The 58489-nt window shown below is 56.4% G+C and overlaps 1 protein-coding gene across 1 annotated transcript; it reads left to right on the forward strand.

Annotated features, from left to right (window-relative positions):
• Positions 1–32950: 32950 nt before the first annotated feature.
• LOC133346786 (homer protein homolog 2-like) lies at positions 32951–58242 on the forward strand. The gene is made up of 9 exons (XM_061558662.1): positions 32951–33176; positions 53235–53391; positions 54134–54265; positions 54484–54576; positions 55073–55326; positions 55443–55599; positions 55787–55897; positions 56001–56081; positions 56291–58242. Exons 1-9 carry the CDS (start codon positions 33172–33174, stop codon positions 56477–56479), a joined length of 1179 nt encoding a protein of 392 aa, XP_061414646.1. The 5' UTR covers positions 32951–33171; the 3' UTR covers positions 56480–58242.
• Positions 58243–58489: the final 247 nt, after the last annotated feature.

Here is a 58489-nt window from a genome sequence, read left to right on the forward strand (position 1 = left end):
TACACCCCCCACACACACGATTCTACACGCATTCATTAACTTAGACACACACGCACACAATATTAGGCACAGGCATTCACTGATACATGCATTGACATACACGCCTACACACACCAAACTCATTCACACACACAACCTTCTCACGCTCTCTCTCTCTCACACATACACACAAACACACACACTCTCTCACACACACACACACATACTCTCTCACACATACACACACACACACTCTCTCACACATACACACACTCTCTCACACATACAAACACTCTCACACATACACACACGCACACTCTCTCACACATACACACACACACTCTCTCACACATACAAAGATCCCCCGTATAGCCTGAACAGACTGTAGGGGCAAGTGCTGTTAGCGAGCACCTATGAAGGCCGGAACGGTACACGAGGGGGTGGGTGGCCAGCACCACGCCCGACCGCCTTTGTCTCCCTAGTGGCGATGTTTACACACCGCACCAGGTACTCATTTAAGGCTGAGTCGACCTAGGGGAGGCCCAGGACCGGTTCAGATAATCGTCACTGGTGTTAGCCGTGAGCGGGAATCGAACCCGGGTCGCCAGGTTCATAGCGCAGCGCGCTAACCGCTACACTACCGCTCCTCACACATACACACACTCTCTCACACACACTCTCTCACACACACACTCTCACACACACACTCTCTCACCCATACACACACTCTCTCACACATACACAAACACACTCTCTCACACATACACACACACTCTCACACACACACACTCTCTCACACACACACACTCTTTCACACACACACTCTCTCACACACACACACTCTCTCTCACACATACACACACACTCTCTCACACACACACTCTCTCACACATACACACATACACACTCTCTACACACACACACTCTCACACACTCTCCCACACACACACTCTGCCACACAGACACACACACTCTCCACACATACACTCTCACACACACACACTCAATACACACACACTCTCTCACACAACACACTCACATACACACACACACACTCTCCACACACACTCAACACACACACTCACTCTCTCCACACACACCCTTCTCACACTCCGCGCCAGCTTCTCAAACTCGCAATTCCGGGTCCGACCCGTCGCCTTTGAAAGCAATTGGGGCAATTAAACCGCTGAGCGGGCCACGCCGCAGCACCCCCCGTGGCGGCGATGATGCCTCCGCCCCCCGCGGGTCCCAATGCTCACCACCCGGGGGGGGGGGGGGGGGGCCTGAGAGAGGCAGACGGAGCCAGACTCCCAAGTGGCTCTCGCCTGCTGTCCAGTCGTCCTGGTCGGAGGACGCCTTCAATCCGCTGCTGGACGAAGACCTTCCCAGGGCCACCGCTGCCACGCCTCGCGATGCTGCTGCGGATGCAACAATAACAATCACCATTTACATACAGGCCGCATTTACACGTCTCTCTCTCTCTCTGACTTTGACTGAGGTGCGTCGGTCATGGCACGGCACCACGTCACGGCTTGAAGGGACGGCGGTCGAGATCATGACGGGTAACAAGCCGAGGAGTGGAACGAGCCCGAGAGGTCGTCCACCGAGGAGATTGAGACGTGAGGTCACGTGCCAGTGCGGGACGAATCGAGTTGGAGGCGGCTTGGGGAGGCCTTCATCCAACAGTGGATTGGCCATGGCTGACGATATGTAACTTTACACGGGGCCCGCATGGGCCGAGAGGGGGCCGCCGCACGTGCACACTGGGGCCCCGGGATTCCGCGATGGGGTCACCTCCACCAGGGGGAGGGGGCTCAGGTTCAGGTCCTGCAGGTGAGTGATGATGACCTCCCACACCTGAGCTCTCCGTGTCGCGACCCTGACATCGACTTTCCACAACAATATCACCACCAACATCAACACCACCATCAACAACACCAACACCACCATCAACAACATCAACACCACCATCCACAACATTAGCTTCATCCCTGCACACGTGTCCCCCATCGCCCCCCCTTTACGCCCCCCCCCCATCTCCCCCGGGGCTCCTCCTCACAACCACCCCCTCCCCTCCCCCTACCCCCCACACGCCGTGTCAAGGTCTCCACACAGTGCCGAGAATGAAGCTTCCCAGCTTGACCCCCCCCCCTCCGTCCCCTCAATATGCCCGACCCCCCCCGGCTCCCACCCGCGGCCCACCCAGAAAGCCACGAGGGGACAGAGCCGAACCTTGCCGCGGTGGTGGTGGTGGCCGCGGTGGTGGTGGTGGCTGCGGTGGTGGCGGTGGTGGCCGCAGTGGTGGTGGTGGTGGCTGCGGTGGTGGTGGCCGCGGTGGTGGTGGTGGCCGCGGTGATGGTGGTGGCCGCGGTGGTGGTGGTGGTGGCCGCGGTGGTGGTGGTGGCTGCGGTGGTGGTGGCCGCGGCGGTGGTGGTGGTGGCCGCGGCGGTGGTGGTGGTGGCCGCGGCGGTGGTGGTGGTGGCCGCGGCGGTGGTGGTGGTGGCCGCGGCGGCGGTGGTGGTGGCCGCGGTGGTGGTGGTGGCTGCGGTGGTGGTGGCCGCGGCGGTGGTGGTGGTGGCCGCGGTGGTGGTGGTGGCCGCGGTGGTGGTGGTGGCTGCGGTGGTGGTGGTGGCTGCGGTGGTGGTGGCCGCGGCGGTGGTGGTGGTGGCCGCGGTGGTGGTGGTGGCCGCGGCGGCGGTGGTGGTGGCCGCGGTGGTGGTGGTGGCCGCTGTGGTGTTGGTGGCCACGGCGGTGGTGGTGGCTGCGGTGGTGGTGGTAGCCGCGGTGGTGGTGGTAGCCGCGGTGGTGGCCGCGGTGGTGGTGGTGGTGGCTGTGGTGGTGGTGGTCGTGGCGGTGGCGGAATCTGTGATGAGAATGAGGCGAAGTTGTAAGGAGTGTGGTGATGTTGGTGGTGGTGGAGTTCGGATGATGGATACAGTCGTTGTGGCGGTGATGACAGTGATGTGGTATCGGTGTGGTGGTGGTTGTGTTCTTAGTGGTGGTTGCTAGGGTGGTGATGATTATACTCATGTGGTGAACGGCAGTGGAGCGGTGAGCGCACTGCGCTACGAACCTGGCGACCCGAGTTTGAATCCCACCTAGGTTGACTCAACCTTCAACGATTACCTGGTGCGGTGTGTAAACGTCGCCTCTGGGGAGACAAAGACGGCCGGGCGTGGTGCTGGCCACACACCCTCTCGTGTGCCGTGTCGACCTTCATAAAAGCTCGCTAACATCACTTGCCCCAACAGTCTGTTAAATGCTATATGGAGGATCTTTGTCTTTGACGGTTATAATGGTGGTGGTTGTGATTTTGGTGGTTGTGTAGTGGTTGTGCACTGGTAGCGGAGTGGTGGTGGTGGTGGTTGTGAGGTCTCCCATCGCCTCTCGTTGTTGCCACCAGCCCCGAGCTCCGGATCCCGTGGGGACCGAGGACTGCGTCGGAGCCGCGAGTCAAACCCCACCCACACTACACCCCACCACACTCAGACTACACCCCACCACACTCAGACTACACCCCACCACACCACCCACACTACACCCCACCACCCCACCCACACTACACCCCACCACACTCAGACTACACCCCACCACACCACCCACACTACACCCCACCACACTCAGACTACACCCCACCACACTCAGACTACACCCCACCACACCACCCACACTACACCCCACCACCCCACCCACACTACACCCCACCACACCACCCACACTACACCCCACCACACTCAGACTACACCCCACCACACTCAGACTACACCCCACCACACCACCCACACTACACCCCACCACACCACCCACACTACACCCCACCACACCACCCACACTACACCCCCACACTCAGACTACACCCCACCACACTCAGACTACACCCACCACCCACCCACACTACACCCCACCACCCCACCCACACGACACCCCACCACCCCACCCACACTACAACCCCACACACACTCAGACTACACCCCACCACCACCCACACTACACCCCACCACCCCACCCCACTACACCCCACCACCCCACCCACACTAACAACCCCACCACAGCCACCCACACTACACCCCACCACACTCAGACTACACCCCACCACACTCAGACTACACCCCACCACACCACCCACACTACACCCCACCACCCCACCCACACTACACCCCACCACCCCACCCACACTACACCCCACCACACTCAGCTACACCCATCCACCACCCACACTACACCCCACCACCCCACCCACACTACACCCCACCACCCCACCACACTACACCCCACCACACCACCCACACTACACCCCACCACCCCACCCACACTACACCCCACCACACTCAGACTACACCCCACCACACCACCCACACTACACCCCACCACCCCACCCACACTACACTCCACCACACTCAGACTACACCCCACCACACCACCCACACTACACCCCACCACCCCACCCACACTACACCCCACCACACTCAGACTACACCCCACCACACCACCCACACTACACCACACCACCCCACCCACACTACACCCCACCACACTCAGACTACACCCCACCACACTCAGACTACACCCCACCACCCCACCCACACTACACCCCACCACACTCAGACTACACCCCACCACCCCACCCACACTACACCCCACCACACTCAGACTACACCCCACCACCCCACCCACACTACACCCCACCACCCCACCCACACTACACCCTACCACACTCAGACTACACCCCCCCCCCCCACCCACACTACACCCCACCACCCCACCCACACTACACCCCACCACCCCACCCACACTACACCCCACCACACTCAGACTACACCCCACCACACTCAGACTACACCCCACCACCCCACCCACACTACACCCCACCACACTCAGACTACACCCCACCACCCCACCCACACTACACCCCACCACACTCAGACTACACCCCACCACACCACCCACACTACACCCCACCACCCCACCCACACTACACCTCACCACACTCAGACTACACCCCACCCCCCCACCCACACTACACCCCACCACACTCAGACTACACCCCACCACACTCAGACTACACCCCACCACACCACCCACACTACACCCCACCACCCCACCCACACTACACCCCACCACACTCAGACTACACCCCACCACACCACCCACACTACACCCCACCACCCCACCTACACTACACCCCACCACCCACACTACACCTCACCACCCCACCCACACTACACCCCACCTACACTACACCCCACCACCCACACTACACCTCACCACCCCACCCACACTACACCCCACCTACACTACACCCCACCACACCATCACACACCACCACAACAGAGATCACCTTACCCCCACCACACTCCAAACCTACATCCCCTCCGCACACCCCACAGTACACCCCCTACACCGCACTCCGACACCTCGCCCCCCCCCCCCCCCCCCGTGTCAGATCGTCACGAGCCCCGTGAGCTCCTCCTGCCAGCGCCTCAAACCAAAACAACAGCCCCCCCCCCGCCCCCCCCTCATCTGCATTCTGAGGCTCTGACATCCCGGGCCTTGGAGGGGCGGGGCCGCTCGGGCCCACGTGCCCCCCCCGCATTCCTTCACACCTGCGGGTCGCGCACCTGTGCGCGGCTCCCGTCACGTGACGAGGGCACTGACGGACGGGATCAGCGCGAGAGGAAAATACACCGCGTGCACCCAAAGACAAAGATCCCCCGTATAGCCTTCAACAGACTGTTGGGGCAAGTGCTGTTCGCGAGTAGCATCTATGAAGGCCGGCACGGCGCAGCAAGGGGTGGTGTGGCCAGCACCACGCTTGGCCGCATTTGTCTCACGTCTGGGACGATCTTCCTTCCGATGTTAGGAAGCCACTGGAGCTATGCACTTTTAAATCTGGATTGAAAATAATTTCTTTAGAACTGATTTGTATATGTAGTTTGTTGTCCTTCCCTCGTACCTCTGATTAGCGTGGCTGGCTACGTACGGTGCAAAATAAATTCAACATACATAGAGTATTTAAGGCTCAGTCGACATAGGGGAGGCCCAGGACCAGTTCAAATATTCGCCACTGCTATAGGTGGTGAGCTGAAATCGAACTTGGGTCGCTGGGTTCGTAGCGAAGAGCCCTACCCACTCACTGCACCACCCCACTACACACACACCATGTACACCACACCCTCCATTCACACCACATCGTGCACCCCATATACAAACACAACATATACGCCACACACAATGTTGATTGAAGATTTGCCAAATTAGATAATTACACCGCAAAGTACTCCAATGGGATGATGCACAAATTAATCATCGCCCCCTACCGGCCGACTAATACCCCGGGTCACATTCATGCGAATGAGACTCATTCCTGGTCTCCTGAGGTCTCACCTTGGGTTCTCGCCTGGCCATGTGCACCACACGCAGCATGCGTCGTGCTCCATTCTCACAGCATGCACAGAAGCACCGCACGCACGTGCACAGCATACGCCGCAAACTCACAAAACAAACTCACACCACACACTCACACCACAAACTCACACCACACACTCACCCCACACACTCACGCCACACACTCACCCCACACACTCACGCCACACACTCACACCACACACTCACCACACACACACCACACACTCACACCACACACTCACACCACACACTCACACCACACACTCACACCACAAACCCACACCACACACTCACACCACACACTCACACTACACACTCCACACTCACACCCCACACTCACACCACACAAAATACTGGCTTGGACCAATCGGCACCCATCCACGATCATCCTAGGGCCCGTGTCGGTCCCTCCTTGGGCCCTATTGGATGACTTTCTGCGCCATCGCCTCTGTGAGTTGCGAGGGCAGCCCACGACCCCCACCCCGCCCCTCGTACTCCCCGCCCCCGCCCCCACAAAGGACCGCATTCACTGTAACGTGGGACAAAGTGACTGCTTTTGTGTCTCAAAGCCACAGCTCAGAGGGAGGGGCCCCGGGGGAGACGAGGGGGGAGGGGGGTCACGGAACGCGAGCTGCAGTGAAAGAGGAGCGGGAGGTGGTGGGGGTGGTGGTGGTGGCGATGTTTGGCTGAATGAGTCGAGGCTCTTCGCCTGACACCTGCGCGCTGCCGCGGTCTGCGAACCGAACTCCGAAACCGTCACTTTGGAGTCAGATTCTCTCAGTCTGGCGGCGGCAGACACCGGCCACGTGCCCTCAAACCTCCACTCCTGCGCGGCAGCTGCTGCTCATCCCGAATGTTGCAGCCCTTCGTACTCCATCCAATTATAACCGAACCCGAGCGCTGCCCCAACTCCAACTCTCACTCGAACAGCAACTCTGACCGTGATGTTTAATCGGGGCTCGCGCACGGCGACAGAACCGCTGCAGTCAATGTTCGTACTTGACTCATCAGGAAGCTGTCGCTTCGCTAAACTAAATAATCATCATCACATTCAATCTATCATCATCATTACAATCAATATATAATCATCACAATCAACGTATCATCAGCGTCACAATACATGTATCATCATCATCATCATATTCGTATCAAGCGATGCACAATGTGTCCATCGCCTGTCTCGACGCGACCAGTAAGAAGTGGACCGGTGAATTATAATTCCAGACTCCGACGGCGGCGTCGCTGCCACTGAGAGGGAGGGTATACCTCGACGTTCCGTGCGTGTACCTCTGTGTGTGTACCCGTGTGTGTGTGTGCCAGCTCGTTTGTGTGAGTCTGTGTGTACACATGTGCGTGTTTGCACATGCGTGCGTGTGTGTACCCGTGTGTGTGCGTATGTGTGGAGTGGTGGATTGGTGCAGTGTCCAGAGCACTGCACTACGAACCCGGCGATCCGGGCTTGATTCCCGCTCACGGTCAACACCAGTGGCAAATATCTGAACCGATCCTGCTCCTTGCCTAGGTTGAGTCAGCTTCAAACGAGTACATGGTGCGCTGTGAAAACATCAGCACTAGGGAGACAAAGGCGGGCGCGCGTGGGGCTGGCCAGCCACACCCTCGTGTGCCATGCCGGCACTTGCCCCATCAGTCTATATTGTCTATACGGGGGATATTTGTCATTGTGTATATATGGAGGCCCGTACACAGAATCTGTGTCCAGCACGGGCGAGAATCAGGGATGCCGAGATCACGAGGATAACGAGGATAATGAGGAGGGGGCGAGTTGGTGGGGGAGGCAGATGTTAGGAAATGGCTGGGATCTAAAACAGCCCCCCGCCTCTGTCCGTCTCCTCCCACTGCGCCCGTTCGACCCCAGCAGCTGTGCGCGGCGGGAGGAGGGAGGAGGGGGGGTCTGAATCGTCGGGACGGACTCCTCAAGCTGCACCCGCTGCCCTCGCTGCCCCCACTGCCCTGTTCCAGCGGAAACATCAGCACCCCCACAATTACTCCCGAGTGATGCCCCCCCCCCGACCCCCCTTGTGTACCAATCGCCCCACGTGGCCACCCCGCGGACGTCCGCGCGCGTTGCGCTCCCCACGCGCTCCTCCTCCTCCTCCGTCTCGTGGCCCCGGGGCAGCCATCGTCTCCGCGCCGGCCCGCCCAGCAATTTGTCCCGAGTAAGGGCCGACACTCCTCCCGCACCCAGCACCCCGCGCCCCGCACCCACAACGCACCCGCCTCGCTCCCCGCCTCACGCACTGCAACCATCCGACAGAGCACGTAGCAGCCCCCGGCCGGCACCTACCCAGCACCCACCCACAAAACAAAGATCCCCCCTGTGGCCTTTAACAGTCTGCTGGGACACGTGCTGTTCGCCAGCAGCGCCGATGTTTACACACCGCGTCAATAATTCAGTTGAAGCTGATTCGGCCGAGGAGAGGCTCAGAACCGGATCAAATATTCGCCACCGTTATTGGTCGTGAGCGGAAATGAAACTGGCGTCGACGAGTTTCGTAGCGCACTGCGCTAACCACTGCGCCACCGTCCCCACCAAAGAGCACCCTGCACCACCCACCACGTGGCACCCTGCACCTCCTCAGAACCCTGCGGTCCGGCGCAACGCTGTGGATTTATACGGCGGCGAAACGCGACCATCTCTGTGATGACGCCGTGCAGACGCGGTGGGCAAAGTTGCTTGTTCGAGAGAGAGACGGGGGGGGGGGGGGGGGCAATCACAATGCAGGGGAGGAGAGGGGGGCCTTGAGGATTGAACTTGAACGGGGCAAGGAGTCGACAATATTGGACCCTGAACCCCCCAAACAGAACCCCTAACCCCGAACCACTAACTCGAGCACCTGGTTCTCTGACAACCTATTGAGTTATTTACCAGGCGAGTGAATCCCCACGTGAGTCACACCCCAGGCGAGTGAATGCCCACGTGAGTGGCTCTGCATGCCAGCGAGTCTTGCATTCTGCTCAACTCGTCGGGGTCTGGGAGCCGCGCGGTCTCTGATGGAGACGCCCCCCCCCCCTCGCCCTCCCCCGCCCCCCGCCCCGCGTGGGGTTGGGGACTGGGTCTCGATTGTCCAATTTGTCGCGGCGGGGCGGGCGCTGGGGGCTCCGCGTGCTGCGGCTCGAAGCCGCCCGGGGGAGAGGGAGGGGGGCGGGGGGAGGGGCGGGGTTGTGGGCTGGTGGGGTGGGAGGGTGGAGCCGGCTGTTTGGCCCAGCGAGAACAGCGCTCCCAAGGCAGCGGGCACGCACAGCACAACAAGGAGTACACACACCCGGCATGGCACACACAGACAGCACACACAGACAGCACACACAAACAGCACACACAGACAGCACACACAGGCAGCACACACAGACAGCACACACAGACAGCACACCAAGGAGTACACACAGACAGCACACACAGACAGCACACACAGACAGCACACCAAGGAGTACACACAGACAGCACACACAGACAGCACACACAGATAGCACACACAAACAGCACACACAGACAGCACACACAGGCAGCACACAGACAGCACACACAGACAGCACACACAGACAGCACACCAAGGAGTGCACACAGACAGCACATCCAGACAGCACACACAGACAGCACACCAAGGAGTACACACAGACAGCACACACAGACAGCACACACAGACAGCACACACAGACAGCACACCAAGGAGTACACACAGACAGCACACACAGACAGCACACCAAGGAGTACACACAGACAGCACACCCAGACAGCACACCCAGACAGCACACACAGGCAGCACACCCAGACAACACACACAGACAGCACACACAGGCAGCACACCCAGACAGCACACCCAGACAACACACCAAGGAGTACACAGACAAAGATAAACATCCCCCTATAGCCAACACAAGCTGTTGGGGCAAGTGCTGTTCGTGAGAACCGATTCTGGCAGGAACAGCGAATTAAGGGGGTGGTGTGAGCATGCACCACGTCCGTCCGCCTTTGCTGTACAGTCCTGATGTTCGGACATATTATTTAAGGCTGAGCCGACGTAGAGGTGGCCCAGAACCGGTTCAGATAATCGCAGCTGATGTTCGCCGTCGCCGTGAATCAAACTCGATACGCAAAGCGAACGCATACAATCACATCCACACGCGCACACAAGCACTTGCATAAGATACACACACACACACACACCCGCCGATGCACGAATAGGTGGAGGTGCACACACGGGAGGAGGTGCTCGCAGATTGATGGGGGTGGCTCGAGAGCAGAGCTACGAGGGAGCGCGACATCGCGACGGGACATCGCGACGCGACACTCAATGTACTTGTCTTCTCGAGTGGAGGGGGAGGACGGCGCGCACGTGTCTGCTCCAGGGAGCAAGGGGGAGCCGGGGGGAGCCGGGGGAGCCGGGGGGAGCCGGGGGGAGCCGGGGACAGCTCGAACATCTGGAGGCGCGACCCCGGGATTCCTGAAGCGACTCCTGCAGGCGCGGCCCCGCGGGGAGGGGCGCAGGGGGCCCGGCACGGGGAGGGGGAGCGGGGCCGAGGAGCTTAGGGGAGCAGGGAGGGACGGTGGAGCCGAGATGGGGCAACCGTTGTCCACAACACGCAGGGCAAGATGGACAGACGCAGAGATGTTCCCTTGTTGCCACTGTGTGCTCTGAGTGAACATTGGTGGGGGGTGGGGAGCGGTATAGTAGTGGTTAGCGCACTGCGCTCTGGTGGAGTGGAGGGTGATGTGGCGGTGCTCTGGTCGAGTGGAGGGTGGTGGTGGTGATGGTGGTGTGGTGGTGATGGTGCGAAGGTGGAGTGGAAGGTGGTGTGGCGGTGTGGTGGTGGAGTGGAAGGTGGTGTGGTGGTGTGGTGGTGCTCTGGTGGAGGGTAGTGATGGTGCGATGGTGGAGTGGAGGGTGGTGATGGAGTGGAGGGTGGTGTGGTGGTGGAGTGGAGGGTGGTGTGGTGGTGCTCTGGTGGAGTGGATGGTGGTGTGATGGTGGAGTGGAGGGTGGTGATGGTGTGGTGGTGGTGGAGTGGAGGGTGGTGCTCTGGTAGAGTGGTGGTGTGGTGGTGATGGTGCGATGGTGGAGTGGAGGGTGGTGCGGTGGTGGAGTGGAGGGTGGTGTGATGGTGCGATGGTGGAGGGTGTTTGAGTGGCAGCCAGGGAGGTCCTCGCTGTGACTTCCGTTGCCGCCTCCTCCCCGAAAATGAGACCCAAATGAGACCCCCGACTCCCAAATTACAGGGAAGACCGAGGGGGTAGGAGGAGTTGTGGGGGGCGTACACCCCCCCCTTCCCCCCACCCGCCCCTCCCCGCGCGCCTCTAATTCGTGTTCCACGCCGCCCAGCCACGCGGTTCCGGCTCACAGCTCCGGGGCGCATTCCCACACACACACACGTGCACACACATTACACACACACATTACACACACACATTACACACACACACGTGCACACACATCACACACACATCACACACACACGTGCACACACATTACACACACACATTACACACACATCACACACACACATTACACACACACATTACACACACACATTACACACACATTACACACATACACATCACACACACACGTGCACACACGATACACACACATTACACACACACATGCACACACGATACACACACATTACACACACACACGTGCACACACGATACACACACATTACACACATATTACACACACACGTACAAATAAAGATCCCCCTTATAGCATCAACAGGCTGTTGGGGCAAGTGCTGTTGGCGAGCACCTATAACGGCAGTGTTGATTGCTCAAATTAATACACCACACCAGGTACTCGTTTAAGGTTGAGTTGACCTAGGGGAGACCCAGGAGACTGGTTTAGATATTCGCCCGATTCGCACCAACAGCAAAAGCTGTTCGCCACTAAATGGCGCTGACGTCCCCACGACGCTTGTGCCAGGCTAGGTGCACCTTGAAGTCTTTAGGTGAGGTGTGGGTGGCTCGTTGCCGGCATGAGGTCACGGGACAAAACCAGGTGCCATGAGTTGACTGCCAACTGCGTTCTAGCCAGAAACTCCGCACGGATACACAACAAAGGTGCCCCGTATAGCCTTAACAGACTCTTGGACAAGTGCTATTTAGCGAGCACCTATAAAGGCCGGCACGCTACGCAAGGGGGTGGGTAGCCAACACCACGCCCGGCCGCCTTTGTCTCCCCAGTGCTGATGTTTACACACCGCAATAGGATACCACGCACGTACTGACACACGCGTGCAATATCCCGACAGACACAGACATTCTCTCACGCACACACACGTACACACAGTCACATTCTCACACTCGCACCCCCACCGCCACTCATTCCCCCGTCATCGGCACGGGCTGGGCCAGGCGGATCTCTTACCACACCTGCTCCCCGCCCTCTCGCACGGGCACGGCTGGGCCCCTGGCGGAGTGGCCCTGGGCCCCCAACAGTTATTTTCAGATTTTGATGACCCGTGGCGACGGTGGCGGAGTAAAAATATCAACAGCTACTCGCTCTTTTCTTTGAGGCCTTCACTTTTTTTTTACATTCCCAGACCGGGCCCCGTCCATCTGTACATCCACACAGCCAAGTAACAACCACCAGCACGGTGCACGCAACCTGCCAGTATTAGTGCGGCTAAGATTCTTGAAGCCACGGATAAATCTGTTTGCGCGGGGCGTTTAGAAGAGCGAGGCCTCACGTGGCCGCGGCCTCCAACCGCCGGGTTTAGAGAGATGCACAAGCACCCTGCACCGTTGCACACACAAGACAAAGATCCCCCGAACAGCCTTCACAGACTGGTGGGGCAAGTGCTGTTAGCAAGTACCTACGAAGGCCTGCACGGCGCACGGTGGTGTGTGTGTGACAAGGACCACGCCCGGCCGCCTTTGTCTCCACATTGGCGGATGATCACACACTGCAAGAGGTACTCGTTTGAGACTGAGTAGACCTATGGCAGTGGGAGGGGGTGGGGAAGGACAGCTTCAGATCATCGTCACTTGTATTGGCCGGGAATCGAACTCCGTTCGCCGGATTCGTAGCGCAGCGCGGCGCTCACCACTGCGCCACCGCTCCCTGTGTCTCTCACACCCACGGAGTCGCACACCCACACTTGGATCGAACCCAAACCCGCAGCCCTCGCAAGTCGGGGCAGATTCCCCCCGAGCCCCCACCCCCCGACCTCCCGCCTCGGAATCCGGTCTCGGTTCCACGCGTTTTGTTTTGCGCTGATGAGGCGTGAAACGCTCCGCACCCCGACCCTGCCAGCCGCGTGAGTGACGGACCCGCGACTTCATCGTCGCCTCATTGTCCCCGCTCGCATTGTCCCCGCTCGCCCGGCACGCCTCATCTGGGTCAGCAGCAGCAGCAGCAGCACCACCGTGGGCGCGCTTCGTGAGATGAACAACCACATCGTCAGATCACTCGCGCGCGGGAGTCCTTTCAAATGATGCATCCTGAGATGAAGTATCGATGTTGAATCAATTAATCGATACATCGTGAGATGACGACGATTTTCACTTTATATATATGGTCTAAACAATCACTCAACACATTCATCAAATGAACCTTATGGCGGTACCCCGGATACCATAGTACCCCGGCTCTCGCACAATGTCCGTGATGCAGTCACTGTTAGTCTGTTGATGGTCGGCGATGCGGCAATCGACTCATCTCGACAAGCTGTACTCACGATGATGCACCACCACTACGGTGTGTACCGCGAGCGTTCAGGATTTCGGCGCAATCGTTCTCGCTGCGTTTCAACATCGCGGAGTGTGGCACCGATGTCGGATTGATTGGTACCCCAGTCGCGGAGTGAAGTACACCCCTGGGAAAAAAAGTGTCCCAGAAATAAAATATTTAATTGCCTCGGCCAGTTTGTGTTATTTGGTACCCCGGGGTACCGCCATGAGGATCAAATGCCTCGTTCGTGAGTTGTGCAATACCCCTGCAGGACCCTGCAGTACTCCTTCTCTGTTATTCTTTTGTTTTCGCTTTTGTTTTTTTCGTTGCTGTGTCCACGCACCACGGATCCCCCGTGTAAAATAACTGGGAAACTGGCTGAACGGGATGATCCGTGGAACAAATCAAGAATAGATTAAAACTTAACAAGAGTGTGCGCGTGGCCTTGTAGAGAGAGAGAGAGTTCATCACTGCCGACGCTTCGGCCAGTCGGCCTTCTTCACAGCGCACGTGAGTCACGACGATGGCCGGTGGGGTCGAGAGAAAATAGCGAAGCGGCAGCCAAATGAGGGGTGGGGGGATGAGAGATGGAGATGCCGTGTGGGTGGGGAGGAGGCCTTCATCCAGCAGTGGAATGATCATGGATGATGATGGCTGATGACGTTGAGTGACTGGAGACCAAAGCTCTCTTCCAGTAGCTACCCATGGGATCGAGGCGTCGTTGTTGTTGTTGTTGATGATGATCATCAGCGTCATCATCAGCCATTATAATTACATAAAGTAAAAAGTATTTTATTTTCTCATTCGAGAAGCTTCCGCTCACCAGCGTGGGGCAGCGTCGGGGACACGCAGCCCAGGAGTGTGGCCACAATGGAAGCGCTGGGCCTGGGCCGGGTCTCCGCGGGAGGGAAGGCGTCAAGTGAGGACGCTGCTGGTCTGTATGAAGGTCCGATGCCTCTCCCGTGCCGAGGCCTCCGTGTGAACGCGCGGGATGGAGGAGCGGCTCAAAGACGCGGCGGAGAAAGACGACGAGGGGAGGAGGAAGGAGGAGAAAGAGAGGAAGAATGGGGAGCAGAAAGAGAGGGCGAGGAGAATGGGTCCCCATGCCCCCCACCCCGCCCGCCCCCCGCACACACAAAGGGCCCCGTTCCCTGCCGCGTCCCCAACCCGGCTCAACCCGGCCCGGGCCCAGGGCACGAGGGGGGGGGGGGGGGTGAGGGAATGAGGAGGGGTGGAGGAGATGTGGAGGGTGGATGGGATGAGAGGGATAGCGGGATTGAGGGGATGAACGGAATCGTGGTTTAATGAGGTGATCATGGGGGGACTAAGAGTTTAGGGGTATAAAGGGGAGACGGAGATGAGGCGAATGGGGAAGTTGAGGAGATGGAGGGGATGGGATATTGGGTGGTTGGATGCGGTGGATGAGATGAGGGTGTAAAGAGGATGAAAGACGGAGGAATGAGGGAGGTGGACATTAGGGGGCTGTGGGGGCGGGGGGGGCTGGGGGGGTGATGAGGGGAGCGCTTCGCAAGGCGCTCGGACCGGCTTTGTCCCCTAGGCGCCGCGTCTTGCAGAGCCGCGCAGTTACCATGGCGACAGCCCCCCCCCCCCCCCACTGAGAGAGACTCGCTTATCTCACTCATCTCACTCACCTCACTCACCTCACTCACCTCACTCACCTCACTCATCTCGCTCACCTCGCTCACGCACCTGGAGGGTGTTACTACTCTGCACCAGCGTGGTGAAGTATGGTCAATCAAAACACCCCCCCCCCCTCACACCCCATGACCGACACCACGTGGGGAGAAAAGCCACAAATCCCGCAGTGGGACGAATTTCTTGTTGTCGTTTTGGTGACGACCCGGGGTCACCCTCACAATCTGGACTCTATCCTGGTCTCTTGCATTCCCACCCGGTTAGATAAAATCAAACTTGACACTTGAAAGGGCTGCGCTATATGTCCACATTACTATGCATACACATTGTGTGTGTGCAGTTAACAGGGTTAGGGGTGAGCTAACGGCTCATCTCTGCGTGGCCAGATGTCTCATGTCGAGGTCTGCTCGCCACGACGAGAAGGCTCCTGCAGAGAGAATTCGTGTGCCGTTTTGCTGTTGGTGTTTTGATGCGGCTCATGGTTCCACCGGTGTCTTCGAGGAGGAAGATCAAAGCCCGGAGGTGGTGCGTTGACACTCGGGTCTCGGATGTGGGGTTCACGTTGTTCCACTCTGCTCGCCAGCATCAGCAGAAGCAGCCTTCCTCGGGATCAAGGACTCCTTGTCCACCCGCTTACTAAGAACCGCATTCGCCACCGACTCCGCCTAAGAGCAGACACCTCGTGCATCATGCAGCTAGCTGGTCTTTCGTCACGGCTTAGGTTATCACCGAATGCGTCGCGGGTCGCTGATAGGCCGGACGAGTGAGGCGGGTGCCAAGTGACTCGGAGCCACAGGCCAGAGGGCGAGAGGGGCACTGACTGCGTGGTGGGCCGGACAGGCCCGGCTGGAATGAAGCCTTGCGTTTTGGGCATAGGCCCTTCCTCGGAACAGAGTAAATCGTGATGTTGCGCATGGCAGCGAGAGCAGTCATAACAATAACAATCATGGCGATGTGTAACGCCGCGCCGGCCCCGCCGCACAGCGCTCGCTCTGTGCTCCCGTAGAGAGAGAGAGGACGACTCAGAGGCGACAGGAGGAGCCACAGACGAGCGCGGAGGCAGCGGCCACGCCATCAGCAGACGCCAGAAATGCACACGCTCTGCGGTCCTCTGCATATTAAGGTGTTATCAGCCAATTAATGAGTCTTCTTGGTTCTTTCGGTAAAGTCACGTAGAAGGGATAAAATATTATTTTATTATGCTTTATTTTTTATTATTTTATTACTTCCCTTCTACGTGACTTTACCGAAAGAATCAAGAAGATGAATTCCTGCAGTCACGAAAGCTTTAAATCGAAATTCAATTAATGAGTGTTTACACGTGGGGCTTGTTACTTTAAAAAAAATACATATTCTTGTCCATCCACCAGGGCAGCCCCGAACAGGTTCCTGGAGGCCCGGGGCGGAATGCCACGTGGAGCCCCATCCCTTCATTCATTGGCGACACAAACAAAACACACCGGACCACAATCCCGTGGCGGGGCCCCGCTTGCGTGTGAGGCCCGGGGCTAATGTTCCTTCCTCGGCCCCGACACCAAGGGCAGCGCTGCAGGCCACTGCCACTGCCTCTCCCCGAGAGGCAGCGAGGCGGCGCGCCCGCCACGAGGCATAAAACACAAACACGGGCCCCGCGAGAGCGAGTTTATAGAGGAGGCGTGCGCACCTGTACACCGCGGGGGTAGGGGTTAGGTTGGACGGACACCCCCTCAAAGCCCATGTTGACTCAGGGATTCTCCAGAGCCACTCAACAACCACTTGCGGGGCGCGCCCTCTGTGCAAACACGGCCACTCGGCCGCCCTCATCCTTGCCGAACAATCAGCCCGGCCCTCAGCGCAGCCTCTACAGCATCAACCGCCGTGCGAAGAGGGGGGGGGGGGCGATGTCTTACGGTCCGGTCGGTATCGCGGAGATCAGGGGTGGCAGGACAGAAGGGAGAGGGGAGAGCGCGGGGAGCGCGAGGGAGCGAGAGCTGCCCCGCGGGCACACGCTCCGCCACACCTGCGTTTCCACCAAGGGGTCACGAGGGTCACGCACACCTGCACGGAGCCCACGGGGCACGCAGCAACAGCAACAACAACAGCAGCTGCAGCCCAAAGCTAAGCCCCCGGGGTGGGGAGGGGAGCGTGGGGAGCGTGGGCAGCGCGACCCATCCACCCACACCTGGGCTCCTCCCCGCCCTGCCACAGACCCCTTCCAGGGGACGTGGAAACCCCTCTTGATGCGCGGCCACGTCCTCCGCACCCCCTCCCACGACCGCCCACCCACGACCCTCTCAGCCCACGCCTCCGGGCCACGCAGTGCGCACATACGGGACCGCATTGGGCCTCTCAGGGCCGATGGGCGTCTCCGTGACGGGCGCTGCTGGGTGGCGTCACGCGCGGCTTTAACACTCGGAGGCGGCCGCGCCGCGTGACAAACGGCAGCCAGATGATGATGATGATGGCACCGAGGAGGGCCCCGACCCCCTCTCGCCCCCACCCCCTCTCGCCCCCACCCCCTCTCGCCACCCATCGCTGCTGAAAAGGACCGACGCCGCCTCCTCCTCCCGCTCCTCGCCGTCACTCGCCACCCTCCCCTAAGCTCCCGAGGGCCTCTCCCCCCCTCCCCTCCTCCTCTCGCTGCCGCGGAGAATGTGGCCGAGTTCGCGGTCCGACCCCGGCGCTCATCAATCACGCTGAGGGAGCGAGGCGCGGGGTGTGGGTCCACTGCTTCGCTCCGTTTGATCCCCCCCCCCCACCGCTCCTCCTCCTCCCCCCCCTCGATCATAGCTCCCACTTCCACCTGCCACCCCCACGTGCCTGTGTGAACACCGAGTTGAGGCGAGATATCACAAGGGGCTTATTCATCATCATCATCATGAAGCGTCAGTCATGAAGCGTCAGTCACGAGTCAGGCGGCACAGGTACACGTGCCGAGTGTGCGGGTGTCCGTGTGTGACAGGGGAAGACGACAGGGACGAGGATGGGAGTCTCATCCGCACGAGTGACCCGGGTCCCCAGACTGACTCCAGCACTCACGTCACAACAAGCGCAGCGATGAAGCAAAGCGAGCTGGGCCAAGACACTCTACTGCTGGATGAGCGCCTGCCCGTGCGGGTCGTGGGCTGGTTGGGTGGGGGGGGTAGTTGACCGCATCACAAGCTGAGAGTATCGATAAGGGATTCGCGTAATCGATGACAGATGTCGTCATCACAGTCGATGACCGAGCTGAGTGAGTCGGGGTCGCCGCGGGATGGAGGCCCCTGCGCGGGGCCCTCCACGCGGCGTCGGCCAAGTGCCGCGGATGCCGCTGAGGCGCTCTCTCGTGATCCACATTTGGCTCGACTTGACAATGTTACATTTAGGGCGATTAAGCAAAAGAGCCGGCCATAAATGACGTCACGCACCTAGGGGGGAGGGAGATCAGACATTTGTGACGATGTGTGACGAGGGGGGGGGGGGGTTGAGAAATGTGTGACGTCACATCAAAATGCGCAACTTTATATAAATATAGACACCACGTTCTACTTAATTAATTAGACTTTTTAATACATTTTTTCGACTACAACATTTTTTTTGGGGGAGGGGCAGAGCTTTGTGACGTCATATTTGAGGGGCGGGTTGACTTTTTGCTCCAAAATCGCGTGACGTCATTTATGGACGGCCCCAAAACCACAGCAGTCGAAGCGAGACGAAAACAACGAGGGACAATTTAAAGACGGTGCCTACATGTACAGTACTGTATTCACACTCGTCATTACTTGGCTGAAATATCTTCATGTATAGAGGACCGCAGAGCTGGGGCAATTGTTGGTAGCGCCGGTTCCACACCTCCGGGAGACGGGGGGAGGGGACTGGGAGGAGGTTGGGGGTAGGGGATTGGGGGAGGAGGGGGGTTACCCTCCCCGTGACTCTCACCAGGGACCGGGGGGGGGACTGACGCGCCGTGAGAATCTCTGTGTAACTTCACTGCTCTTTTACTTCCCTTCCTCAACGAAGATCGCACTAAGCCCTGAACATTAATGAAGGACGTTGACGTATCATAGTTGTTGTTATTGTTGTTGTTGCTTATGGGCGACCTTCAACATACATAAGCTCGAGCAAGGCCAGCCGGAAATAATGCACAGAGGATGCCCCCTTCCCCCCCACGGGGTAGGGTTGGGGGGGGGGCTACGGGGGTCGAGGTGGACCCCTGTAGCGCGCCCAGCATAACGGGGATGCGATGATGAGGGGGTGGGATGGAACACCCACGAACTCATCACACGCGCAGGCACACACACGCATGGTCTCAGGCACAGGCGCACGCACACACAGCCAGACAAAGATCCCTCGTTTAGCCTCACACATTCATTCACGCTCTGGCGTGCACAAAGGCACACACACGCACACACATATTCACACATTCACCCAGACACACAAAGGGCGCGCACACACACTCTCACACACAGAGGCACACATTCACATGCACAAAGGACAAAGACAACGATTCCCCGTATAGCCTAAACAGACTGTTGGGGCAAGTGCTGTTAGCGAGCACCTATGAAGGCACGATACACGAGGGGTGGATGGGCAGAACCACTCCCGGCCATCTTTGTCTCACACTCCCTCACACACTCACTCACACTCCCTCACACACTCACTCACACACTCCCTCACACACTCACTCACACTCCCTCACACACCCTCACACACTCACTCACACTCCCTCACACACTCACTCACACTCCTCACACACTCACTCACACTCCCTCACACACCCACTCACACTCCTCACACACTCACTCACTCACACTCCCTCACACACTCACTCGCACTCCCTCACACACTCACTCACACTCCCTCACACACTCACTCACACTCCCTCACACACTCACTCACACTCCCTCACACGCTCACTCACACTCCCTCACACACTCACTCACACTCCCTCACACACTCACTCACACTCCCTCACACACTCACTCAAACTCCCTCACACGCTCACTCACACTCCTCACACACTCACTCACACTCCCTCACACGCTCACTCACACTCCTCACACACTCACTCACACTCCCTCACACACTCACTCACACTCCCTCACACACTCACTCACACTCCCTCACACGCTCACTCACACTCCCTCACACACTCACTCACACTCCCTCACACGCTCACTCACACTCCTCACACACTCACTCACATTCCCTCACACACTCACTCACACTCCCTCACACACTCACTCACACTCCCTCACACACTCACTCACACTCCCTCACACGCTCACTCACACTCCCTCACACACCCTCACACACTCACTCACACTCCTCACACACTCACTCACACTCCCTCACACGCTCACTCACACTCCTCACACACTCACTCACACTCCCTCACATACCCACTCACACTCCTCACACACTCACTCACACTCCCTCACACACTCACTCACACTCCCTCACACACTCACTCACACTCCCACACTCACTCACACTCCCTCACACGCTCACTCACACTCCCTCACACACTCACTCACACTCCTCACACACTCCCTCACACACTCGCTCACACTCCCTCACACACCCTCACACACTCACTCACACTCCCTCACACACTCACTCACACTCCCTCACACACTCACTCACACTCCCTCACACACTCACTCACACTCCCTCACACACTCACTCACACTCCTCACACACTCACTCACATTCCCTCACACACTCACTCACACTCCCTCACACACTCACTCACACTCATTCACACTCCCTCACACACTCACTCACACTCCCTCACACGCCCACTCACATTCCCTCACACACTCACTCACACTCCCTCACACACTCACTCACACTCCCTCACACGCTCACTCACACTCCCTCACACACTCACACTCCTCACACACTCACTCACACTCCCTCACACACCCACTCACACTCCTCACACACTCACTCACTCACACTCCCTCACACACTCACTCGCACTCCCTCACACACTCACTCACACTCCCTCACACACTCACTCACACTCCCTCACACACTCACTCACACTCCCTCACACGCTCACTCACACTCCCTCACACACTCACTCACACTCCCTCACACACTCACTCACACTCCCTCACACGCTCACTCACACTCCCTCACATACTCACTCACACTCCCTCACACGCTCACTCACACTCCCTCACACACTCACTCACACTCCTCACACACTCACTCACACTCCCTCACACACCCACTCACACTCCTCACACACTCACTCACTCACACTCCCTCACACACTCACTCGCACTCCCTCACACACTCACTCACACTCCCTCACACACTCACACTCCCTCACACACTCACTCACACTCCCTCACACGCTCACTCACACTCCCTCACACACTCACTCACACTCCCTCACACACTCACTCACACTCCCTCACACACTCACTCACACTCCCTCACACGCTCACTCACACTCCCTCACACACTCACTCACACTCCCTCACACACTCACTCACACTCCTCACACACTCACTCACTCACACTCCCTCACACGCTCACTCACTCACACTCCCTCACACACTCACTCACACTCCCTCACACACCCACTCACACTCCTCACACACTCACTCACACTCCTCACACACTCACTCACACTCCCTCACACGCCCACTCACACTCCTCACACACTCACTCACACTCCCTCACATACTCACACTCCCTCACACACTCACTCACACTCCCTCACACGCTCACTCACACTCCCTCACACACTCACTCGCACTCCCTCACACGCTCACTCACACTCCTCACACACTCACTCACACTCCCTCACACACTCACTCACACTCCGTCACACGCTCACTCACACTCCTCACACACTCACTCACACTCCTCACACACTCACTCACACTCCCTCACACGCCCACTCACACTCCTCACACACTCACTCACACTCCCTCACATACTCACACTCCCTCACACGCTCACTCACACTCCTCACACACACACTCCCTCACACGCTCACTCACACTCCCTCACACGCTCACTCACTCACACTCCCTCACACACTCACTCACACTCCCTCACACACCCACTCACACTCCTCACACAGTCACTCACACTCCCTCACACACTCACTCACACTCCCTCACACACCCACTCACACTCCTCACACACTCACTCACACTCCCTCACATACTCACTCACACTCCCTCACACACTCACTCACACTCCTCACATACTCACTCACACTCCCTCACATACTCACTCACACTCCCTCACACACTCACTCACACTCCTTCACACAGTCACTCACACTCCCTCACACACTCACTCACACTCCCTCACACACCCACTCACACTCCTCACACACTCACTCACACTCCCTCACATACTCACTCACACTCCCTCACACACTCACTCACACTCCTCACATACTCACTCACACTCCCTCACATACTCACTCACACTCCCTCACACACTCACTCACACTCCTTCACACGCTCACTCACACTCCCTCACACACTCACTCACACTCCTCACATACTCACTCACACTCCCTCACACACTCACTCACACTCCTTCACACGCTCACTACGACTCACTCTCAATTGGGGCCCCACGCAGTTTGAGGTGGGAGTCACAGGGGGAGGAGAGGGGGTGGGGGAGGAGAGGGGGTGGGGGAGGAGAGGGGGCGCGGTGGTGGGGGGATTTGATCATTGTTTTGGGAACTGGGGGAGGGGTTGTTGGGGGACACCTGGAACTCAGAGGGGGTTTAGGGGGAGAGCCGCCTCCTACTTCCTCTCGTGCCCCCTCTACAAACACACACGTGCACACACGTACACACCTAAGTACACACTTACGCATAAGCAGCATTGACACACACACCTAAACAAACGCACGCACACGAACAAAAACAGTGAGCGCTGTGAAGCTTTCCCGACTGTGTGGGCCCGCGCAGTCAGCGAGCACCCATTAAGGGCGCCTGCACGCCGCACGAGGGGGGGGGGGGGGCGAGGAGCGGTGGCGCAGTGGTTCGTTCGCTGCGAGACAACCTCCAACTCCGCCACCCTGAGCTTCATTCCCGGCCTCCGGCTAGCAACAGTGGCCAGTGATAATTATTATTTAACACATCCCGGACCTCCCCTAGGTTGAGTCAGCCTTAAATGAGTACCTCGTGCGCCTTGCTTGCCTTAATAGGTGCTCGCTAGCAACTTTCGACCCAATGTCTACAAATGTGAATGCGGTGGTGTCAGAAACTCACGCACACACACACCGTGTGCGTGTATGTCAACACTCACGAGCAGACACAGAATAGGTGTATAGTGCATCCATATGTCCGAGCACACACACGAACATATGGCATGCACTTTACAAAAACACAAATATCTCCCGTGTAGCCTTAACACGCTGTAGGGGCAAGTGCTGTTAGCGAGCACCTATGAAGGCCGGCACGACACACGAGGGGGTGGGTGGCGATATTTATAGATCGCACAGGGTACATATTTAAGGCTAATGATCTAGTGGAGGCAACTGATGTTGGCCATGAAAGGGAATCCAACTCGGGTCGCCGGTTCGTAGCGCAGCGCGCCAACCACTACACCACCGCTCCCCACGCACGCAGACAGACAATTCCACGTACATTCTTGCGCCAAGTCGCACACACGAACACACACAGAGGACACACAGACACAAGCGGAAGCATGATCACACGGACATACACTCGCACGTGTGCATACAAATACACACATACACGCGTGCACAAACATGCGTAAACAATTACTAAGGCACACAGACACACGCTTAGACACAGGCGCACACACGTGTTCACGCACGTGCACAAATGTATGCACAACCACGCGTACACACACACACATATAGACACACTAGCACGCACACGCGCAAGAACACAAAGTTCACATGCACATATACGGACATATTTGCACACACATGCACACGTACATATACAAACACGTGCACGCGCACACGTGCACACGCGTCTCGGCGGCGCGCGTCGCGGGCAGGAAAGGCTGGATCACACGGGAGGAAATGGCTGAAATGGTGCAGATAATAGGAACAGCATGTCACCTCTCCACCCCGCTCCCCTCGCAGCCTCACTCACGGCGGCTACTCCTCGCACACACGCATATACACACACGTATACACACACACGCATATACACACGTATACACACACGCATATACACACGTATACACACACGCATATACATATACACACGCGCATACGCAACAACAGTAGCACCGGGCTAGACCAACACACGCACACCAGAAAACACGCACACTCATCATCACACGCGCACACACACCATCAGACATTCACCACCACACGCGCCATCACACCATCTAATACTGAGCATCACACCAGCAACCCCCCCCCGCTCACCATCGCAGGGAGCTCACCCGCCCCCATCACGCACACCAGTGCGGGTGTGCTTAATGGAGGGGGAGCTTGGGAGTGGGGGGCAGAGGGGGGGGGGCAAAGGGGGGGGGGGCAGCCCTCCCACTGCTCCTCCTAATTTGGAACAAATCTGCTGCGTCAGCGCGAAGCCACCCCCCTGCGGAGTGCGTGTGTGTGCGGTGACACGTGTGTGTGTGTTCGAGCACATGTGTGTGGGTTCGAGTATAGCGAAGAACCCGCCGGCACGAGTTAAATTTCTACCCACGGCCACCATCACTATCGAATATCTGAACTGTTTTCGGGCACCCTCTAGGTTCACTCAGCCTCAAAACGATTACCTGGTGCGATGTATAAACATCAGCACCGGGGAGACAAAGGCAGCCGGGCGGGACCCTCGACATACGATTCCCTTCATAGGTACTCGCTAACAGCACTTGCCCCATCAGTCTGTTAAGGTTATATGGGGGTTCTTTTTATTTGTGTTTACAATGCCACCCGTCCTGTCCACACGTGGCTCCGTGAGCCCCTCGCCCTCTGCTGCCTCCGGTTTCAGGAACGAACTTTGACCCTGGGCTACAATGCCCCAACTCAGAACGCAGCCCCCCACTGCCCCCACCCCCTTTACCCCCACCCCTCCCCCCGGCTCCCACCATGGGTCGAACTCCACCCGTACGAAACGAAGATGATGCCGATGATGATGAGCCGATGGTCCTCGTCGTTGCGTGGATAGGCGGGGGATGAAAGGGGTGCGGGGGGAGCCAGGGACTAGGGGGTGGGGGGGGGTAGAGACCTCTTCACAGAGCCACCTCCTGACACACGGGCAGTGGAGCCAACAATATGAGCTCGCAAACATTCCACGTTGATTCCACGTGGCGGGTCGCGTGGCCTGAAGAGTGATGAGGCGAGTGGGGAAAGACGAGAAGAGAGGAGGGGAAAGGGGAGTGGAGAGCTAAAGAGAGATGGGAGTGAGAGAGGAGGAAGAGGGCGAGATGAGATGATGATGATGTGTGCTGGTGAGAGAGAGACGGAAGGAGGGGGGCCGTGAGTGACAGGTGGAGTGGGGGTCACAGGGGAGCTAGGTGAGGGGAGGGGGAGGTTGGGGGGGGGATCAAGCACTGCTCCCTGCACCTGCGATGTCCGGCCCTGGATGGGGCCAGCAGCTGCTGCTGGGAAAGGAAAAAAAAACCCTCGACATTCTTATGGCGGGCATGGAGGGAGGGGTGATGTGAAAGGATGATGGAGAGAGGGATGTAGTGATGCTGTGATGGAACTCGTCTACAGGGTGTAGTGGGGGAGCAGTGGGGACGGGAAGGAGGAGCGGGGGATCAGTGGGGGAGAGTGGGGGAGCAGGGCAGCCTCTCCTGGCATGGTGACCCCCACCCCGCCCTGACTGGCAGGCAGGAATGCAGCCGTGTTTGCCCAGCTGTGCACATTCAGCACTTAACACTCACACACAACACTCACAACACTCATACACAACACTCATACACAACACTCACAACAATCATACACAACACTCACAACAATCATATACAACACTCACAACAATCATACACAACACTCACAACACTCATACACAACACTCACAACAATCATACACAACACTCACAACAATCACAACAATCATATACAACACTCATACACAACACTCATACACAACACACATAACACTCATACACAACACGCATACACAACACACACAACACTTACAACAATCATACACACCACTCATACACAACACTCATACACAACACACATAACACTCATACACAACACGCATACACAACACACACAACAATCATACACAACAGCCATACACAACACCCATACACAACACTCACACACAACACACACAACACTCACAACAATCATGCACAACACTCATACACAACACCCATACACAACACTCACACACACACAACACTCACAACAATCATATATAACACTCATACACAATACTCATACACAACGCTCACACCAATAATACACACACATACCACTCATACACAACACTCATACACAACACGCACACACAACACTCACAACAACCATACACAACACTCATACACAACACCCATACACAGAACTCACCCACAACACACACAACACTCACAACAATCATACACACATATAACACTCATACACAACACTCACAACAATCATACACACAACACTCACAACAATCATACACAACACTCATACACAACACTCACAACAATCATACACACAACACTCATACACACACAACAACCGCTGTTCACCACTAAGTGGCGGTGACGATACGCAACACTGAAACGTCCACAACACTAATACACACACGACACACTCATGTATAATACACATTCATACACAACACTGACTGCACATCACACGTACAAAACACAACGCACTCCATCACACACATACAAGAAACAGTGTACACACACACTACCCTACGCACCCAACACGTACGTGCATACACCGGGACCCCTGCATCTGCAAGAGGCCGCTACGTTCACCACACACAATGCCACAACAAATAACAATCGATTATATTATTCAATCAAGACAATTAAAGCAATTCGCCGTGGGGGTTGTGGGCGTGAAACGGAGCCGCCCCGGTGCCCCTCCCCCACCGGTGGCGGCGCGGGGAGGGGGCGTCACCTGCTTCAATAAAGGACAATGGGGGAGGGGGGAGGGGCGGTCAGCCCCAGGGGCCCCGTGCCCTGTGGGCCCAGCCCCCACTCCCTCGGGGCCCCGCCCCTCCCCCGGGCCCCTCCCCCGGGCCCCTCCCCCCCAGGCCCCTCCCCTCCCCCGAGCCCCTCCCCCCAGGCCACGCCCCTCCCCCAGGGCCACGCCCCCTCCCCCGGGGCCCCGCCCCTCCCCCGGGCCCCTCCCCGCGGTGTTTACGATTCGCAGCGATGGAGATCGCGGCTCCTCCTCCTCGCGCCTTCACGCGCAGCGGCGCGGCGCCTTCTCTCTGTGCACAGCGTGCGGGCACAACACACAACGCGTGCAGACTCACACATATATACATACTATATACACACTAACACACTCATATATACATATATACTAACACACATATATATATACACTAACACAACGCGTGCAGACTCATATACAACAACAACCGCCATTCGCCACTAAATGGCGGTAACGTCACCACAACGCTTGTGCCAGGCCAAGTGCACCTTGAGGCCACGTGAAGTGTCGAACGCCCGCTGGCAGGAGGTCACGGGGCAGACCCAGCAGGTGCCACGGGTCGACTGACTGAGATGACCGAGATGACCGAGATGATTGGCTGATGCACCACCTGTGCCCCCTACTGTGCCAACTTGCTGTGCTTTAGCCACCCGGCGCTCCGCTAGTTGTTGTGAGCGTCGCTCCTCCGCCCTCCGTTGTTGTTGGAGGGCGACTGCCTCCAACTGCCCAGTAGCGTCCTTCACGAGCCTCCTCCACAGAGGCCGATCTTGACACCGCTGGTACCAGTCATCGGCAAGTCCACTCAGCTCCACGTCCTCCTGTGCCACATCACTCCATCTCTTCTCCAGCCCGTGCCGCGCCCGCTTAGCCCCCTCGATCCGGCCGAACAAAAGCTGTTTAGGCATGCGGTAGCTGGGCATGCAGGCTATATGACCCAGCCAACGCAGCCTTGCCTGCCGGAGGAGCTCACCGATGGGACTCATATACATATACTATATACACATACATATATACTAACACACTCATATATATATACTAACACATATATATACATACTAACACACTAGTGCACACTCATATACACATATATATGCACTAACACACATATACACACTAACACACATATACACTAAGACACATATATACACTAACACATATATACACTATATATACACTAACACACAACTCGTGCAGACTCATATATATACTAACACACACATATATATACATACTAACACACGTATATATACACTAACACACACACTCATATACTAACACCCACATATACACTAACACACACGGGTATATACCAATATCCGCCACTCGCCACTAAGTGACGGTAACGTCACCACGACGCCGGTGCCAGGCTATGTGCACTTTGAGGCCACGTGAAGTGTCAAGGGCTCGCTGACAGGAGGTCTCGGGACAGGTGCCATGGGTTGGCTGACTGAGATGACTGAGATGACTGGCAGATGCACCACCAGCTGTACCAGCTACTGTGCCAACTTGCTGGATTTTATCCGCTCGGCGCGCAGCTCGTTGTTGTGAGCGTCGTTCCTCTGCCCTCCGTTGTTGTTGTTGGAGGCAAGCCGCATCCTTCACTTGACACCGCTGGTATCGGTCATCGGCAAGTCCACTCAGCTCCACATCTTTCTGTACCGCATCAGTCCATCTCTACTCTAGCCTGTCCCTTGCCCGCTTAGCCCCCTATATCCGGTCAGACTGAAGCCAGATGCACACTGACACGCATGCATTGACACACCACTCCCATACTCATAACTCAACAAATTCGACATTGACACACAAAGACTCACATACACAAAGAGAGAATCGGACACAGTCATAGACACACACAGAGAAACACAGACAGGCACAAAGACACACGCAGATACACACAGAGAAACACAGACAGGCACGAAGACACACACAGATATACACAGGGAAACACAGACAGGCACAAAGACACACACATATACACACAGAGAAACACAGACAGGCACAAAGACACACACAGATACACACAGAGAAACACAGACAGGCACAAAGACACACACAGCACACGCTGAGAATGAGTTGGGGACTGTTACTGAACTTGGAGCGTGCCACGAAGGGATGGGGCCTTGCCATCAGCCCCACGCAAACACAAAACACCTGCTGGAGTGTTTTATATCATCAAATAATCCACCCCTTAAACTCCCCATGAGTGATGGGGCAAGTTGTGGAGAGAGTGGGGAAGTTTCCACACCTGGGCAGTGTGCTTATGACCAGCTACGGATTGGCAGCGGAGGTCTCACCCCGAATCAGTCGAGTGGCACTATGAATTTAAACATCAGCTGGGTCACGTTTTGTGGAAGTTACCTGGACTACCGCTCAATGTGAATCTGTGTCTTATGCTTGCAAACGTAGAGCCCTTTTAAAGGAACATCTGCGCTGGTTTGAAACATTCATGCTGCCCTGCCTATGGCCCACCCTGGGTTTAACCAGACTGGATTGTGCGAGGAGCTCACAGATGTTTGAAAGATATGGCTCGGTAAGGACGCTCCTTGGAAGCTGGAGGCTGTCGCCCTTCAACAATAGCGGAAAGTCGAGGAGCGACGCTCACAACAACGAGCGGAGCGCCGTACGAATAAAATCCAGCAAGTTGGTAGAGTAGGAGGCACAGATGGTGCATCTGCCAATCATCTCAGTCAGTGAATACGAGCACCTGGGTATGCCCCGTGGCCTCCTAACAGCGATCCTTTGGAACTTCACGTGGCTTCAAGGTGCACATAGCTTGGCACAAACGCCGTGTTGACGTCACCGCAACTTAATGGCGAATGGCGCCGTTGTGTGGCTGTTGATGGGGAGAGGTAGTGCAGCGGTGAGCGCGCTGTTTGTGATTGTGAGTGGCCGTGTGTAGCTGCGGTGGTTGGAGTGGTAGACGGGGCAGGGCTGCGGGTCGCCGTCCTCTGACTCAACGCTTTCATTGACTCGCTTGGCACGTGGCGTGAGTGAGTGTGTGTGGTTAGGGCGCTGCGCTACGAACCCGGCGACCCGAGTTTTATTCCCGCTCACGGCTAACACGGGTGACGAATCCTCTATATGAACTGGTTATATGTCTCCCCTACGTTGATTTAGCCTGAGTACTTGGTGCGGTGTTTAATCATCACCCACTCCTTCGTACGACGGACATCATGGGTGCTCGCTTACAGCACTTGTACGCGCCTGCCTGCCGCCTAAAGGCCGTGCAGCGGTGTTTACACAGATGACATACCGAGATCCCCAGGGAGACAGACACGACAGATCCACAAATACCCACGCTCATAAACACAGATTCACAAATATGCAAAGGAACAGACAAACACAGAATAAAGTGGACGCAGTTACACAAAGACGCTGTATGAATCCAAATCGTATTAAGCCGCTATACACAGAGTAGTGGTGCCTTTGCTGTGTTTGTGTCTGAGTAGGTGGGCTTTGCTTTGGCCTCACTGAGCCATCGGGAGTCATCATGATATTAAAACTCAGACCGCGCCAGGGTCAGGCAGAGGCGGCTGGTGCATTGCGACCCCTGCCGCTGATATCCGGGGGTACAGAAGGGGACTGGAGGCTCCAGGGCTGACAGGGGTGGAGGAGGGGGGGGGGGTTACAGAGAGGGACACGGGGGGTCTGGAACTGAGGACATGGGGCCACTGTTCTATTCTTGTGCATGACAGCAATGTCGAGGGGTTTCCTGGCCACGGCGAGAGGACTTCAGCAGAGAGAGAGAGTTCGTGTCGTTGCGCTGTCCCTCTTAGACTACTACAGTGGTTCACTGTGTGGCCCGTCGTTTAGGCTGCATGGCCAGAATCTCATTACTGTGGCTTTGTCTTTACTATTCCATCCATGAAGGTGTGTGCATTGCCCTGTGTGTTTACTATGTTACCAGGTAAGCCCCACTGAGCTATATACAGTAGCTCTTTTTCAGAAGCGACTCAGCCACAAATGCTAGCTCAATGAAGTGGCTTATCATGTCGACATTTTGAGTCGGCAAATGCTCTAAACGTACGATTCTAAATGTGCAGGGAAAAACTGGAGGACCCGGAGAAAAATCGACGCAACCACGGGGAGAACACGCAACCTCCAAAAATGCAGGCGTCAGGGTCGGGGTCGAACCCAGGCCCTCTTGTGTACCAGGCGAGGGAGTTAACATCTTGTCACCGTGGGGCCCTGTTGGTCTTCTGATGCGGTCGATGGTTCCACCGGTGGCTTAGAGGAGGAATGTCAAAGCCAGGATGTGGTGCGGTGATGTTTGTATCTCCTTTGAGGGGTTCACTCTGGACGGCCGCGTTGTTCCACTGTTGGCCAGCGGCGTCCTTGCGGATCTGGGTGAGATTCTGGGATGGTGACAGCGGCAGCAGCAGCGCGATCCCACAAGGGATGGGGTCGAGACTTGAGCCTGCGGCGAGGTGACATCGTTGGAGTGTTGGTGGATAGGGAGGCGTGTGGTTGTCGTTTGCAGGAAACACGTCAACTCCCTTGCAGCGTGCATGCCTGTGCGGGTATTTGGTGGCGGAATATTCCGTGACAGAAAGCCACTGACTGCTCCACAGCAGCAGCAGCAGCACGAGGAGCTGAAACACGCGGTTCTCGTGAAATCCCAGTCCCAGTAACCATGACAACCACTCATACCAGGGCCCCTCTACAGCCACCACCATCACCAAGTCCACCACCACCAAGTCCACCACCACCAAGTCCACCATCATCACCCCCAGCACCGTGAGGCCGCAGCGCCCCCTCCCGTGCTGCGCGCCGAACGACTCGGAGGCGACACCGCGAGGGGCGCAGCGGCGCAGGGCCCGGGTCGAGGAGGCATGGGGAGGGCCCCCCCCACTATCCACACTCGCCTCCCGACTTGCGCGAATACCTGGGGGGGGGGGGGGCTCGTAGTCTTTGAAAGTGGACGTCACTCACATTCCCGTGGCGGGGCCAGGACATCCTGAGGCAGGAGCGCGGCGACGCATGACGTCACGCCGTGACGTCATGCCATTTTAAATGGGCGTGATGTTTTTAGCAGTGGCGTCACGGCTCCATTCGCCATGCGCGTGCCGCGCAGCGGTGACGTCACGGACGCGATAACGCGACGATGACGTCACGACGCGCTATGCAATGACGTCGCCAAACCAACTGGGCGGCGTCAGGACGCAGGCGTGCGCGACGACGCGCTCGGTGCCGCCGCTGCGTGATGACGCAGCACGTCGCGTGACGTCACGCTCGGGGTCCGCTGTGCGGAGGCGGCGGGAGCAGCGGGGGCCCCGGGGACCCCGACTGCGCGTCCCTCCTCGTCCCCTCGCTCGTCCCACCTCCTCGTCCCCTCGCTCCCTCCTCGTCCCGCCCGCCCGCCCGCCCGGGCCTCGCTGCCGCCGCCGCCGCCATGGGGTGAGTGCGACTCCCGCTGCCCCCTCACCCCGCGCCGCCGCCGCTGCGCTCGCGCGGGTCCCGTTATTCGCCTTCTCCACGGGGCCCTGAGAGGGGCTCGGGGAGGGGGCCCAAGGATCGGGGTCCCGGGGTCTCGAGGTCGGGGCCCTGTGCGGGTCTCCCTCCCCGTCGCCGCTGGGTCCGGGATTCGCTCGCCCCTCGCTGCGACACGGGGCCCGCTGCCTCTCTCGGGGGGGGGGGGGTCTCTTGCTTCTTCTCCCGCTTAGTGCCCCGTCCCCTGTCGGGGACCCTGGACCCCCCCCCCCCACGCCCCGAGTCGCGGGCCCCGCTCGGGCCGGTGGACAAGCGAAGCGGCAGCAGTCCGTGTCAATGCAGAGCCCCATCAAGAGGACCCCCTCGCCCCCCGCTGGGGGCGCGGGTACCCGGGGCCCCAGGGAGCGCGGCCCCTACCCCCCCAGAGGGACCCCCCCCGGGGCCCCCCGCGCTCTTGACGCGCAGCATCTCGTGAACCCAGGAATGCGGCGCCGCGGGGAAAAAAACAATCAAATGAACCCCGCGGCGAGAGACGTGGGGGTCCAGAGATGGGAGCAGGGGGGGGCAGAGACGGGGTTGTGGCCAGGGGAAAGGGGCACGGCAGAGCTGCAGAGACGGGAGGACATGGGAGAGTGGGGGGCCTTGGCCTATTAGGACCTTGATGGACTGGGGGAGGCCATAGCAGACTGGAGTCTGCAGGTCATTGGGTGGCTGCGGTCATCGGTAGAATAATGGTGGACTTGAGAATGAAGGCCGAGCATAGCGTTGTATGTGGGGGTGTGAGAAGGCAAATGGGTCTTGGGGAGGTTTGTGTAGCAGGCAGGACACTTTGGGGGGGGGGCGCAAAGGGGCTAAGAGGAGGTGGTGGGAGCCTTGTGAATAGTCTATCGACAAAACTGCTTTGCGGGGGAGATGGAGGCGCTTCTAGAACTACGTTCACACCATCCCATTGAGAGGGGTGGGCGGGGCAGTGTTATGTGGCTGTAACTGTTGGGCCACGCAAACATTGGTCAGTACATCTTGAATACAAGTCCAAGGTGGTGGTGATGCGGACCGCATGGCCTGTGCCCCTAACTTCTGCCTTGGGCAGGCGCTGGGGTTAACATTTGTTACGCTTGGAAGAAAAGCCAACGGTCAAAAAATAACCCTGCAACCAACATAATTAATACATTAAATAGCATTTGATGTTTGAATAATCATTACTGGGAAATGTGTCATGATATTGTGGCCTGGTGATGATGAGGAAGTAAGATGGGGGGGTTGCGTTGTTTGTGAGAGGGTGGTGGTGCATGAGGGTGTTGGGTAGAGTTAAGGTCCTACTGCAGGGTTACCCAGCGCGCAACTCACAGTCTGAAGGCTGCAAGTTCAACCTAGTCAAAGGTCCACTTAACCAATCGTCCATACGAGGTTGATCATATGAGAACCACTTGTGAGGAGGCACAATTCCCATGGAGCCGTTGGCGATGCGCTAGTGTCACCATGCGACGGTGCTAACTTACAGGGCCACCCAGAGATTCCTGAAGGCCGGGGGCAGAATTCCACCTGGTGGGGCCCTTTTATTCCACCGTCCAGAAGCCAATGCATTTGTGGGGCCATATTTTGAGTGAGGCCCTTGGCAATTGCCCCCCTTAGCCCTGACAGAATTCCTTGCACACCTCAGTGGGCCCAGGGCAGAGGTGAGTGCTGTTCATTTGAGCAAAGATGCATCTCTTCTTTGAATTTGCCTTGACAATGAGTGAGCACATGGTCCGTGATCATCATCAGATTGGTCCGGCGGATAGTTCTTCTCTAGTCTGACGTTAATTTGTTTAAAACAGTTATTACGTAGGAAGCCAAAAAATACCTCCCCAATTCGTGGGTGATTATATGCTGACCCAAGAGCAGTGGGCGTGAACCTTCACCAGAGCTCAGGCAGCACCGTGGCTCCAAGGAACCGAAAATGCAGCCAAAAACCAAAGGAAAATTCTATAAAGGAAAGTTCCAGACAATACGGCTCACGCACTGGAATGCGTTCACCAGGAGACATCTCTGGCCTCTGTCACAGCAACATTTCCAGACCTCGTTACACCCAGTGCCTCGCGCCCATGGGGCCATAAAATATGGCACGGCAGAGGTTGTGCAGGGGCAGCTGAAGGGGCAGCTGAAGGGGCAGCCAAGGAGGCTGTAGCATTGCACCGATCTCCAGCGAGTGAACATCGTGTACACAGCACCGTGTTAACATGGCCCTACGTTTTCAGTGGCTGAGTGTGTGTGGCGTGCACACGTGGCCCATCTTTGAGGAAAAGTTAATTCCTGGGGTATGGGTGAGGGGCGCACGCCGGTGCAGCTGAGCACACATCTTGTGTCGTCTCGTGGCCGCCTCCCCCCATCTCATGGATCGGGGGCAGCGCTTGCCCCGGACAAGCCCTGCTAGCCCCGGACGAGCCCTGCTAGCCCCGGACGAGCTCTGCTAACCCCGGACGAGCCCTGCTAGCCCTGGCTGTTCGTGTTGCTGGGCCCAGCGAGAGCCCCGTGCGCCATCCTGCCCGCTCCGCTCAACCTCACGCTGGCCGTGCGGCAGCACGTGGTCGCAGCGGTATTTATAAGTGTGGTATTTTTGGGGATTGCTGATTCCAGCATGTGTGGAGGACGCATACTGTCGGTGAATGCGAGGGGAGGGGAGGGCGAGCAGCAGCAGGAGGAGAGGGCCGTCCCCTGGATGCGCTGTTTGCTGGGCCCCATCTCTCCAAGCGATCATCAGGGAGAGCGTGGAGGGGCCCAGGCCACCCGCCCCTTAAGCGCACGGGGCTCGGTGCGCCCTCCGCACAGGAGCTGACTGCGCAAAATCCTCGATTAAATCCATACGTGGCCAGCACGGGCGTCACCCTTACATTAAGGGTGCCCGCGAAAGGTGGCAATGGCCTTCCGCGTGATTATTTTTACCCGACAGCTGTTGGATGTGTGATGAATTGAGGTCACGTTCTTAAAAAGATAATTACATGGGATGGGATTATAAATCGTGCACCCAACTTTGTAAAATGTTTGATGATCATTCAAAAATGCTGTTTAACACCGTGTGGGTTTTTCCACAAATTATAACGGAACTGCGCCATCCGAACGAAGAACCGTGGTTACGGACGGCAGTCTTGCATCATCGAGTGCAGGAAAGACCCTGGAAGAGAATAGCACGGGTCTACGTCAATAGGCGCCTCTAATAGCGCCCTCCGCACAGCCACAGCGCAGCGCCCGCGGTGTGGAGAGGGGGCTGCCGAGTGGCTGTCTTCTCTCCTATGAACCCCTCCCGGCTGTACACCAGACTGCCGCCTCTCATCCACGCCATGTTTAACCACCACAACGCAGCTCGCAACAACGCAGCTCACTTTCTGCTTCTTTACTCGCACTTTTTGAATTTCTTCCCATCGTCTTTTTTCCCCAAGAATTTGCAACCTTGTTCAGTTCAAGAGATGTGGGATCTCTTCTCCATCACAACTCTGTTGGTGATATTTGTTTCTGGCTCCTGGACGTTTTGGCCTTTGGGCCTGTGTTCAAGAACCATAACAATACGTAGAAATGGACTATTGAGAGCTCCAGCTCTATGCAATTGAGACATTGGTCCCTGCCATATGAATGTGGAAATGTCCCCACTGACTCGGGGCTGCTTGCAGAGTTGATCACCGCCCCACGCTAAATTCACCTCCCCGAGCCACCTGGGCCTCTCGTCCACAACAACCGCGAGGGGAGAGAGGATTGGTGTGAGGAGGAGAGCGCAGCCAGGGCCTGTGATTGCCGCAGCAGCGGGGGCTGGCGCACGGTGCCAGGGCCCGGCTGTAATTGCCTAGCGCCGTCATCCATGGCGGAGGCAACGCATCTCACCAGCCATGGCGACGCTTCCGAACCCTGTCCTTGTGGAGTGGTGTGAGTAGTGTGATGTCGGAGGAAGTGGTGGTGGTGTGTGCCAGTGTGCGGTGTGGTGTCAGTGGGGTGATGCATGCACTAGGATGGCTAAAATCTATTTTTTGTGTGTAACTGGTAACAGCATTGAAAGAAACCGGTTACTGGTTTACACGCGAATAGAAATGTGTAGAGCAATAAACACAACGTGCTGCTGTGTCTGGGTGCTGCTGGGTATGAGTGCTGCTGTGTCTGGGTGCTGCTGTGTGTGGGTGCTGTGTGTGTGAGTGCTGTGTGTGTGAGTGCTGTGTGTGTGAGTGCTGTGTGTGTGAGTGCTGTGTGTGAGTGCTGTGTGTGAGTGCTGTGTGTGTGTGAGTGCTGTGTGGGTGCTGTGTGTGTGGGTGCTGTGTGTGTGGGTGCTGTGTGTGTGGGTGCTGTCTTGTGTGTGTGTGAGTGCTGTGTGTGTGTGTGTGCTGTGTGTGTGAGTGCTGTGTGTGTGGGTGCTGTGTGTGTGGGTGCTGTGTGTGAGTGTGTGTGAGTGCTGTGTGTGCTGTGTGTGGGTGCTGTGTGTGTGTGAGTGCTGTGTGTGTGTGTGCTGTGTGTGTGTGCTGTGTGTGGGTGCTGTGTGTGAGTGTGTGCGAGTGCTGTGTGTGTGAGTGCTGTGTGTGTGTGAGGGCTGTGTGTGCGAGTGATGTGTGTGTGTTAGTGCTGTGTGTGTTTGAGTGCTGTGTGTGTGAGTGCTGTGTATGTGAGTGCTGTGTGTGTGAGTGATGTGTGTGTTAGTGATGTGTGTGTGTGAGTGCTGTGTGTGTTTGAGTGCTGTGTGTGTGTGAGTGCTGTGTGTGTGTGAGTGCTGTGTGTGTGTGAGTGCTGTGTGTGTGTGTGTGTGCTGTGTGTGTGTGGGTGCTGTGTGTGTGTGAGTGCTGTGTGTGTGTGAGTGCTGTGTGTGTGTGTGTGAGTGCTGTGTGTGTGTGAGTGCTGTGTGTGAGTGCTGTGTGTGAGTGCTGTGTGTGTGTGAGTGCTGTGTGTGTGTGAGTGCTGTGTGTGTGTGTGAGTGCTGTGTGTGTGAGTGCTGTGTGTGTGGGTGCTGTGTGTGTGCTGTGTGTGTATGAGTGCTGTGTGTGTGCTGTGTGTGTATGAGTGCTGTGTGTGTGCTGTGTGTGTATGAGTGCTGTGTGTGTGTGAGTGCTGTGTGTGTGTGAGTGCTGTGTGTGTGTGTGAGGGCTGTGTGTGTGTGTGAGGGCTGTGTGTGTGTGTGAGGGCTGTGTGTGTGTGTGTGAGGGCTGTGTGTGTGAGTGCTGTGTGTGTGTGAGTGCTGTGTGTGTGTGTGTGAGTGCTGTGTGTGAGTGCTGTGTGTGTGAGTGCTGTGTGTGTGTGAGTGCTATGAGCTGTGTGTGTGAGTGCTGTGTGTGTGTGAGTGCTGTGTGTGAGTGCTGTGTGTGTGGGTGCTGTGTGTGTGCTGTGTGTGTATGAGTGCTGTGTGTGTGCTGTGTGTGTATGAGTGCTGTGTGTGTGTGAGTGCTGTGTGTGTGTGTGAGTGCTGTGTGTGTGTGTGAGGGCTGTGTGTGTGTGTGAGGGCTGTGTGTGTGTGGGCTGTGTGTGTGTGTGTGTGCTGTGTGTGTGAGTGCTGTGTGTGTGAGTGCTGTGTGTGTGTGTGTGCTGCTGTGTGTGTTTGGCCGTGACATTGTCCAGCCACAGCGCATTCGCCGCTGGCTGCAAAGGTTCGTGGTCTGATTCCAGCAGGCCGCCCTGGTTATTACTGCGGGTGACGCCATTGTGTGCTGGTGTCATGGTCCAAATGAGAAAATTTACACTGCGGATGACTCAGTTGGGATTAAACATAGCAACAACGCCCCCTTCTGTGTAACTACAGCAGACTGCCTGTGAAACATAGGGGCTGCATGATAGCTTCGTGCTATGAGAATGGCGCAAATACCACATGTACTAATGATCTGGCTATGTGTGGTGTGCGCGGTGCTTGTTTGGCTATATGAATGCGTTTGGGCTATATGTGTCGACTATGTGCTGCGCTGTCGATGTGAAGGATGTGTTGGCTACGTGAAGGATGTGTTGGCTACGTGCTGTGTTGTTGATGTGGAGGATGTGTTGGCTGTGTGCTGCATTGTCTGCGCGAAGGATGTGTCGGCTGTGCGTTGTTGTTGCTTAACGAGGGCAGCTGTTGGAGGCTGCCACCCTGCGCACTGTGCGAGTTTCTCGGGAGGAGCACAGTGGCGGCTGTGTTGCAGCCGCAGTCGGGGTTTGGGTGGCATTAGAGGCATGGGGTTTATGGGCGATTTGGGCGAGGAGGAGGGCGGCTGTCATGTGCAGTCGCGACACTCCGGGACAGGTGGGGGAATCACAGGCACACACATGAAGACAAAGATCCTCCATATAGCCAACGCAGACTGTTCGGCCAAGTGCTGTTAGCGAGCACCTACCATGCCCAGCACGGCGCACAAGGGGATGGTGTAGCCAGCACCAGACCCAACCGCCGGTTCATTTAAGGCGGAACTGACCTAGGGGAGGCCCAGTTCTAGTTAAAATATTCACCACTGATTCCGGCCAGGCCGGAAATACAATTCAGATGGCCGGGTTTGTAGTGCAGTTCGCTAACCACTAAGCCAACGCTCTCCACTTCACAGACACACACACGCACTCGCATACTCGCATGCGCGCTCACACACTGGCCCGCGCACACTTGGTCAAAATCAGTCACACTTGCTGGCACACACGCGCTCCCACCATCACTCACGCATGTACACGCACACGCTCATTCTCACACAGACTCCGACGCGCGGACAAACGCACGCAGTCGCACACGTGAGCGCGCGGCACTGAAAGGGGGGTGTTATTTTAGACGTGAATGCCGAAGCTCTGGGGAGAGGAGAGACACAGAGGCCGATTGTGTTGGCAGAGAAAGAGAGGGAAGAGAGCGAAACAGAGAAGTCATTACTACAGAGAGAAACACAGGCATATATACTGTACACACACACAGACGCTTAGCACACACAGCCACTCGCAATCATATAGACAATCATACACAACACTCACAAACAAATAAACGCATGCTCAGCCACACACAGGCAACCACAACCTCTGATAGCCACACACACATACCCACACACACTCAGATTGCCACGTACATTCAGCTGCTCTCGGCCACACAATCTCAGACAGCCACTCACACTCTCATAGCCACACTCAGATAGCCACACACTCATAGCCACACTCTCTCATAGCCACACACTCTCATAGCCACACACTCTCATAGCCACACTCAGATAGCCACACACTCTCATAGCCACACACTCACATAGCCACACACTCTCATAGCCACTCACTCACATAGCCACTCACTCTCATAGCCACACTCTCATAGCCACTCACTCACATAGCCACTCACTCTCATAGCCACTCACTCACATAGCCACACACTCACATAGCCACACACTCCCATAGCCACACACTCTCATAGCCACTCTCTCTCATAGCCACTCACTCTCATAGCCACACACTCACATAGCCACACACATAGCCACTCACTCTCATAGCCACTCACTCTCATAGCCACTCACTCACATAGCCACACACTCTCATAGCCACTCACTCACATAGCCACTCACTCTCATAGCCACTCACTCACATAGCCACACACTCTCATAGCCACTCACTCACATAGCCACTCACTCAGATAGCCACTCACTCTCATAGCCACTCACTCTCATAGCCACTCACTCACATAGCCACTCACTCTCATAGCCACTCACTCTCATAGCCACACACTCTCATAGCCACTCACTCTCATAGCCACACACTCTCATAGCCACTCACTCTCATAGCCACTCACTCACATAGCCACAAACTCTCATAGCCACTCACTCTCATAGCCACTCACTCTCATAGCCACTCACTCACATAGCCACTCACTCTCATAGCCACTCACTCTCATAGCCACACACTCTCATAGCCACTCACTCTCATAGCCACTCACTCACATAGCCACAAACTCTCATAGCCACTCACTCTCATAGCCACTCACTCTCATAGCCACACACTCTCATAGCCACTCACTCTCATAGCCACTCACTCTCATAGCCACACACTCTCATAGCCACTCACTCTCATAGCCACACACTCTCATAGCCACACACTCACATAGCCACTCACTCACATAGCCACTCACTCACATAGCCACTCACTCTCATAGCCACTCACTCTCATAGCCACTCACTCTCATAGCCACTCACTCACATAGCCACACACTCTCATAGCCACTCACTCTCATAGCCACACACTCATAGCCACTCACTCTCATAGCCACTCACTCTCATAGCCACTCACTCACATAGCCACACACTCTCGTAGCCACACACTCTCGTAGCCACACACTCACGTAGCCACACACTCTCGTAGCCACTCACTCTCATAGCCACTCACTCTCATAGCCACACACTCTCATAGCCACACACTCACATAGCCACACACTCTCATAGCCACACACTCACATAGCCACACACTCTCATAGCCACTCACTCACATAGCCACTCACTCTCATAGCCACACTCTCATAGCCACTCACTCACATAGCCACTCACTCTCATAGCCACTCACTCACATAGCCACACACTCACATAGCCACACACTCCCATAGCCACACACTCTCATAGCCACTCTCTCTCATAGCCACTCACTCTCATAGCCACACACTCACATAGCCACACACATAGCCACTCACTCTCATAGCCACTCACTCTCATAGCCACTCACTCACATAGCCACACACTCTCATAGCCACTCACTCACATAGCCACTCACTCTCATAGCCACTCACTCACATAGCCACACACTCTCATAGCCACTCACTCACATAGCCACTCACTCAGATAGCCACTCACTCTCATAGCCACTCACTCTCATAGCCACTCACTCACATAGCCACTCACTCTCATAGCCACTCACTCTCATAGCCACACACTCTCATAGCCACTCACTCTCATAGCCACACACTCTCATAGCCACTCACTCTCATAGCCACTCACTCACATAGCCACAAACTCTCATAGCCACTCACTCTCATAGCCACTCACTCTCATAGCCACTCACTCACATAGCCACTCACTCTCATAGCCACTCACTCTCATAGCCACTCACTCTCATAGCCACACACTCTCATAGCCACTCACTCTCATAGCCACTCACTCACATAGCCACAAACTCTCATAGCCACTCACTCTCATAGCCACTCACTCTCATAGCCACACACTCTCATAGCCACTCACTCTCATAGCCACTCACTCTCATAGCCACACACTCTCATAGCCACTCACTCTCATAGCCACACACTCTCATAGCCACACACTCACATAGCCACTCACTCACATAGCCACTCACTCACATAGCCACTCACTCTCATAGCCACTCACTCTCATAGCCACTCACTCTCATAGCCACTCACTCACATAGCCACACACTCTCATAGCCACTCACTCTCATAGCCACACACTCATAGCCACTCACTCTCATAGCCACTCACTCTCATAGCCACTCACTCACATAGCCACACACTCTCGTAGCCACACACTCTCGTAGCCACACACTCACGTAGCCACACACTCTCGTAGCCACTCACTCTCATAGCCACTCACTCTCATAGCCACACACTCTCATAGCCACACACTCACATAGCCACACACTCTCATAGCCACTCACTCTCATAGCCACACACTCTCATAGCCACACACTCACATAGCCACACACTCTCATAGCCACTCACTCTCATAGCCACTTACTCTCATAGCCACACACTCACATAGCCACACACTCTCATAGCCACTCACTCTCATAGCCACTTACTCTCATAGCCACACACTCTCATAGCCACACACTCACATAGCCACTCACTCACATAGCCACTCACTCTCATAGCCACACACTGTCATAGCCACACACTCTCATAGCCACTCACTCTCATAGCCACTCACTCTCATAGCCACACACTCTCATAGCCACACTCACATAGCCACACACTCTCATAGCCACACTCACATAGCCACACTCACAGCCACACTCACATAGCCACACACTCACATAGCCACACTCACATAGCCACACACTCTCATAGCCACTCACTCACATAGCCACTCACTCTCATAGCCACACTCTCATAGCCACTCACTCACATAGCCACTCACTCTCATAGCCACTCACTCACATAGCCACACACTCACATAGCCACACACTCCCATAGCCACACACTCTCATAGCCACTCTCTCTCATAGCCACTCACTCTCATAGCCACACACTCACATAGCCACACACATAGCCACTCACTCTCATAGCCACACACTCTCATAGCCACTCACTCTCATAGCCACTCACTCACATAGCCACACACTCTCATAGCCACTCACTCACATAGCCACTCACTCTCATAGCCACTCACTCACATAGCCACACACTCTCATAGCCACTCACTCACATAGCCACTCACTCAGATAGCCACTCACTCTCATAGCCACTCACTCTCATAGCCACTCACTCACATAGCCACTCACTCTCATAGCCACTCACTCTCATAGCCACACACTCTCATAGCCACTCACTCTCATAGCCACACACTCTCATAGCCACTCACTCTCATAGCCACTCACTCACATAGCCACAAACTCTCATAGCCACTCACTCTCATAGCCACTCACTCTCATAGCCACTCACTCACATAGCCACTCACTCTCATAGCCACTCACTCTCATAGCCACACACTCTCATAGCCACTCACTCTCATAGCCACTCACTCACATAGCCACAAACTCTCATAGCCACTCACTCTCATAGCCACTCACTCTCATAGCCACACACTCTCATAGCCACTCACTCTCATAGCCACTCACTCTCATAGCCACACACTCTCATAGCCACTCACTCTCATAGCCACACACTCTCATAGCCACACACTCACATAGCCACTCACTCACATAGCCACTCACTCACATAGCCACTCACTCTCATAGCCACTCACTCTCATAGCCACTCACTCTCATAGCCACTCACTCACATAGCCACACACTCTCATAGCCACTCACTCTCATAGCCACACACTCATAGCCACTCACTCTCATAGCCACTCACTCTCATAGCCACTCACTCACATAGCCACACACTCTCGTAGCCACACACTCTCGTAGCCACACACTCACGTAGCCACACACTCTCGTAGCCACTCACTCTCATAGCCACTCACTCTCATAGCCACACACTCTCATAGCCACACACTCACATAGCCACACACTCTCATAGCCACTCACTCTCATAGCCACACACTCTCATAGCCACACACTCACATAGCCACACACTCTCATAGCCACTCACTCTCATAGCCACTTACTCTCATAGCCACACACTCACATAGCCACACACTCTCATAGCCACTCACTCTCATAGCCACTTACTCTCATAGCCACACACTCTCATAGCCACACACTCACATAGCCACTCACTCACATAGCCACTCACTCTCATAGCCACACACTGTCATAGCCACACACTCTCATAGCCACTCACTCTCATAGCCACTCACTCTCATAGCCACACACTCTCATAGCCACACTCACATAGCCACACACTCTCATAGCCACACTCACATAGCCACACTCACAGCCACACTCACATAGCCACACACTCACATAGCCACACTCACATAGCCACACACTCTCATAGCCACACACTCACATAGCCACACACTCACATAGTCATACTCACATAGCCACTCCCTCTCATAGCCACTCACTCTCATAGCCACACACTCTCATAGCCACTCACTCTCATAGCCACTCACTCTCATAGCCACACACTCACATAGCCACTCACTCTCATAGCCACACACTCTCATAGCCACTCACTCACATAGCCACACACTCTCATAGCCACACACTCTCATAGCCACTCACTCACATAGCCACTCACTCTCATAGCCACTCACTCTCATAGCCACTCACTCTCATAGCCACACACTCTCATAGCCACTCACTCACATAGCCACACACTCTCATAGCCACTCACTCTCATAGCCACACACTCTCATAGCCACTCATTCTCATAGCCACACACTCTCATAGCCACTCACTCACATAGCCACACACTCTCATAGCCACACACTCACATAGCCACTCACTCTCATAGCCACTCACTCTCATAGCCACACACTTTCATAGCCACACACTCTCATAGCCACACACTCTCATAGCCACACACTCTCATAGCCACTCACTCTCATAGCCACTCACTCACATAGCCACACACTCTCATAGCCACACACTCTCATAGCCACTCACTCTCATAGCCACACACTCTCATAGCCACACACTCACATAGCCACTCACTCTCATAGCCACTCACTCTCATAGCCACTCACTCTCATAGCCACTCACTCACATAGCCACACACTCACATAGCCACACACTCTCATAGCCACACACTCACATAGCCACTCACTCTCATAGCCACTCACTCTCATAGCCACTCACTCACATAGCCACTCACTCTCATAGCCACACACTCTCATAGCCACTCACTCTCATAGCCACTCACTCTCATAGCCACTCACTCTCATAGCCACTCACTCACATAGCCACACACTCACATAGCCACACACTCTCATAGCCACACACTCACATAGCCACTCACTCTCATAGCCACTCACTCTCATAGCCACTCACTCTCATAGCCACTCACTCTCATAGCCACTCACTGTCATAGCCACACACTCTCATAGCCACTCACTCTCATAGCCACACACTCTCATAGCCACTCACTCCCACATAGCCACTCACTCTCATAGCCACTCACTCTCATAGCCACACACTCTCATAGCCACTCACTCTTATAGCCACTCACTCTCATAGCCACACACTCACATAGCCACTCACTCTCATAGCCACTCACTCTCATAGCCACTCACTCACATAGCCACACACTCTCATAGCCACACACTCTCATAGCCACTCACTCACATAGCCACTCACTCTCATAGCCACTCACTCTCATAGCCACTCGCTCTCATAGCCACTCGCTCTCATAGCCACACACTCTCATAGCTACTTACTCACATAGCCACACACTCTCATAGCCACTCACTCTCATAGCCACACTCTCATAGCCACTCACTCTCATAGCCACACACTCTCATAGCCACTCACTCACATAGCCACTCACTCTCATAGCCACTCGCTCTCATAGCCACTCGCTCTCATAGCCACACACTCTCATAGCCACTCACTCTCATAGCCACTCACTCTCATAGCCACACACTCTCATAGCCACACACTCTCATAGCCACACACTCTCATAGCCACACACTCTCATAGCCACTCACTCTCATAGCCACACACTCTCATAGCCACTCACTCACATAGCCACACACTCTCATAGCCACACACTCTCATAGCCACTCACTCTCATAGCCACACACTCTCATAGCCACACACTCACATAGCCACTCACTCTCATAGCCACTCACTCTCATAGCCACACACTCTCATAGCCACTCACTCTCATAGCCATTCACTCTCATAGCCACTCACTCTCATAGCCACTCACTCTCATAGCCACTCACTCACATAGCCACACACTCACATAGCCACACACTCTCATAGCCACACACTCACATAGCCACTCACTCTCATAGCCACTCACTCTCATAGCCACTCACTCACATAGCCACTCACTCACATAGCCACTCACTCTCATAGCCACACACTCTCATAGCCACTCACTCTCATAGCCACTCACTCTCATAGCCACTCACTCTCATAGCCACTCACTCTCATAGCCACTCACTCACATAGCCACACACTCACATAGCCACACACTCTCATAGCCACACACATAGCCACTCACTCTCATAGCCACTCACTCTCATAGCCACTCACTCTCATAGCCACTCACTCTCATAGCCACTCACTCTCATAGCCACACACTCTCATAGCCACTCACTCTCATAGCCATACACTCTCATAGCCACTCACTCCCACATAGCCACTCACTCACATAGCCACACACTCTCATAGCCACACACTCTCATAGCCACTCACTCTCATAGCCACTCACTCTCATAGCCACTCACTCTCATAGCCACTCACTCTCATAGCCACTCACTCTCATAGCCACTCACTCTCATAGCCACACACTCTCATAGCCACTCACTCTCATAGCCACTCGCTCTCATAGCCACTCACTCACATAGCCACTCACTCTCATAGCCACACACTCTCATAGCCACACACTCTCATAGCCACTCACTCTCATAGCCACTCTCTCATAGCCACACACTCTCATAGCCACACTCTCATAGCCACTCACTCTCATAGCCACACACTCTCATAGCCACTCACTCTCATAGCCACTCACTCTCATAGCCACTCACTCTCATAGCCACTCACTCTCATAGCCACTCACTCTCATAGCCACTCTCTCATAGCCACACACTCTCATAGCCACACACTCTCATAGCCACTCACTCTCATAGCCACACACTCTCATAGCCACTCACTCATAGCCACTCACTCTCATAGCCACTCACTCACATAGCCACACACTCTCATAGCTACTCACTCTCATAGCCACACACTCTCATAGCCACTCACTCTCATAGCCACTCACTCTCATAACCACTCACTCTCATAGCCACTCACTCACATAGCCACACACTCACATAGCCACTCACTCTCATAGCCACACACTCTCATAGCCACTCACTCACATAGCCACTCACTCTCATAGCCACTCACTCACATAGCCACACACTCACATAGCCACTCACTCTCATAGCCACACACTCTCATAGCCACTCACTCACATAGCCACTCACTCTCATAGCCACTCACTGTCATAGCCACACACTCTCATAGCCACTCACTCTCATAGCCACTCACTCACGTAGCCACTCACTCTCGTAGCCACACACTCTCGTGGCCACTCACTCTCATGGCCACACACTCTCATGGCCACACACTCTCATAGCCACTCACTCACATAGCCACTCACTCTCATAGCCACTCACTCTCATAGCCACTCACTCACATAGCCACACACTCTCATAGCCACACACTCTCATAGCCACTCACTCTCATAGCCACTCACTCTCATAGCCACTCACTGTCATAGCCACACACTCTCATAGCCACTCACTCTCATAGCCACACACTCTCATAGCCACTCACTCCCACATAGCCACTCACTCTCATAGCCACTCACTCTCATAGCCACCCACTCTCATAGCCACACACTCTCATAGCCACTCACTCTTATAGCCACTCACTCTCATAGCCACACACTCACATAGCCACTCACTCTCATAGCCACTCACTCTCATAGCCATTCACTCACATAGCCACACACTCTCATAGCCACACACTCTCATAGCCACTCACTCACATAGCCACTCACTCTCATAGCCACTCACTCTCATAGCCACTCGCTCTCATAGCCACACACTCTCATAGCCACTCACTCACATAGCCACACACTCTCATAGCCACTCACTCTCATAGCCACACACTCTCATAGCCACTCACTCTCATAGCCACACACTCTCATAGCCACTCACTCACATAGCCACACACTCTCATAGCCACACACTTACATAGCCACTCACTCTCATAGCCACTCACTCTCATAGCCACACACTCTCATAGCCACACACTCTCATAGCCACACACTCTCATAGCCACTCACTCTCATAGCCACACACTCTCATAGCCACTCACTCACATAGCCACACACTCTCATAGCCACACACTCTCATAGCCACTCACTCTCATAGCCACACACTCTCATAGCCACACACTCACATAGCCACTCACTCTCATAGCCACTCACTCTCATAGCCACACACTCTCATAGCCACTCACTCTCATAGCCACTCACTCTCATAGCCACACTCTCATAGCCACTCACTCACATAGCCACTCACTCTCATAGCCACACACTCACATAGCCACTCACTCTCATAGCCACTCACTCTCATAGCCATTCACTCACATAGCCACACACTCTCATAGCCACACACTCTCATAGCCACTCACTCACATAGCCACTCACTCTCATAGCCACTCACTCTCATAGCCACTCGCTCTCATAGCCACACACTCTCATAGCCACTCACTCACATAGCCACACACTCTCATAGCCACTCACTCTCATAGCCACACACTCTCATAGCCACTCACTCTCATAGCCACACACTCTCATAGCCACTCACTCACATAGCCACACACTCTCATAGCCACACACTTACATAGCCACTCACTCTCATAGCCACTCACTCTCATAGCCACACACTCTCATAGCCACACACTCTCATAGCCACACACTCTCATAGCCACTCACTCTCATAGCCACACACTCTCATAGCCACTCACTCACATAGCCACACACTCTCATAGCCACACACTCTCATAGCCACTCACTCTCATAGCCACACACTCTCATAGCCACACACTCACATAGCCACTCACTCTCATAGCCACTCACTCTCATAGCCACACACTCTCATAGCCACTCACTCTCATAGCCACTCACTCTCATAGCCACTCACTCTCATAGCCACTCACTCTCATAGCCACTCACTCACATAGCCACACACTCACATAGCCACACACTCTCATAGCCACACACTCACATAGCCACTCACTCTCATAGCCACTCACTCTCATAGCCACTCACTCACATAGCCACTCACTCACATAGCCACTCACTCTCATAGCCACACACTCTCATAGCCACTCACTCTCATAGCCACTCACTCTCATAGCCACTCACTCTCATAGCCACTCACTCACATAGCCACACACTCACATAGCCACACACTCTCATCGCCACACACTCACATAGCCACTCACTCTCATAGCCACTCACTCTCATAGCCACTCACTCTCATAGCCACTCACTCTCATAGCCACACACTCTCATAGCCACTCACTCTCATAGCCACACACTCTCATAGCCACTCACTCCCACATAGCCACTCACTCACATAGCCACACACTCTCATAGCCACACACTCTCATAGCTACTCACTCTCATAGCCACTCACTCTCATAGCCACTCACTCTCATAGCCACTCACTCACATAGCCACTCACTCTCATAGCCACACACTCTCATAGCCACTCACTCTCATAGCCACTCGCTCTCATAGCCACTCACTCACATAGCCACTCACTCTCATAGCCACACACTCTCATAGCCACACACTCTCATAGCCACTCACTCTCATAGCCACTCTCTCATAGCCACACACTCTCATAGCCACACACTCTCATAGCCACTCTCTCTCATAGCCACACACTCTCATAGCCACTCACTCTCATAGCCACTCACTCTCATAGCCACTCACTCTCATAGCCACTCACTCTCATAGCCACTCACTCTCATAGCCACTCACTCTCATAGCCACTCACTCTCATAGCCACTCTCTCATAGCCACACACTCTCATAGCCACACACTCTCATAGCCACTCACTCTCATAGCCACACACTCTCATAGCCACTCACTCATAGCCACTCACTCTCATAGCCACTCACTCACATAGCCACACACTCTCATAGCTACTCACTCTCATAGCCACACACTCTCATAGCCACTCACTCTCATAGCCACTCACTCTCATAGCCACTCACTCTCATAGCCACTCACTCACATAGCCACACACTCACATAGCCACACACTCTCATAGCCACTCACTCACATAGCCACTCACTCTCATAGCCACTCACTCACATAGCCACACACTCACATAGCCACTCACTCTCATAGCCACACACTCTCATAGCCACTCACTCACATAGCCACTCACTCACATAGCCACTCACTCTCATAGCCACTCACTCTCATAGCCACTCACTCACATAGCCACTCACTCTCATAGCCACTCACTCTCATAGCCACTCACTCACGTAGCCACACACTCACGTAGCCACTCACTCTCGTAGCCACACACTCTCATAGCCACTCACTCTCGTAGCCACACACTCTCATGGCCACACACTCTCATAGCCACTCACTCACATAGCCACTCACTCTCATAGCCACTCACTCACATAGCCACACACTCTCATAGCCACACACTCTCATAGCCACTCACTCTCATAGCCACTCACTCTCATAGCCACTCACTCACATAGCCACACACTCTCATGGCCACACACTCTCATAGCCACTCACTCACATAGCCACTCACTCACATAGCCACACACTCTCATAGCCACACACTCTCATAGCCACTCACTCTCATAGCCACTCACTCACATAGCCACACACTCTCATAGCCACACACTCTCATAGCCACACACTCTCATAGCCACTCACTCTCATAGCCACTCACTCTCATAGCCACTCACTCTCATAGCCACTCACTCTCATAGCCACTCACTCTCATAGCCACACACTCTCATAGCCACACACTCTCATAGCCACACACTCTCATAGCCACTCACTCACATAGCCACTCACTCACATAGTCACTCACTCTCATAGCCACTCTCATAGCCACACACTCTCATAGCCACACACTCTCATAGCCACTCACTCACATAGCCACTCACTCTCATAGCCACTCACTCTCATAGCCACTCACTCTCATAGCCACTCACTCTCATAGCCACACTCATAGCCACACTCACATAGCCACACTCACATAGCCACACTCACATAGCCACACTCACATAGCCACACACTCACATAGCCACACTCTCATAGCCACACACCCAAATAGCCACACACTCTCATAGCCACACATTCACATAGCCACACTCACATAGCCACACTCACATAGCCACACTCTCATAGCCACTCACTCTCATAGCCACTCCCTCTCATAGCCACTCACTCTCATAGCCACACTCACATAGACACACACTCTCATAGACACACTCTCAGATTGCCACACACTCTCAGCAACACTCACATAGCCACACTCTCATAGCCACACGCTCAGATTGCTACTCACTCATAGCCACTCACTCTCATAGCCACACTCTCATAGCCACACACTCTCATAGACACACTCTCAGATTGCCACACACTCTCAGATAGCAACACTCACATAGCCACACGCTCAGATTGCCACACACTCTCTCAGATAGCCACACAATCTCAGATAGCCACACACTCTCCGATTGCCACACGCTCACACTCGGTGGAGGGTGCTGTGTGCGCACGTGGGCCGTGTCCACGTGCCGGTGACGCCGTCTCCTCTGCCCCGGTGCCGGCACCGCCGCCATTGCCGTGGCCACGGCGTGCACGGCGTGCGCACGGCCCTCGCACGCCGTGGCGACAGGCGCCGCCCCCGTGTACACGTGCCATGTGCTGCTGCGCGGGGTGCCGGCTTCCTGCACCAGCAGCAGGTGTGTGTGTGTGCAGCAGCTGTGTGTGTGCAGGTGTCAGTGCAGCAGCTGTGTGTGTGGCAACACAGCAAGTAGGATTCTGAGCTGTCTTTTCTTGTACGCCTGCGTTTACTTCGGGCACTCTGGATTCCTTGGATGTAAAATGAAAACATTTGCTTAATGTTGCCAATATAGAGACACACGAATTAGAGCGTGAATTATTCTGTGAGGGGCTTGCTGGCCTAAAGTTCCCAATTAGTATGAGTAATTATTCACAATTAGTGACTTCACAGGTGTGTGTATGTCGCCGGATGTGATCCACGCACGCTCACTAGCGAACCGAGCGCTGGCAGCACGGAGAGTGGGGGGGGGGGGGGTGCGTTGTGCACCAGCTGGGTGAAATTGGGTGGCAATTCAGGCCGTGGGGGGTGCCAGGGTCTCGTGGCAGTGGGGGACGGCGGCCGTGGTACAAACACGACTGCGCGGGCCGAGTGCTGGCATAGCTCGGTGATGGTGATGGTGCTGTGGGAGGTGGTGACGGTGGTGATGGCTGTCGTGATGTTGGTGGTGACGGCGGCAATGGCTGTGGTGGTCGTGGTTGCGATAATGGTTGTGGTGATGGCAGTGCCGATGATGGTGGTGACGGTGAGGATAATGGTGGTGGTGATGGTAGAAGGGACTTGTTCAAGGATGGCTATGGAGGTAATTTGTAGATGGAGATCAACTGGAACCGTCAGTCACCCTGACCCCCCCCCCCCCCGCCCTCCCCTGCAGGGAGCAGCCAATCTTCAGCACGAAGGCGCACGTGTTCCAGATCGACCCGGCCACCAAGAAGAACTGGGTCCCGGCGAGCAAGCAGGCGGTCGCCGTGTCCTACTACTACGACTCGGCCCGCAACGCCTACCGCATCATCAGCATGGACGGCACCAAGGTGAGCGGCGGGGCCCGCCAGGGGCCCGAGGGGGCCGCCACCCCCCGCCCCACCGGAGGGGCCATCTTGCCGACCGACAGCACCGCCGGCTGCAGCTGCTTCCTCGGACGCTGCCTTCCGAGCTTCCTGGCTCGTAACGCAACGCGTGTACAGTGCTTGGGCAGGCAAGACGGGTGGGGGCCACGCAGCGTGGGAGGTAGCGGCGAGCTGGGGATGAGGAGTCGTAGTAATGGGGGTTGGGATGTTGTTGCAGGACCAGGCGAGCGCGTGGTGGTGGTGGTGGTGGTGGTCACATTGTGAGGCCGAGGATGCTGGTAGTGGTGAGGAGTTGGGAGGTTGTTGTGGTTGGATTCTTGCAGGCGTGTGGGCACGCTACGGAACGTGCTCGGTGGCGGTGGACAGGGCGGTGAGGAGCGTTGTTGGTCATGGTGGTGGTGGTGGCGGCGGGGGAGGGGTTGTTGGTTACGAATCCGAGGCGCTCATTGCTTTCACTGGACGCCGGCCCAGTTCTGCCGAGGAGGGGAGCGGGGTGAGTGGAGTGGGGAGGGGGCAACAGGAGTGAGAAAAAAAAGCGTGGACATTCTTGTGAGCTGAAGCACGACAGCGACGCTGGGCCCCAACCACTTCACATTCCCGGTCCTGGCCGAACCAACTGTGTGTGATGTCGGGCACCAAGGTGTCGACTGCCCCTCCAACTTGCCTCTCACATGCCCCCCCCCCTCCCCCATTTCCTGGTGCCCAGGTGATCATCAACAGCACGGTGACGCCAAACATGGCGTTCACCAAGACGTCACAGAAGTTTGGGCAGTGGGCAGACAGCCGTGCCAACACGGTCTACGGCCTGGGCTTCTCATCCGAGCAGCATCTCACCAAGGTGCCCCCACTCCTCCGCCTCCTCCTCCTCATGTCCTTAACTTAGTACCTGGTGCAGTGTGTAAAACGTCAGACAAAGGTGGCTGGGCGTGGTGTTGGCCACCCACATCCTTGTGCACCTTGCCGACTAATAGCACTTTCTCGCACAGCCTGTTGAGGCTATAGGGAGATATTTGTCTTTGTGTATGGACTGTGCTGCTCCCCCCCCCCTCTCCACAGTTTGCGGAGAAGTTCCAGGAGGTGAAGGAGGCAGCGCGCACGGCGAGAGAGAAGTCGCAGGAAAAGGTGGAGACGTCCAGCAACCACTCACAGGTATGTCCACCCTCCAGGTCACGAACCCATGACCCCTCCAGGTCACGAACCCTCAAGGTCACGACCCCTCTAAGTCACGAACTCATGACCCCTCTAGGTCACGAACCCTCCAGGTCACGAACCCTCAAGGTCACGAACCCTCCAGGTCACGAACCCTCCAGGTCACGAACCCAAATGCACGACAGACCCCTGATGTCACTTTTCAGCACAAACGGCACGATGGCAAGGGCTGTGGAGATGCCACCGGTGCAGGGCAGGAGGAGGGGAGACCGAGCGGGCGGAAGGCGAGAGGATGCGGTGGCGTGAGGACGGCGAGTTGCTCGGAGAGAAGAGGCACGGAGCAGAAGCTCGCGGGGAGAGAAAATCCGAGCAGCCGACAGATTGCGGCGGTGGGACTTGGAGAGAGAAGAGTGGTGGCGTGGTCGCGGTCGCGGTTGTGGCACGGTCGCGGTGCGGTTGTTGTAACACGAACGCCGGCGCGGTCGCCCCCACGCAGGAGTCGAGCAGCAGCGACTCGGCGAGCCAGCAGCAGCAGCAGCAGCAGCAGCCGCCCCAGCACCCGACGGGCACGCCTGGGCCCCCTGGGGCCACGGGGCCCGCGGGGCCCCCCGGGACCCCCGGCACCCCCGGCACCCCCGGGCAGCCCCCCGCCTACAACGGCACAGACGACGAGAAGGTGACGCAGGGCGTCCCCGTGGAGGCCCAGCTCTCCTACGAGAACGAGCGACTCAAGGTGGCGCTCGCCCAAAGGTGAAGGGGAGGAGAGGGGCGAGCGAGGGGCGAGCGAGGGGCGAGCTGTATAATTGACCTGGAAAGGCGTCGTATATAAAAGTTAAGTTCTTGTTGTTGTTGTTCTCGCCGCTCAGCTCCGCCAACGGCAAGAAGTGGGAGGTGGAGCTGCAGGCGCTGAAGAGCAGCAACTCGCGGCTGTCGGCGGCGCTCACCGAGGCGACCGCCAGCGCCGACGCGGGGAAGCAGCAGCTCCACGCACTGCAGGGGGAGGCGGAGCACCTGCGGCAGAGGGTGGGGACACGGGGGAGGGGAGGGGGGCGGCGGTGGGGGGAGGCACTCGCGGGCAAGCCGAGGGGAGCTCTGGCAGTGCTTCACGTGTCCGTGCTGCGTGTTCGCGCACTCACTCCCCATGCCTGCCCGGCCCCCCCTCGTCCGCTTTACCCCGCCCTCCCACTACCCGCTCACCCCCCCCCCCCAGGTGTTGGAGCTGGAGAGCGAGACGGGGGAGAGCGGCGCCGCGGCCGAGAGAAACTCGGAGCTGGCGCAGCGTGTGGAGCTGCTGGAGGCGACGCTGCACGAGAGGGAAGAGGTGAGGGGGGGTGGGCGGGACGCCGGAGTGTGTACGCACGTGCGTGCGTTTCTGCGCGAGTGCGCACGTCGCCCTGTGTAAATGTGCGTCGCTGCGCGTGTAGGAGGTGGAGAGGCTGAAGCTGCAGCAAGAGGTGGTGCAGCAGGTGGAGGCGCAGAGGGACGCCGCCTCCCGCCAGCTCAAGGTGCGTCTGTGCGTTCTCATGTACACGTGCATTTTCTTGTGGTGTGAGTGGAGCGTTGTCGAGTGAAACACGCGGGGTAGCGTGTGGTGGAGGATTGAGTGGAGCGTGACGTGAAGAGCGGCGGAGTGCGTGGTGGAATGGTGGAGCGGAGCACGCGGGTGGAGCGCTGCAGCCTGCAGCCCTAGCGAGTGGCCCTCTCCCCCGTGCAGGAGACGGAGGAGCGGGCCGAGGGGCTGGCGGCACGTGTGGCCGAGCTGGAGGAGGCCGTGGGCGCCGCTCGGGCCCAGCAGCTGGAGCAGGGCGAGCGCCTGCGCGATGTCCTGGGCGTTCTCGATGGCAAGATCTCCGAGCTCACCGAGCTGCGCGAGAGCGTCGCCAAGCTGGTGCTCGCCGACTAACGCGGGCCGCCGCACCGCCGGCAGGCGGGTGGGCAGAGCGCCGCCGAGCCCCTTGGGAGGCACCGACATCAACGCGCACGCGCGCGCACATACTCGCACGCACGGCGGCTTGCATGCATTTGTCGGGAGATGGTGCCGCTCTCCGGAGCTCGGTCCCGCGGCCGCGGCCGCGGCGACGGGCCGCGCCGAACGCCGCCGTCGTCGAGAGCACCGCGGCAAAGGTCGCGGTTTGAGCAGCCGCCCGCCGCGGGGAGCGGGCCAGGCCGCCGGCGTCGATGTCGGGGGCCCGTGTGGGGCGCGCCCTCCGCCGGGCCCTCCGCCGGGCCCGCGCCACGTCCGCCGCACGGTCGTGAGGCCGCGCGCCGTGGATGACGAGTGGGACGCGGAGTTACCAACGCTCGTAATCGTAGCAAATCGTACCGTGGGCGCGCGGTCCGCTCCGCTCCCGTTACGGGTGTGCAGGACCCCCCCCCCCCGCCCCCCACCCCTGGGCGGGCTTGCGGGAGGCCCCGTCCCCCCTTGGCGGGTGTGTGGGCCCCATCGCGGACATGCGGGAGGCCCCCCGCTGTCCCCGCGCACCGTCTCGTGTCCGTCCATTCTGTGCGGCGTCATTTGCTAGATTTAGGTCCCTCTCGGCATACGTATCAAATATCGTGCAGTATATCCAGTGAATGGACTTAGGGCTGAACGACTATTGTGTAGTAACCAAATACCTTCCATCCAATCAAATATCCACGTATGAGCCATAGTATATATTATCAAATGTGTAGGAGGACTTGCTTGGAGTCGCACTTATATCGTTCATTCGTGGCCGTGTTTAGGCGTAGTGCCGTGCGCGATCGCGTGGAGCGCGACAGCTTCTCCCACGATGCTGCTGCTGCTGCCCACGGCGCTCAGGCGTCGGGCAGCAGGGGTCAGGGGTCAGGGCAGCCACCCTGTGCGTTAAAAAGGGTCTTGGGGGCCGGTGGTGGGGTCGGGCGCGTCCCCTTCGCCGCTGGGGACCGGAGTATCGGAGGGCGGGGGGGGGGGGGGCGCGCCTGCGAGAGGAGGGGGCGGGGAGTGGGTATTTTTTTCGGGGGGGGGGGTGCCTTGAGGTCGCCTTCATCCCCCCGGGGTTCCGCCCCCTTCCCTCGCGGCGGGGGTCACAGGTCTCGCAGTCTTCCTCTCGAGCGGGCCGTCAGTCAGGCTGCCGTCCCCCGCGCCGTTCCACCACCGCCGACGAGGACGCCCGCGACCAACGCGGCAAACGCACCGCCGCAGTGGCTGAGACGGAGGCATGGGCTCTCTCAACGACAGGGTCGGCGAGGGCTGGCGAGACCGCGTCTCTTTTGTAATTTTCGCGAGGTCGTTTCGAGGGGGCGTTCGGATGTTTTTCTTTTTTGAATGGGTAAACTTTGCCAATCGTTAAGCTACTACTATTATTACTACTGTGCGTTATCAAGTTTTATTTGTGGGTTTTAAGTAGTGCAGTATTACTTTATTTATCGAGGAAACTTGAGAAGCGTTCCAAGCGATGGGCAGCCCTGGGAAAGCTCATCTTTTGCCGACGTTTGAGCCAGCGAGGTCGAGCGTCCCTCGCGACGTCGAGTGTGTGAACCCGTTCCAGTTGGGCCTACGATCAAAACGAGAGCGATGGTGGGGGCCCTCCCCGCCGAGGGAGCGCCGACCCGCGACGAGAGACGCTGTTGGTTTCTGCCCCGACCCCGCGTCGCTCCTCTTTTTTTTTTTTTTCCCCCACTGCGAATAAATCGTTTTGTCCATGGCGCCGGCGTCCCCTCGTGTCCTCTGTCCGTTTGGGGACTCGGTGAGCGGCCGCGGCGTCGTTCCCTCTGGCCACAGTTCCCCTGCGAGTCGTCGTGCGTGGGAGATGGGAGTGCCAAGAGGAAAGCTGTCGCGTGGTGGCACTTCAGATGCAACCTCCGTGCACTGCGCTCCCGTGGCGATGTCGCCAGGTGGGGTGTCTCGTGGAGTGAGCGGGGATTTCTGAATTTAATTTGTCGTTCTTGCCCT

The sequence above is a fragment of the Lethenteron reissneri genome, chromosome 24, assembly GCF_015708825.2.
Source record: "Lethenteron reissneri isolate LAM-NWPU_2019-01 chromosome 24, ASM1570882v1, whole genome shotgun sequence".
In the NCBI taxonomy this organism is placed as follows: Eukaryota; Metazoa; Chordata; class Hyperoartia; order Petromyzontiformes; family Petromyzontidae; genus Lethenteron; species Lethenteron reissneri.

Coding starts and splice junctions, on each gene's coding strand:
- LOC133346786 (XM_061558662.1), top strand. Junction 53,392..54,133: donor TCAGCATGGACGGCACCAAG/GTGAGCGGCGGG, acceptor CCTGGTGCCCAG/GTGATCATCAACAGCACGGT. Junction 54,577..55,072: donor CGTCCAGCAACCACTCACAG/GTATGTCCACCC, acceptor GCCCCCACGCAG/GAGTCGAGCAGCAGCGACTC.